The sequence below is a fragment of the Syngnathus acus genome, chromosome 16, assembly GCF_901709675.1.
Source record: "Syngnathus acus chromosome 16, fSynAcu1.2, whole genome shotgun sequence".
Taxonomy (NCBI): domain Eukaryota; kingdom Metazoa; phylum Chordata; class Actinopteri; order Syngnathiformes; family Syngnathidae; genus Syngnathus; species Syngnathus acus.
Genome location: NC_051101.1, coordinates 681565 through 740924, shown reverse-complemented (window position 1 = coordinate 740924; position 59360 = coordinate 681565). Strand labels below are relative to the sequence as shown.

Below are 59360 nucleotides of genomic sequence, written 5' to 3'. Positions count from 1 at the left end.
TAACAGCTGCCGTTCGCGTTTCAGTCTACTCGTTGCTGTCAATGTCCTAAAAAGGGCATGCAGAAGACTCTTCCTGGTCATGGACAAATGGCCCTTCCATATTCTAAGTACCTACACATCACTGAAACTAGAGCTTCTCTGTACCGCAAAAATAGCTTATAGTAGTCTCACTGCTGCTAGTTTATCACCTAAAGGCAACATACAAAGACGCATAGAATCCAAAATTTACTTCATTCCCCCCTCCGGGACTTTATAAATGTCCCGAAAACGGTCTAACAAGAGATGACATCGGTAAACATCCAAAAATCTTCCCCCAACCAAATTTTCGGGTCACGTCTACAATTTGGCCTATACCTGCACACACCTGAATCACAGCAGGCTTTAAGATATCGGCAAATATCGTATCGTGATTCTTTGTATCGATATGATATCGTATCGTGACAAAACCCGCGATTTACACCCCTAGTAAACATCCAAAAATCTTCCCCCAACCAAATTTTCTGGTCACGTCTACAATTTGGCCTACACCTGCACAGCCTATATCACGCTCGAGGCATGCCAATGAAGGTTATTTTAACTAGGAAAGCTCAAACTACTTTGGTGTCCAATTGCTCCCTGACAGCAATCTGAGGCCTCTCAGGAACCACAAATAAAGATAATTGAAGTTCACATTATCCAAATGACGATAACCACCCCCCTTAGGTAATACCTCAACACCGTCGATAATTTGTGAAGTAATGAATTTGGCGTGGCCCGTTAGAAACCTCAAAAAGTTGCCGGACCTCCCTCGAGAAAAACCCCCGCCAGTCTAATGACAAGGAAAAAGAGGGAGGTCCTTTCTAACATCCCCAGTGATTCCCTCCAACTGGCGTCAGCCAGGTACAAGGAGTCCTGGCCCATATCACAATCCACAAAACAGTATGAGCTCACAAACCAGTAAGGAAAAGAAATGACAGGTTCACCGACCGCTAAACAGTCAAAGTGCATTGTCATAATGTTAATATTTGACAAGGTAAATGAATAAGATAAAGTAATGCAGCATGTAGTCATCAGATAAAGTAATGAATGATATAATATTGACGCAGTATCATAGCATACTGAAACGTTGATGCGCCCTCAGTGTTGCCCCCCTTGCATATGTAAGTGCCTGTCGATGCAAAGTCCAGTCCACTGAATGCTCAGTAGTGAATTTGCGCCGGGATCACTGCCCAGGGCCTGCCGTCCATCCAAAATCTATATGTCCACTTCACCGTTCTCAGAGTCTCTTTCCGGGCCCTGGTCAGCGTCCACGGGTTCTGCAATAATTGAGAGCCACTGCCAGTATTTAACGATGACAACAGCACAAAACCTTGAGTTGCAATGAAAAAAGCAGCAATGCCCAGCGTAGGCCGGAAGTCCTCCCGGCGCCCTTCGGTCACCCCTAGTAAATGACATCTCCATAACCAGTCGTCAGCAAACAAAATCTTCTCTTTTGGGGTTGATTGGGGCACGGGGACGATTGGTGGTCGTCGTCTCATCGAAGTGCTCAGTAAAACCTCCGAGCATTCCCGGCATCTACTCCTTATGATCCAGAGGCCAACGTGATCCCTGAAACAAACAAACAAACAAACAACCAAACCAACAACCAAACAAACAAACAAACAAACAAACAAACAAACAAACACTCCCCCCAGGAGTTATGAATAATCCCCCATATTTCTCGTCGTGCTGTCAGTCTCGCAAGATCCCTCCTGTAGCAGAGTAACTTCTACCTGTTCAAGTTAGCCTTTCCTGCTGCAGCTGTCACTGTCTGAAGTCCTGTCAATCACGTCTTTGCAATTGCTCTTTCTCAGTCCAAATATTAATTTTTCCTCCAAATTTCCTCTTTGATTCCAATTTTTCACAGTATTCTCAAATGGGTATCAGTCCCGTCAGTTTTGTTCACCCAATTTGTTTATGTACATTATCTTTGTCTCCCCTTCAAGTCACCTTACTGTTCAAATCAGTCACCCTTTTGAATGGACCTCTAATCTTCCCAAAATGATTTAACTATTCAACTCTTTTCAATATTTGTTATGCAAATTAACCCTCTTAAAATGTGTTCTTAAATACTTTCCCTTCAATAGCAGCTTTAATGCATTCATATGTTTATGTAAATATGTGTATATGTCACTTCTCCCTATTCCTTGTTTCTGGTCCAGTTTCCTATTTAATTTAATTACCTTCCAAACATTTGTTGTCTATTGCGCTGCAGTCTAATCCCTATTAGCTGTATGATTTGTCATCATTCGTGCTTTTCCGTTGAAACACCTTAACCGTTACTGTCGCTAGATTGTTACCACGCTTTGCAACCATTCCAGATTGTTGTCTCCCATTAACTCTTTTCCTTTCGAGATGCTTCTTCTGCTCCTTCCATCACTGCCTGTTGAATTCTGGCACGTCCTGTTAAAGCCTCAAAAATAATTGAATCCGAAAAAAACATTGAATGTCACAAATAGCTTTTATATCTACTTACTCATTCAAATGTAACCCCACCCCCCCTTTGACACATTCCCCCAATGTGTCATCAGGCATTCAAAAAGGAACCGGCAAAATGTCCTACCGCATCATCATATGCCTTGCAGCCAGTTTGTCGAACCTTTCACTCACCCAGGACCGTCATCCCCAAGTTCCTGAAAATGGACTGTCCACCCCACACTCGGCAACACAAACAAAAATCATCGCACTCCTGCCAGTGAGCATACAGCCCTGCTGACAGCGGACACTTGTGCTCACAAAAACTACACAGGCATCGAGTATCAAAATAAAAAATAGACACACAAAGAATCATGGCGCCCGGGGATTCTGTCCTGAAAATCATCAATCATCATAAAAATCAAAAGGGTTAGGGTTAACATTTTCACGTGAATTCAACATAAACTCTCCAAGACTGCAATCGACAACCTGCAAAATTAATACAAGTTATAAAACAACCAGCAATCTGCTCCTTGGCTGGCGGTTGATGCTGCAATGAGTCAAGTGACGCACAGAAACAAAGCAAAGCTCGCACTTGCCACAAGCAAGCTTAAGTTTCAAACGTTTGGTTGTCATCCATAGTCAGTCATCCCATGAGTCCAGGTTTGTCATGTCATATTGTCCATCGTCCTAGTGTTTGATATTAGTCCTGTCTTGTCCATCCGTGTTGCTGAAATGGGCCTTCTCCATGAACTATTTTGTTGTTCATGGTGCCTTTGATTAACCATCAGCTGTTAGTCAAGGTTATAACTCATCACTCATCAATCTTGGGTATTCCAGTATCATGTGAGAGGAATCATCACATTTGTCATCTCGTTAACTGTCACTTTGTGTGACTCTTATGCAGCATTATTCTTAACTGTCAAAAGTTTCCATGGCTGTTATTCCTTGAACTTATCGGACTTTCTGAACCCAGAATTCCCAGTGAGGTGTAATTAACTTCTAATTTATTAATTAGGTCCATTGAACAATCTAGCCACCTCTTGACTGCATCCTATTGGGTCCTAATGTCCTATTTTCATCTCCAAATTGTCACTGACTATATGTCTAATTGTTAAGCTGGATGGGCTAAATGTGATCTTACTCTTATTTCGTACAATTTAGCCTATCTGTTTTATCCAAATTTATCCTCTGATTATGATGCTTTTTTTCTTTTTCTGTAACACTACACATTTTGCTCCTTATTTATTTCTTTATTTATTCATCTTTTATCAAGACTCCTCAGTTTTGTCAAGCTCAGTGCCCAAGCAAGCTTCCATCCACTTTGACCCAAGCTCCACCAACTTTGATAACGCCTCAGCAAGGAGTCCAGTTTGCTTGATGCACATTTCAGGTCTCATGTGTCTTTCGCCGCACCTCATTGTCAAGTTGTTGTCTTTAGTTGTAGCCTCAGAGCCAACTCATTCCTCACTCTCGGATGAGTCCATTTTCAACTGAGTCCATTCTCATCTTGTAAGTTCCTTCACTTTTTGTACTCTCCTCCGAGGATGTCGTTTTCCTTCGGAGCGTTGTGCTCCCCCCAAGCACAAATATAGTCCTTCTTTGCTCATGCAAAAGGTCAAAGGTGTCACGGACGGAGTGTGGAAGATGGAGCAGGGCGACCAAGTGCAGCTTGGACCAGGGTTTATTGACGAACACAAACTACTAACAGACTCGGTAACTAACATAACTCTCTCACAAACTCAACAACAGGAACCGAACAAGACCTGGAACAAAAAGACAGGGTGACATGGCCATGACAGCAACAAACATGCAGGCCATGCTCCGACAGGGAGTGATATACAAACGGAAGTTAAATACAACACAGGTAACAAGAGGCAGTATGATTACGCTAATCACGGGCACACAGGAAGGGAGGGGCGAGCACACAGACACGATGACAATCTACACACATAACCAAACTGGGGACGAGACATGACAGAACCCCCCCCACAAGGGACGGCTCCCGACGTCCCAAAAACCCAACCCCCCAAGGCGGCACGCGGGGGGGCGGTGGGGGGGGGGCAGCGCACCAGTCCAGACGACCCTGCTGGTCTCTGAAATAGCCTGAACCGCGCACGACGGCGACTTGGGGCACAGAACCGCACTCGGGCGGCGACTTGGGGCACAGAACCGCACTCGGGCGGCGACTTGGGGCACAGAACCGCACCGCACTCGGGCGGCGACTTGGGGAACAGAACCGCACCGCACTCGGGCGGCGACGAGGGGAACCGAACCGCACTCGGGCGGCAACTAGGGGAACCGAATCGCACCGCACTCGGGCGGCGACTTGGAGAACCGAACCGCACTCGGGCGGTGACTTGGGGAACAGAACTGCACGCAGCGGCGGTCAGGGGCCCAGGGCCACAATCGCGGCATCCACTGGGGGCCTGACGCGCAAACGGCAGCAACTTGGGGAACAGAACTGCACACAGCGGCGGTCAGGGGCCCAGGGCCACAATCGCGGCACACACTGGGGGCCTGACGCGCAATCGGCAGCAACTTAGGGGACAGAACCGCACTCGGGCGGCAACCCGGGGAAACAGAACCGCAAACGGCGGCAACTCAGGGACAGAACCGCAAACGGCGGCAACTCACACAAACCCGCACTCGGGCGGCTACACACACAAACCCGCACTCGGGGGGCTACTCACACAAACCCGCACTCGGGCGGCATAAAAAAAGTCCTCGCCGCAATCAGCGGCACTCGAAAGTCCGGACCGCGATCAGCGGCATTCGTAAGGCGGAGCTGTGGCAGCAGCAAGAGCCACCACGCGCCGCAGCAGTGGGACGATCGCAGGTCCGGTGCAGCTGGCTTGAAGTCGGGCGACGTCAAAGGGCCCTGCGACGCTGGGGTGGAGCCCGATGGCGACCGCGAGTCTGATGACGCCGGGAGGCACTCCGATGGCGGCCGCGGGTCCGGCGTCGCGGCAGTGGAGTCCGATCGCGGCTGCGAAGCTGCTGTCGCCAGAAGCACTCCGATGGCGACCGCGAGTCTGATGACGCCGGGAGGCACTCCGATGGCGGCCGCGGGTCCGGCGTCGCTGGAGCAAAGTCCGATGGCGCTGGAACCCGCTCGGACGATGGACGTGGATCGGGCGTCGCAGTGGGAGCTGGTGGTGGAGGGAGGTCCAAGCGCTGGTCGCTGTAGTGGTCGGAGCATTCTGTCACGAACGGAGCGTGGAAGATGGAGCAGGGCGACCAAGTGCAGCTTGGACCAGGGTTTATTGACGAACACAAACTACTAACAGACTCGGTAACTAACATAACTCTCTAACAAACTCAACAACAGGAACTGAACAAGACGTGGAACAAAAAGACAGGGTGACATGGCCATGACAGCAACAAACATGCAGGCAATGCTCCGACAGGGAGTGATATACAAACAGAACTTAAATACAACACAGGTAACAAGAGGCAGGTGAGTATGATTACGCTAATCACGGGCACACAGGAAGAGAGGGGCGAGCACACAGACACGATGACAATCTACACACATAACCAAACTGGCGACGAGACATGACAAAAGGTGCCTCAGAGCCAAGCACCGTTTTCTTGTCGTTCTCAGCTGTCGGTGGAGTCTCGGGATCGAGTTTCAGGGTCACTGCTGGATACTGGAAAAGAGACTGGGAAACCAAACTTAGAATATCGTCTTCCAATTAGCCATTAATTTCCTAGTACCTTTTGTTAATCAAACTTCAACTTCTACTATTAACAACAATTTAATATACTTGAGAAAAACGGCGCCTTTCCTTCATGAGCTCTCGGATGTATTGTGATTTTAAAGTGGCAGATTACCCCAAACTTAAAACTGCAAGTCTTAACTGTGATTTCTCTCAATTATACTGTAATTTCCAGAAGCTCATCCTATTTTCAGGCTACATTCTATCGTTTGTTTTCCTGCCTTTGATTTTATGCAATCCTCTCCATCACCTTTCCTCCTTTCCTGATTTGAGCCTTCAATTTCCGATAAAGTTTCCCAATTTTGCGTACAGAATGTACATTATTCATAATTAACTGATATTCCAAACATAGCATCATCTCTGGTTTGACCTCAGTATTATTGGTGTTATGCTCCCTTACCGATATTACTGGACTATCTTGAATTTTATTTTTAATTCTCTGCCACTACATCGACGGCCATTTCTCAGCTGTTCACTCTTCCCATGCTCCTGTTAGGCTCCATTATTCGAATCTAGAATGTGATTTTCATTTGAATTTCTTACTTTTGGACTTCTAAATTGCTCCTATCGCAAATTTATTTGTACCGAGCATACTTTTACAAGAGTAGGGGTGTAAATCGCGGGTTTTGTCACGATACGATATCCTATCGATACAAAGAAGCACGATACGATATTTGCCGATATCTTAAAGCCTGCTGTGATTCATTCATTCACGATACATCACGATATAGTGCTCCACGATCGATATTTTTATTTATTTTTTTTTTTTTAAAATAAAAAATATAGAACAATATCCTGATTTATAACAATTCATACGAAAAATCAACAAGGTACTGCAAACTCTTTATTTAGGAAATTGTATTGTAGTATACAAAGTGCTTATTTTAACACTGAACTTTATCAAATTCCTATATTTTTTCTCATATAAGTAAAGAAAAATGAATATTCTTTCTTTTTTGTAATATCATTAACTTTAAAGTGCATTACTGAACTATTTATTTACAATAATTTAAATTGTCCGTTGAGCCATCTTTTCTTTGGAATCCAAAGTGCTTCCAAACGAATGACTTGAAGCCCAAAGGGGAGCGAATTTCCTCGTCTTCTTGGACACTAGCCATAGCACCAGCCCAGGAGCCGCGTAGTTGTCGGCTCCCCTTTCACGTGCCTGCTCTGCTCACAACACAACACGCCGCGTACTGCTCCCGGAAAGAGGAAGCAAGCAACAATGAACTGGATTTCAAAATAAAGTTGCGTCTAATGTCCGAGGTCAAACACGGCGATATAAATCGATGTTTACGTTTAGCATCAATGCCAATAAATCGTAGAGCATTATATCGATTAATCAATGTGTATCGATGAATCGTTACACCCCTAATGTTTACCGATGTCATCTCTTGATAGACCGTTTTCGGGACATTTATAAAGTCCCGGAGGGGGGAATGAAGTAAATTTTGGATTCTATGCGTCTTTGTATGTTGCCTTTAGGTGATAAACTAGCAGCAGTGAGACTACTATAAGCTATTTTTGCGGTACAGAGAAGCTCTAGTTTCAGTAATGTGTAGGTACTTAGAATATGGAAGGGCCATTTGTCCGTGACCAGGAAGAGTCTTCTGCATGCCCTTTTTAGGACATTGACAGCAACGAGTAGACTGAAACGCGAACGGCAGCTTTTACTCCAAGCCATGACATCAACGGTTTGGGCAAGTATAAGATAGGCTTGTCTGGGAGGAACGCTTGTGCTTTTTGGGGCGAACATCTTTGCTGTTGAGGGCTGAAACATCTTTGCTTTTGGGGCCACTCGAACTTTTGGAGAGACATCACTCTGACATCGGTTGAAAAAAATCTTTTCCCAATCAGCCGTGTGTCACTGGAGTGCTTCCTTCCCTGGGCCAGCCATCGTCCACCGAGTGTTTTTTGGAGACCAGCTAAGCAACAAAGACCATTCACCACAATAGCGCTATATATTTTCCCTTTATTCTGCAGAATTTAACTTAAGTGTGCACATAAATTACTTTTTTTTCACATGGTATACCAATATTAAACCCCCCAGAGGCCTCTTTTCCACGTTTTCCATTTTACAAAGGAGCCGTGCAGCACCTTCGTCCGAATGCGGTCTGCCGCAGGCTCAAATGTATCGAACTTTGACAGCTGTGCATGCTATTACAGTGCGCCTCGACAGTCCGGAATCGAACCGCGTTGAGCAATCACAGCGGCTTACCTGGATATTTGAGACCGTCAGAGCTCTAAGGGACCCTTGCACCAGCGTTTAAATCGAGGAGCCTTGTAACCCACAAACACTTCTAATCCGATCAGTGTCCAAACGACGTGGCTCGCGCGAGTTCTTCTCTTCGGCACCCTTAAAAGGGTCTGACCGGATCTCTTTCCACATTCATGCTCACAGTTACGGATGCCAAGGCTGCGCACTTTTCCTATTTGCCAAACGCGGTCAGCGCAAGCCTCCCTTTTTCGTTCGACCTTGATGGAGACTAACCCGGCCACCGAACATCTCAACAAATGCGCACTTGGCCCGTACGGCCATTGGGTGCGACTGCAGTGTCTCGGCTCTTCCAGGAACTACATCTGGGGCAAGTCGTTTCCTGTCGCAACAGTGTTCAATCGTATCTGTGTTTTCGCCTCAATCACACCGCTAAAATTTCTATCCTCCATCGGATCTGTCGCCAAACTCAAGTCCACGTTTTATGGGACTTTCTGCTATTCTTTTATTGTGACGGGCAATTCAGCGATGTCCCAGACAACCTGTCCCGTCACATGCCACTTCCTTGGGACATTTCTTCTTCCTAAGTTACTGGTCACTTTTTATTTGTTTGTTTTTTCATTTATTTTTTCCCATTTTTATTTTACGTTTCTTTTGCTTTCTATTTGGGGGCCACTTCCCCTTCAAAAGTCGAATTATGACGACTTTTGACTAGGAGAGACAACTTCCTCCCGGAACAGCTCATGGCCACGTCAGATTCGTTTGTAACTGCCCCCCTCAAGGGGCCAAGAATCGAGCATGTCGCGGCAACTGTGGGCGAAGCATCTCACCTCAATTACAGCCGCTGGCCGGCCGCTGGATTCTCGCTCAGAAAGCGGGCGGGAATTCACCGGGGGAACACGAATCCTGTTCGTGACGCCAAAAATGTGGTGAATGGTCTTTGTTGTTTCGCTGGTCTCCAAAAAACACTCGGTGGACGATGGCTGGCTCGGGTAAGGAAGCACTCCAGTGACACACGGCTGATTGGGCTAAGATTTTATTCAACCGATGTCAGAGTGATGTCTCTCCAAAAGTTTGAGTGGCCCCAAAAGCAAAGATGTTTCAGCCCTCAACAGCAAAGATGTTCGCCCCAAAAAGCCCGCCCGTTCCTCCCAGACAAGCCTATCTTATACCTGCCCAAACCGTTGATGTCATGGCTTGGAGTAACAGCTGCCGTTCGCGTTTCAGTCTACTCGTTGCTGTCAATGTCCTAAAAAGGGCATGCAGAAGACTCTTCCTGGTCACGGACAAATGGCCCTTCCATATTCTAAGTACCTACACATTACTGAAACTAGAGCTTCTCTGTACCGCAAAAATAGCTTATAGTAGTCTCACTGCTGCTAGTTTATCACCTAAAGGCAACATACAAAGACGCATAGAATCCAAAATTTACTTCACCGCCACGACTGGCAAGGGGACGAGCGGAACAACGCCGCCCTTTGAGATGACACCCGCCGCAACGGCGACTGCCAACACCACGTGGCCAACCACAAGCAAAAGTTCTCCTCCAGCGGGCGGCGGCGTACCCGGTTGGGGAATCGCGCTTCTGGTTCTGGCCGCTTTGCTCCTTGGGCTCCTCCTCCTTCTCACGCTGGTGGCCACGGTCAGCGCATCATTTCCAATCTTTATCGAGTCGAACCCCCCCACGTCGTGGTTTCTGGGTCTGCTATTGCGGCCCGCTTCATCACTCGATTTACTTTGTTCAGCATTGTCAGGAAGTAACTCAGTCTAGTTTTTGTCAAATTGACCAATGTCAAATCCTCTCCAGTCCTGCTTTTTGCACTGACAGAACGCGACGGCCGCAGGCTCATTTGATCATGGACATGTTTGGGCATGATTCTTGATTGACGTACCTTGTCAGACGGTAAGGTAAAAAAAAAATCCAAATTGTTTGCTGCGTAAGCGCAAGAGCTAGCACAGTTAGCTTAGCTCCACTGTTGGCAATGATTTTCATTTACTTGGTTTGACGACCTTCAAACACAAATTGGAGGTCTTCAATGCCGGGGAGTCAACAAAGATCGTTCTATTCTGTGGATTTCGCCATTCTGTCTTTGATTTTATTACGATGACCTAGTGCTTTGTATGTCAGCCTCGCAGCTTTTAGGGGTCAGGATTGGACCGAACGTGAAGACAGCGAGGACCCTTGCGTTGATGCGGTCTTCTTGTTGCCGTCAGATGTTTTGGTGTTGCTGCAACAGGGGGCGCTACAACCACCCCGACGACATCCCGCTCTACACCACGCACGCTTGATTCTGGAACGGCAATTCCGTCCCCGCTTACGTGAGTCACCGCACGTGCCGCACGTCGACAGAGCTCTCGCGTGTCACTCGTGTCAAATGGCGCCTGTGACTTCTCACAAGGCCCTCCACCAGGTCACACGTGTCACGAGAATGTGGGACCGGGACAGGTCACATTTACACGCAAGGACTGCTCGTATGTCATCGCGTCACGGCAACAGGTCACATAATCCTTGGCCATGCCGCAAATCCGTGTTGGACAGGATCAGAACGGCGTTTTTAACATTGTCGCAGAAGCAAAGGGAAAAAAACAATGACCGGCGGGGGAAGGCGCAACCGCCTCCATACCGCCAGGTTGCCCGTGTTTGGAGGGGGAAAAAAAGAACAACTGTATCAGACTAAGTTCCTTTGTGGGTTCACATTTGACAACATGTCAGTAGCATGTCTTATGCGTCAAGTCGTACCTGTTATCAGGACACATCATGCGTGACAAAACGTGTAAGTTGGACAGGTCTTGTGTAAGGTGCGAGCTGCAGAGCTAAGTAAACCGTCTTGTTGTTCTTTCAGGAGGATGTGGACAAAGAAGTCAAGGGGACCAAGTGAGGTGGTGTCACATGACCAGATAATTCTAATGATTCTTGAAGATGATTAAATCAAGATCAAAGACAGTCTTGAGGAGTAGCCAAAGAAGGTTGGATGTGGCCAAGGAACGCCTCTTGAGTTCTTCTGTATGTCCAAAGTCCAAATGTGCGCTGAGTGCAGGCGACGACTTGTTTCTTTGTCTCATGACAAGTGTGTCAATCCATCAATCATAAATAAATCGCAGGCGGCCTCTTTGCCGTCAACTCTTTTGCCGTTCCTCTTCATGATGAGGACATTCCCATTTGGCAACTGCCACGTGAGCCTTCCCGCGCCTGCAAACGTGGAACACGACAATCGCGCGAGCAAAACGCCGGGCTGGCTCACATAGAGACAAATAAGGAATTGGTTGGCCGTCAATGTCAGGGAAGCCGAATTCATTCTCTCTCTCGCTCTCGCACACTCTCACTCACACTCTCTCACTCCCACACTCACTCATTCACTCACACTCACTCACTCACAGTCTCTCTCACACGCACACTCTCTCTCACTCTCGCACTCTCTCACACTCTCTCTCACACACAGCAAACTGTGGCCACGCACATAAAAAAGGTCGAACGGTTGATTAGAAGAGAGGTCATCTGTTTACCAAAAAATAAATCTGATTAATTAAATTGGGTTAAGAAAATAAGTGAAAAAGTATTTGTCCTTCAAAAATTAAAAAAGGATTTGTCTTTAAAAATTAAAAATCGATTGAAAAAAATCAAAAGAAATCATTGCTTTTGGGGAAAACAAGCATGCCTTTTTGGAAAATAAAATGAAAATAAGTGTGTTAGGAGAGGACGTCAAAAAAGCTCAGCTGGCCTGCTTATTCCTTGTAGGGGTGTAAATCGCGGGTTTTGTCACGATACGATATCATATCGATACAAAGGACCACGATACGATTATTGCCGATATCTTAAAGCCTGCTGTGATTCATTCACGATACATCATGATATAGTGCTCCACGATCGATATTTTTTTTTTCTTTTTTTTAAAATAAAAAATATAGAACAATATCCTGATTTATAACAATTCATACGCAAAATCAACAAGGTACTGCAAACTCTTTATTTAGGAAATTACAAGAGTATTGTAGTATACAAAGTGCTTATTTTAACACTGAACTTTATCAAATTCCTATATTTTTTCTCCAAAGTGCTTCCAAACGAATGACTTGAAGCCCAAAGGGGAGCGAATTTCCTCGTCTTCTTGGACACTAGCCATAGCACCAGCCCAGGAGCCGCGTAGTTGTCGGCTCCCCTTTCACGTACCTGCTCTGCTCACAACACAGCACGCCGCGTACTGCTCCCGGAAAGAGGAAGCAAGCAACAATGAACTGGATTTCAAAATAAAGTCGCGTCTAATGTCCGAGGTCAAACACGGCGATATAAATCGATGTTTACTAGGGGTGTAAATCGCAGGTTTTGTCACGATACGATATCATATCGATACAAAGGACCACGATACGATTATTGCCGATATCTTAAAGCCTGCTGTGATTCATTCACGATACATCACGATATAGTGCTCCGCGATCGATATTTTTATTTTTTATTTATTTTTTTAAAAAAAAATATAGAACAATATCCTGATTTATAACAATTCATACGCAAAATCAACAAGGTACTGCCAACTCTTTATTTAGGAAATTACAAGAGTATTGTAGTATACAAAGTGCTTATTTTAACACTGAACTTTATCGAATTCCTATATTTTTTCTCATATAAGTAAAGAAAAATGAATATTCTTTCTTTTTTTGTAATACCATTAACTTTAAAGTGCATTACTGAACTATTTATTTCCAATAATTTTAATTGTCCGTTGAGCCATCTTTTCTTTGGAATCCAAAGTGCTTCCAAACGAATGACTTGAAGCCCAAAGGGGAGCGAATTTCCTCGTCTTCTTGGACACTAGCCATAGCACCAGCCCGCCCAGGAGCCGCGTAGTTGTCGGCTCCCCTTTCACGTGCCTGCTCTGCTCACAACACAGCACGCCGCGTACTGCTCCCGGAAAGAGGAAGCAAGCAACAATGAACTGGATTTCAACATAAAGTCGCGTCTAATGTCCGAGGTCAAACACGGCGATATAAATCGATGTTTACGTTTAGCATCCATGCCAATAAATCGTAGAGCATTATATCGATTAATCGATGTGTATCGATGAATCGTTACACCCCTAATGTTTACGTTTAGCATCGATGCCAATAAATCGTAGAGCATTATATCGATTAGTCGATGTGTATCGATGAATCGTTACACCCCTAATTCCTTGTGATTCAACAATAACGTTAACTACAAAAAGAAAACGTTTTTTTTTTCTTCGCTGAAAGGTTTGACTGAGCGGCACTCGAGAGCGGCTTATTACGCGTTCAAAGGAAAGGCAACTAAATATTTAACTTAGAACATGTTGGACTCGCTGTCAAGAGACGCGAGGCGTGGCGTTATTGATGCAATACTGGTTATGTCCTCCTGAGGGCATAAGCCTATCAGAAATCCGACGCCCGGCCACCCTAGCTTTGACAAAGAAGACCAACCCATACGTCATCCCTCTCGTGCCCAATCGGGGGTGAGTACGCGGACGGAGCACCGCCCTCCAGAGAAACCGCCATCGGAAAAGAAACGGACGGGAAAAGGCGGAAAGTGAGGAGTTGTGAGACGCGACACGGAACCTCGGTCAGGTAAGCAAACTTTGCTTCGACCTCTTGGTCGCAGACGTCATTCATAGACGTCACAACGTCCTTCGAAGGCTCCCAAGTGTCACGTTGAACGGCGTGCCAACTCGGAACTTTGTTGAATTGTGGCCGGCGAGCGAAGCTAACCTGTTAGCAGCCAGCCTAACGACACCAAACAGCACACGACGGCCGGACAAGTCAACGTCACAACACTTCAGTACAATGGTAAATGAAAAGACACATTAATGACGTCAGCGGCGACAAGGGCAGGTGTCAAAACAAGTGTCAGATCAGAAACGTTTGTTTGTTTGACTGTCCGCTTAACATCAAATGAGATGAAATCAGCGATTTTGTTTGACAGTGCTGAGCAAAGACTTTTTGACGCCGCGTGCGTGAGGAAACCCCAAATTCCTCTTCCTTCCGCTGCCGTTTTGGATGTTGGCGCCATCTGCCGTCACGTGACATTGACATCATAGCCGTCCTATAATTTCGCAGGGGGCAGGGAGTCGCAGGTTGAACATGTCACGTGTGATAACGTGCATGCAGGACTCAGCAAAAGTTGACAAATTTCAAGCTGGAGTTAAATTGAAATTTCGGGGGGAGCCTAAAATTAACTCAGCTTTGCAGCTTCGGAATGCTGAATGTTTTTGCACAACTTGCTGTTCGGCAACAAGCAGCTCGGTGGAAAAAGTCACATTTTCACATCACGAATTCAACAATTGAGAGCGCTACTCGGATGGCCTGCCGACAGGAAGGAAGTGGCCATGGAGCTTCGGCTCGGGCTGTAACCGGACGTTATTTGGATCGCGCCGCTATTAACTGTTGCGACTGAAATCTGAGGATTCAGACAGTTTGAACCTCAAGGTGTCGAAACGCTGTTCTGATTGTTGCACCTGCCACTTGGCAGATGGCAACAGAGACACTGGAAAGGATAGCAAGTTTAAAAGTGTGTGTGTGTGTGTGTGCACGTGTGCGTGCGCCCGCAGGTATGAGTGACGTGGCGGAGGAAGTGTCGCTGGGAGCAGTGGGTGAGTGCCCAGAGTCGCCGCAGGAAGACAAGAAGTCGACGGTCGCGGAAAAACCAGAGGCTGGAGAAGACGGGCCTCCCATGTGGGCGGGGCAATGTGAGCCGGCTTGGCCACCCGCCGCTGAGGCTGCCGTGGCGGGAAAACGCGCCAAGAAGAGTGTGGCGCGGCTGGACTTACAGGCGCCCAAACACAAAGAGCTGAAGATCGCGCAAGGTACGTTACGTGAGTTAGTCGGGTACCCGAGCCACTCAGGTATGGCATCGACCCAGAGGCCGACATCATGCTGTGCGCTTGGCCGGAAGACGGGACCAAGATTGGTCTCCATCCATCCATCCATCTTCTTCCGCTTATCCGGGGGTCGGGTCGCGGCAGCAGCAGTTTTAGTAGGGACTCCCAGACTTCCCTCTCCCCAGCCACTTCATCCAGCTCATCCCGGGGGATCCCAAGGCGTTCCCAGGCCAGCTGAGAGACATAGTCTCTCCAGCGCGTCCTGGGTCGTCCCCGGGGTCTCCTACCGTTGGGACATACCCGGAACACCTCCCCAGGAAGGTGTCCAGGAGGCATCCTGATGAGATGCCCGAGCCACCTCATCTGGCTCCTCTCAACGTGGAGGAGTAGCGACCGAGCTTCTCACCCTATCTCTAAGCGAGAGCCCGGACACCCTACGGAGGAAACTCATTTCGGCCGCTTGTATCCGGGATCTCGTTCTTTCGGTCATTACCCATAGCTCATGACCATAGGTGCGGGTAGGAGCGTAAATCGACCGGTAAATTGAGAGCTTTGCCTTTTGGCTCAGCTCTCTCTTCACCACGACGGACCGGTACAGAGTCCGCATTACTGCCGACGCTGCACCGATCCGCCTGTCGATCTCGCGCTCCATCCTGCCCTCACTCGTGAACAAGACCCCAAGATACTTGAACTCCTCCACTTGGGGCAGGATCTCATCCCCGGTCCGGAGAGGGCATTCCACCCTTTTCCGACCGAGGACCATGGACTCGGATTTGGAGGTGCTGACCTTCATCCCGACCGCTTCACACTCTGCTGCGAACCGCTCCAGTGAGAGCTGGAGATCACGGCTTGAAGAAGCCAACAGCACCACGTCGTCTGCAAAAACCAGAGACGCAATGCTGAGGTCCCCAAACTGGACCCCCTAAATGCCTCGACTGCGCCTAGAAATTCTGTCCATAAAAATTATGAACAGAATAGGTGACAAAGGGCAGCCTTGGCGGAGTCCAACCCTCACTGGGAACGAATCCGAATTACTGCCGGAAATGCAGACCAAACTCTGGCATCGGTGATACAGGGACCGAACCGCCCTTATCAGTTGGCCCGGCACCCCGTACTCCCAAAGCACCCTCCACAGAACCTCCCGAGGGACACGGTCGAACGCCTTCTCCAAGTCCACAAAACACATGTGGACTGGTTGGGCGAACTCCCATGCACCCTCGAGGATTCTGCTTAGGGTGTAGAGCTGTTCCACGGCCAGGACGAAAGCCACACTGCTCCTCCTGAATCCGAGGTTCGACCTCCTGACGGACCCTCCTCTCCAGCACCCCTGAATAGACCGTACCAGGGAGGCTGAGGAGTGTGATTCCCCTGTAATTGGAACACACCCTCCGGTCCCCCTTCTTAAAGAGGGGAACCACCACCCCTGTCTGCCAATCCAGAGGCACTGTCCCCGATGTCTACGCAATGTTGTAGAGGCGTGTCAGCCATGACAGCCCCACAACATCCAGAGCCTTTAAGAACTCCGGGCGAATCTCATCCACCCCCGGGGCCCTACCACCGAGGAGTTTTTTAACTACCTCAGTGACTTCGACCCCAGAGATTGGAGAGTCCACCTCAGAGTCTCCAGGCCCTGCTTCCACAATGGAAGGCGTGTATTGAGGAATTGAGGAGGTCTTCGAAGTACTCTCCCCACCGACTCACGACGTCCCGAGTCGATGTCAGCAGCACGCCATCCCCACTGTAAACAGTGTTGACGTTGCACTGCTTCCCCCTCCTGAGACGCCGGATGTTGGACCAGAATTTCCTCGAAGCCGTCCGGAAGTCATTCTCCATGGCCTCGCCAAACTCCTCCCACGCCCGGGTTTTTGCCTCAGCAACTGCCGAAGCCGCGTTCCGCTTGGCGATCCGGTACCTGTCAACTGCCTCCGGAGTCCCACAGGCCAAAACGTCCCGATAGGACTCCTTCAGCTTGACGGCATCCCTTACCGCCGGTGTCCACCAGCGGGTTCAGGGATTGCCGCCACGACAGGCTCCAACGACCTTACGGCCACAGCTCCGGTCGGCCGCCTCAACAATGGAGGCGCGGAACATGGTCCACTCGGACTCAATGTCCCCCGCCTCCCCCGGGACGTGGGAAAAGCTCTGCCGGGGGTGGGAGTTGAAGCTCTTCTTGACAGGAGATTCTGCCAGACGTTCCCAGCAGACGTTACCAGCAGACCCTCACAGAGCGTTTGGGTCTGCCAGGTCGGACCGGCATCTTCCACCACCATCGGAGCCAACCCACCACCAGGTGGTGATCAGTTGACAGCTCCGCCCCTCTCTTCGCCCGAGTGTCCAAAACATGCGGCCGCAAATCCGATGACATGACTACAAAGTCGATCATCGAACTGCAGTCTAGGGTGTCCTGGTGCCAAGTGCACACATGGACACCCTTATGTTTGAACATGGTGTTCATTATAGAAAATCCGTGTCGAGCACAGAAGTCCAATAATAGAACATCGTTCGGGTTCAGATCGGGGGGGGGGCGTTCCTCCCAATCACGCCCTTCCAGGTCTCACTGTCATTGCCCACGTGAGCATTGAAGTCACCCAGTAGAACGATGGAGTCCCCAGAAGGAGCGCTCTCCAGCACTTCCTCCAGGGACCCCAAGAAGGATGGGTACTCTGAGCTGCCGTTTGGTACATAGACACAAACAACAGTCAGGACCCGTCCCCCCACCCGAAGGCGGAGGGAGGCTACCCTCTCGTTCACCGGGGTGAACCCCAATGTGCAGGCGCCCAGCCGGGGGGCAATAAGTATACCCGCACCTACTCGACGCCTCTCACCGTGGGCAACTCCAGAGTGGAAGAGAGTCCAGCCCCTCTCGAGAGGGCCTTGTACCGGAACCCAAACTGTGTGTGGAGACAAGTCCGACTATGTCTAGTCGGAACTTTTCTGCCTCGCACACCAGCTCGGGCTCCTTTCCAGCCGGAGAGGTGACATTCCATGTCCCAAGAGCCAGCTTCTGCAGCCGGGGATCGGACCGCCAAGGTCCCTGCCTTTGGCCGCCGCCCAGCTTACACTGCACCTGACCCCTTTGGCCCCTCCCATAGGTGGTGAGCCCATGGGAAGGGGGACCCATGTTTCCTTTTCGGGCTGTTTTCGGCCCCATGGGCGAAGGCCCGGCCACCAGACGCTCGCCTTCGAGCCCCGCCTCCAGGCCTGGCTCCAGAGGAGGGCCCCGGTGACCCGCGTCCGGGCGAGGGAAAACGAAATCCATTTATGTTTTTCTTCATAAGGGGCTTGTGTGAGCCGTACCCGTTTGCCATGGGTGACCCTACCAGGGGCATGAAGCCCCAGACAACATGGCTCCTAGAATCATAGGGGCACGCAAACCCCTCCACCACGATAAGGTGACGACTCACGGAGACCAAGATTGGTCTGTTTTGCGCAAATGGGATTGGAGTTTAAACACGGACGAAGAATAGCATCATTACCAGTGATTTCCGAGAGCTCGACGCAGCGCTTCTTGTAAGTCGGTGATTTGTTTATTCCACCGCCCCACGTAGATCCGCCACCTACCGTGTGTGCAGGAAGCGGTGACAAGCTGGGAAACATCCCGCGCACCAATTTCCAGATTGGCAAACTCAAGTCCGAAGACCTCAAGCCGCTGCATACCATCTTATTTGAGCGGCCAGGAAAGGTAAGCAGACGGCCGCCTTTTCAGATTGGTGGGTTTCTTTTTTTTTTTTTTTGTCATCAATACGTCACAATGTAAGGCAAAGGGATTGACATCCAAGCACACCTCCTTAAAGACTGTGATGCTTTGACAGATGGCTAGCATTAAGAAGAACCTGCGCCTCTTCAGCGGCTTCCCTTTCCCCGCCGGCAGCGACCAGTACCTCAAGAAGCGAGACAAACTGGTCAAGTAAGTACGGAGCAGGCGCATCCTCCCGGCCGGCTCTAAACGCGCCGCCATGCGACGCCTCGCTGCAGGAACGCGCACTTCACCAAGGCCAAGCTCAAGCTGGTTTGTGGCATTCTGGACCTGGAGAAGAAAGGCACGCAGGTGGAACTGGTGGACAGGATCCTGACCTTCTTGCTGGAGCCCAAGAGCAGCGGAAAGGTCAGCCGCCGAGCGGGCGGTAGTGAAGCTCGGACCGTTGTCCATGGGTGATTCTAACGCGCTCCGAAAATTGGCAGCATATCGGTTGGACTTGCCCAAGTCGCGGTTCGGAACTCCCACCAAGAAGCTTGTCCGGAATTAGTCAGACGTTTGTGCTGGCAGGAGAACTCCTCAGACAAGAGAGCCACTCAAATGGCGAAGCGCGCCATTTGCCCGCTCGTGTCCTCAGCCACATTTAGTCCGCCGTGTCATGTGAGCTGTGCTTGTTGCCGCTTGTCGGCACTCATTCCCTCCTCCGACCTTTGTTGCAGCTTCCCGTGAAGAAGAAGAAGCGCTCCAAGAAGAAAGTGGCCACCGACGTGGCTGCCAAGGGCAAAAAGGCCGAGGGCGACCCCAAGAGCAGGCGCGTATCGTCCTCCTCGTCCAGCCCCAAAAAGACCAAAGGCTTGAGCAAGTCCAAAGCCATCGTCATGGACTCCAGCAGCGAGGACGACGACCAGGCGCCGGATGCTGAAGCTTCCGACACTGGAGACAAGTTGGCCCGTGAGGAAGAGGTGAGTGATGAGTGACTGATGACTGATTCCCGATACACATACACACACACACACACACACACACACACACACACACACACACACACACACACACGGACTCACTTGTCGGGTCCTTGGTGTTGTTCTTCTGGTTGGTTGAAGCCCCACACTCAAGCGTAGTGGCCGCTGCATCCACGTCCTACGTTTCAGGAGCATCTTTTGCTCCTTGACCACTCCAAAACAGTTTGGATGCACTTTTTTTTTTAACAGTGTTTGCATGCACTTCTTTTCATCAGACGATGCCCCGTCAGGTGACCGAGCTGGCACTCAAGAAGCGCTCCAGGACCCCCGCCAAGAAGACGCTCCCTCAGATGAAGCGGGTCAAGAGGGACCTCTCCGATGCTGACTCGGACATCAACGAGGTTTTTAAAAAGAGAAAAAGGCTACCAGCTTATCCCTTTGCCTGTATGACTTCACTTCCTGTTTGTCAGGCCAAGAAGAATAGGCCCGCCGCCAAGACCAAGAAGGCCGACAGCAGCAGCAAGAACACCAACGCAGGTGAGAGACAGTCACGTCTGCCGGTTGACCCGGCTCACGGTCGCCTCCACGTCAACAGACGACACGTCAGACGAGGACGAGCCGCTCATCCGGATGATCAAGCGAGCGCCGAGCGACGACGAGCTGAAGGAGACGGTGTGCGCGCTCCTCAAGAAAGCCGACCTGGCCCAGATAACCATGAAGCAAATTTGCCAGAGGGTGCGTCGTACTCCTGCCCCCAACCCGCCCCACTCTCATTGCTTGCTCCCTTTCAGGTGTTCGACACCTATCCCGATCACGATCTGAGTGGCAGGAAGGACTTCATCAAACAGTCGGTCAAGTCGGTGAGTGACGCGTGCGTCTCGCGAGCCCGTCTGCCACTAGAGACTTGGCCGTTAACTCACTCGCGCCTTTGCGTGCGCAGCTCATCACGTGAAGAACAAGAGTCGTTGTCCACGCACCGTCAACCAGACGGGTCTTTCCATTTTTATAACCTTTTTTTCTTTTTTTATGTCTTCAATAAACATTTTCAACAAAGCGCCCACTTTGGATATGGTTGAAGGATGCTTTTTCAAAAGTCCGCTTTTGAAAAAGTTCCGCTTTCAATGCTGGGACAAACTCACCAGCGGGATGAGACACTACAGAATTAGAATGATAAAAATACATTTTTAATGTGGAACCTGTCAGCTTTTAGTGTCATCTAGTGGTAATCTAGGAGAATACAACGATTTAAATTCATTGATATTATTATAAAGCTTGCATTTCACGTCAATAAATTCTTATGTTTTACTCATTCAGTTATGGTCTATATAAAGTGGAACAGCAATACTTTTGTCTGAATTCCTTGTTTTGATAGCATCACAGGTCCCTCTTTTGTACTTGTTCGGCTCAGAGCAAGGCATTTTGGTTGGCTCTTTAAATGCAAATGAGATACGCCTCCCTTTCCGGTTGACATGTTAATGGCAGAAGACTTGTCCATACATACATAACACGTAACAAAACAATATTTATGAACACGTCTTGTAAACAAGCACTGCAGTCAAGTTAACCAAGTAAGCTAATGCTAGCGTTAGCGAGAGGCTAACGAATGCATTTAACACATTGTGGTCCCCAAGAATAATACAGCACCTTACACTTCTCTACAATCTTTGAGACTCTGAGTACACAATAAAATGAATATAAAAGCAAAAAAAGTGGATTTTCCATGATAAGAAAACCGATGGACACTGAATATCGACCGGGATTTTTTATTGATTTTATTGAGGCCTGGAATCTACTTAAATCGAAAATTATTTAAATAATGAATTCTGATTGGTTTATGGAGGTGAACCTTTTCCGACAAAATAACAAAGGGTAATATTATAATTTCACACCGTTTTTGTAGTTTTGTGAAGTGGATGTTTCTGAAGTTCGCAACATGTGACCTTGTTAAAAAATGTTCAGTCGGTACATGTTTTCGCAAAGCGTGGGACTGTGGCGTTCAGTTGTAGTTCTTCAAACGGCCGCAGAGGACGACAAAATGTGCTTGGTGCCGATGAACAGCAGTCGAGAGGCAGGAGGAAACGAAGAAGAGAAGGGGGTGAAAGTAAAGTGGGACAATTTCACGTCGGGCTAAAAAGCTGCTTTTGACGTTTCGCCGTGGTTTAAGTTTTGTTTTGTCGGCGGTCTTGCTACACCGCTGGACCACTTTGGAAAGCTTTGATGTTCTTCCACCTCGTCTGACGTCACCACGGTGAGTGTGTAGCGTCGCTGGTCTTGAATTCATCATTGTAGTACTTATGAATTGTTGCACCGGCCTGCATTCAAGTGTATGCACAAGCAGAAAACTGACCATGTCTCGTCACGTACAAGTTTGAAGAGCTACAACGACAAAGTTCAAAAGTTTGCCACCTGTACTGCAGTGTTTGCTTATCTCGCGTGAAACAGGATATCCTTGACACTGTGCTCTCACCTACCTCGTCTTCGGCTCTTCTTTTTTAGTTCTCCTTTTTTAAATCACTTTTCGTTTTTTCCTTTCATTACTCCTACCCACCACACCCCCGTGTTTTATTCAAAGCAAGTTTTCTTTACATTAATTGGATGGCGATATCAAATGTGCTTGAAATGGTGCAATGTATCATATTTGGTTCGGTGAACGTTTCCAATTGACACCAGTTGGAATCCAAGCGTTGACTCTTATTCGTCCTGTAAGTTCTTTGACCGCTTTCCGACAAAATTCAAACTTTGACGTCACTGCGGTAACAATCTGATGCCAGTAGATGGCAGCGCTGCCTCGCTTTGGAGCGGGGATCGGCGAAGATGACGATTGCGGGGGGGCTGTTTCTTGCTTTGTTTATAACGAAAGCCCGTTTCCACCTCGCATTGCTTTACGTCGTGAGGTGTCGCAGAAGTAAACTATTGGCCTCAAAGTCACTGCCTTGCTTGACATGTTTCGTTTTTCCCGCTTTTGGGTCAGAAAGTGGTGCCTTTGGTGCCACTAAAGGACAGAAAATGTAGACATTCGTTTTTCCAATGGAAAATAGAGAGTACTGCTTGTACAGTTCAGAGGGACTCGAGAAAAAATAGAAGCACAACAAGTAGCATGACGGGGGAATCTCGGCAGCCGTCATTGAGCTGAAGGCTTTGCCATCTGTCATGTTTCCTTTAACACCTCTTGCAGGCAGGCCATGGACGTGGAAAACGCTTGTAACCACGGCGACACGGCGTCCCTCTGTTGGCAACGGGAAGTGGCGGCTGCCGGCCTCCCCGACGGCCGCCCGCAGTACAGCGTGAGTGTCGCCCTCATCGGGCTGTGCCGCTTGGGCTTCCTACTTTGGCTCACTCTCCACCCCCCTCTGGTCCAGACCCCGAGCCGCGACGAGCCAGAAGACGTCCTCCGCGCCGTGAACCCCAGCGAGGTGTTTGGCGGTGCCGGGCCACCGTTGGGAAGCAAGGGCCCCGTCGCCCCGCCCACCGTGTACCGGCTGGTGTACGCCCTCGACGCCGAGGAGGCGGAGCCAGCGGCCCCAGACGTCATCGCCATCCAACTGGGTGAGGACACACAACATGCGTTCATTTGGTGACGGCTTGGATAAAATCGCCGGCTAGCATCAGGCAGTCGGAAATGAGTTAAATGCCGATTATTCGGTTTGACTGACTTGTGCGGGAGCCTTGATTGGTTTTATCAGTCTCTCTCCTCGCCAACGTCGTCGGCACCCAGCATAGCGCCAACAATGGCAATCTATCGAGCTGGGAGTCGCCATCAGCAGCGGGTGAGCGCTTCTGCCTTGGGGATCGTTGGCTCATTGCCGACTCGCCAATGGCATTGCGTTTTGATCGGAGGAACTGTCTCGGTCCGGTTGTGCCACCCAATGCGGTGGGGTAGCGCTCCCTGCCGGACGAGGCTAAATGTGTTCCTCTGCAGAGCCGTGGAGCTCGCATCACTGCATCGTCGGCCAGCTGCCGCTTGGACTGGAGCGTACGGACACGGCCGCTGACCACGGGGTACGGGAGTGCGTATGTGTACGTGTGTGTGTTTCTCTTAACCCGTTTGTGTGTCCGCGTCAGGCGAGCGGCACTCTGCATCTGACGGCCGAAGAACAGAGACTGCTAAGTCAGGAAGGCATGTCGTTGCCGGACAAGCTTCCTCTCACTAAGGTTTGATACGGGTCAACGTGACGTCACGCATGGCGGTGGCCCTTCCCCAGGTGACCTTTGAACTGGCCTGGCTCGGCAGGCGGAGGAACGCGTCCTAAAGAAAGTCCGGAGGAAAATCCGCAACAAGCAGTCGGCGCAGGACAGTCGGCGACGCAGGAAGGAGTACATGGACGGCCTGGAGGACAGGTGACTCGGCTTCCTCCTCAGCGGCCTGCTTAAGCTGCAAAGAGCTCGCGTACGTACGCAGCTCCATCCACCTCCTGGGAGAGAAGCTGCCGTAGCTCCTCAGCAGACGAAGCGTGCACCATGGCCCCATACGCCTACGTAGGGTTGCTGTCGGGGGCTCTAACAGTGGTGACGACATCATTGAAACGAGAAAAAAAGGCCAACTCAGCTGTGCTCGTGTGCCTTGTTTGTGTGTGAGTGGCTCTAATTTTGGGTGCGTGTGCACTTGCTGGCAGGGCGGCCCTGTGCTCAGCTCAGAACAAAGATCTGCATAAGAAAGTGGAGCAATTGGAGAAACACAACATGTAAGCAGCACACACTTGCATACTCGCACACAATGGCATGCATGTGTTACATGTGTGTGCGTTTTTGTTTTTTGAGGTCTCTGCTGACTCAGCTGCGCCACCTTCAGTCACTGGTCACACACTCAGTGAGCAAAGGAGTTCAGACCAGCACCTGCCTACTGGTACGCATGTTCATGCGTGTGCCTGTGTGTGCGTATGCCCACTCGTGTGCATGTGTGCGCTCAGATCATCTTCATCTCGCTGACTTTGATCATGCTGCCCACTTTGAGCCCGTTCAGCCGCCGCCCGTCTGCAGACAACTCCCAGCCCACCGGAGGTGGGTAGGGTATGCTCCCCGTGACGTGGTTTCCTCTTCCTCTTTGTGCTCACGTCTCTTTCTGTGATCTTTCAGTCCTTTCCAGAAGCATCTTGACCGATTTTACCTCCTCGCTGTCCGACGAGATGCTCCAGGCGGCCGCGCCGGGTGGCGGCCAATCGGGGGTGGATGTAGATGAAGCCAAGCAGAACCTCGAAGGCATCCCGTCTAATGACACCCCTTCTGGAAATAGTTCGGCGGGGGCGTCCGCTCGACTCGGCAAGCCGCCGCGTGCCGATGAGATGTAGATGCGCCGCAAAGGACATCCCGCCCCCGACCTCGTTTGGCCACGGCACCCTGCGTCGGCCTAGAGCAGGGGTGTCCAAGTTGGCCCGCGGTCCAGTTTTTATTGGCCCGCAGCAAATTCTGAAAACATAATTGAATATGGCCCGCACAAGAAGCTTGAGCTCAACTCTGTTGCACCTCTCAGTTTCAACACTAGATAGAGCCCGCCACACAAATGAAATCAAGCGAAGAAAAACTTTTACCGCGAGTCCCCAGAAATGGCTGCACCGAAGAAACGCGAAATAGCAAGTGAGTGTAGAATATTTCAAACACGTTGGGAAAATGAGTATTTCTTCAAAGAAATCAACAGAAAGTGTGTCTGATTTGTAATGAAGACGTTGCTGTGATGAAAGAGTATAATGTCCGCGCATTTACTCCCGGGAGCCGTGTCAGAAAGCTCGGTGCACACTCACAAGTGCGTGTGCGTACTCGGTAGTACGTAGTAATTTCATCTATCAGTGCCGAATTTCGAGTGTCGGCTGTGACATCAATATTCTCGTAATTCGCGCGCTGAGTTTTCAGATAGTTTGACGCTAATGCCACCCACAAACCTTCCCCTGGAATCCATCCATCCATCCATTTTCTGAACCGCTTAGTCCCCACGGGGGTCGCGGGAGTGCTGGAGCCTATCCCAGCCGTCATCGGGCAGTAGGCGGGGGACACCCTGAACCGGTTGCCAGCCGATCGCAGGGCACACAGAGACAAACAACCATTTGCACTCGCACTCACACCTAGCCTTCCATTAAAATGAGTGGCCCGAAGAAAAGAAAGGTGGACACTGAGTGGCGAATGTTAAAAAAGAGTTGACAATTTGGCTCGACCTACGTGTGTGAGAAGACGTTCAGCCACATGAACGTCAACAAAGCCCGTTACAGATCTAGGTTAACGGACCGACACCTCGGCTCTATCCTAAGAATTACCACAACAAATTTTACTCCAGACTATGATGCACTAGCAAAAAAGGGAAACCAACAATACTATTGATTTCATTATTACTTTATTTAGATGTATTCTTTCACTGATTCTTCAAGATGATGAATTTGGTCAGAATGTTTGCCGTTGGATGTGATTTCGCCTCATTAGATAAACATATTTCATAAATCTGACCTGCAGGCGCTGAAGTGATGGAAAATGTTATTCATCATAACAGTGTCGTATTTAATAAGAATCACTGATAGTAGTTTTTTGGTGAAATATTTTTCTAAATGCATTTGTTTTCAAAAAGCTTTTTTTCAATATCCATGCTTAAGTACAGTTGTGGGCAAACTACGGCCCGCGGGCCACATCCGGCCCACGGGACCTTTTAATCCGGCCCGCCAACCCTGAATTAATTGTATTATTAAACTTTTTTTTTTGTCATTTTGCCTGCAATGACTGCGTTTCCCCAGTAGATGGGGAATCGCTCGCCTGCGCATTTACTACCGGAAGCCGTGTCAGAAAGCTCGGTGCACACTCACAAGTGCGTGTACGTACGTACTCAGTAGTACGGACATGGCGCACTCGTGCTCTATTTGTATCAGTCCCGAATTTAGAGGGTGGGCTGTGACGACAGCATTCTTGTAATTCGCTCGCTGAGCTTTCAGATACAGTTTTACGCTAAAGCCACCCACAAACCTTCCCCTGGAATCCTTCCATTAAAATGAGTGGCCCGAAGAAAAGAAGTGAGTGCCGAATGTTAAAAGAGTGGCCAATTTGGCTCGACGTACGCGACGTGACGTTCAGCCACATCAACCCGTCACAGATCGAGGTAAACGGATCTCTCCTAAGAATTGCCACAACAAATTTTACTCCAGACTATGATGCACTATCAAAAAAGGGAGACCAACAACACTGTTCCCACTGAAAATGAAGGGGAGGCTCTCAAGTTTGTTGTAAAAAAATGCATTTTGAATATGATTTGTACACATAGCAGGGATTGAAACTAGCGACCATTCTCATTTTCAAACAATGCAGGATGCTCAAGGACATTGATCCACCACCTGTTTGCGACTAATCTTAACCTGTAAAGTTCTTAAGGCTTACTTTAAGGAAGTGTTTCCCGTTTCCTCACCTCTGTTACCAGGTGTTTGTGAGTTAAAACTCTGCTCTGATGTTCAGATACCCCTCACCGTGTTGCCGTTTTGATTACTTTATTTGGATGTATGCTTTCACCGATTCTTCAAGATGATATATTTGGTCAGAATGTTTGCTGTTTGATGTGATCTCATAAGATAAACATTTTTCATTAATCTGACCTGCAGGCACTGAAGTGATGGAGACTGTTATTCATAATAATAGTGTCGTATTTTATGAGAATCACTGATAGCAGTTTTTTAGTGATTTTTTTTTTAATGCTGTTAATAAATGCATTTGTTTTCAAAAAACTTGTTTGGAATATCCATGCTTTACTACCTACTAAAGGCCAAAATCTTTTATGCAATGACCTTTACAGGTCGCTTATATTACTTCACACAAACACTACGTCCATCTGCTCCTGGTTCGGCCCTCCGGTCCATATTTAGAACCCAGTTCGGCCCGCGAGTCAAAAAGTTTGCCCACCCCTGGGCTAGATGGAAAGTGGGGAGCGGGAAGATGGGTAGGAAATAAGGCAGGGAGGAAAGCCTAAAGGTGGAGGAGGAAGAAGGAAGATAGGTAAGCGCTGTGGTGGGATAGAGCAGTGGTCCCCAACCTTTTTTGCACCACGGACCGGTTACGTGTCAGAAATATTTTCGCGGACCGGCCTTTATATAAATAAATATATTTATATATTTATTTAAATATTTATATATATAAATAGGATGAAATAAAATGATACGACTGGCATAAAAACAAATATAAACCACATAAAAATAAAACGTTGAATTAGTGGGAGCACCGAGCTCTTTTCTCAGAAATGAGCCGTTCCCATCTAGGCGTAATCGGAGGCAATGACACCCGAAGTGGTTAAGGTTTGTCTTTAAATGCAGGATGCTTGGTCTCCATGTGCCGAAGCAGGTTTGAAGGCTTCATTGCCTCGTTAGCTAGCCTTTCGCCACATATGCGGAGTGCACTTGGCGCGTCAGAGTCACCTGTGGCGATAAATCCATATTTTAAGTAGGACTCCAGAAATGTTCTTTTAAATGCAGCTTTCCTTTTCTTAGAAGTCGTAGCCTCTTCTTCTTCAGTGTCCTCATTGGACGTTTTTCCCTTTCCGAAGAAGCTTTCCAAACTTCTCTGTTTCTTGCTCATTTTTGCTTGCCTCGCGGGCTTGACTGTGGTGACATGTCACGTGACCGAGACGAGCGACCTGTGTCAAGAGTCCTTATTTTTTAGATGCACCGACAGATGTAATTGGGAGAGATTCGCCAAATTTTTTATATTTTTCAAAATAAATTCTTACTCATTTTTGCTACCTTTGCGGGCTCGACTGGGGAAACATGTCACGTGACTGGACGAGCGTCTTAACCTGAATGAATTGATTGTCAATGAAAAAAATAAATATATATATATATATTTTTTTTTTTTCCTGTGCGGCTTGGCGGCCCGGTACCAAGTGACCCACGGACCGGTACCGGTCCGCGGCCCGGTGGTTGGGGACCACTGGGATAGAGCATAGGTAGGAAGCAAGCTTTGAGGCGAGGAAACCAGTGTAGCAAAGAAGCACCCAGGAACAATCAAGTCCACGCATCCATTGTTTGACACATTCATGTCTTCACTGTACTACAAACTTGATTATGATGTGCGTGAGTTTGAATAATGAATTACACGTGACGTCAGCGCGCTCAATAATTGACCGGGGAGGCAACAGGGGCGCCTACATTTCCTGCCGAGGCGGCGGCCACACACAGTGAGGTGGCCTCGGCACCGAGATCGATTGAGCTGGGACTCGTACGTCCACCGGGACCGGACGCCATTTCCACATACACCCGCATGCTGGCTTTTACGCGACGTTTAGCTGATGACACCCTGAATAACAAGCAGGCTACGTGAAGCAGCGCGTGAGATCTGGGTCGCGAGAGCAACTGAGTCACCACCGTAGCGTATGAATGTAGACCGACTGAAAGCGGAATGTGGCGTCTTGGCGCGTGCATTTAATGTGACAAAAAGGGGAACTTCATTGATTTTGAGAACAATTTGTGCTTTGGTGCCATATTGTGGCGTCTTTGTGCCAAGGAACAACAGTGGTGCCTTGTCCCTGTTTTGTCACACAGAACTATCAAAGTCGGTTGAGGAATTTTGTTTTGATAAAAGTAGTGCTTTGGTACTGTCTTGTAGCTAATCTTGGTGCCGAGAAATCGTGTTAGTGAGTTTAGGAGATGCATCATAATAATGATCATTCATCCATCCATTTTCTGAAGAGCTTCTCTTAAGGGTCGCGGGCGCGCCAGAGCCTATCCCAGCGGTCATCGGGCGGTAGGCGGGGGGGGGAGACAATAGGATATAGTTAATAACAGGACATCGGTCAGCAGTGCAAAGGAGATGGATGGACGAGCAGGAGGGGCGGGAGCGGAGGTTGTTGAAGTTGGCAGTACGGGAGGTGGGGGTGACGGGGGGTTGGTAGTCCAAAAAGAGGAGATGGGTGAGCCATCGGGGAAGTGCCGGTCCAGATGTTGGACCAGATGGTGATGCCGGTCGACCTCGACTGCACCCGCTCGAACGGCAGGCCCCAACGCACCACGGCGGCACACAGCAGAGCCACGGTTGGCGAGCCCGCAGGGAGTGGAGCCCGCAGGGAGTGGAGCCCGTCGCCCGAGAACGCCAGACGGAAGGCCAGAGAGCCAGGCCAGAGCTGCCGTAGAGTCCACAGCAGGCGGCCACAGGCTCAGAGTCGGGAGGCAGGAGGGTCCGGTGGTGGTTTTGGCCAGTTGGCTGTTGGCTAGCTGGCTATCGTAGCTGGTAGTCCGAGGGAGAGGAAACAGATAGGTGAGAGCGGAGCTGCGGGAATGCGAAGTGGACGGAGGACAACACGAGAAAAATAAAAGAAGAGACGGGTGCACTGAAAACAGGAAAACGAAAAACAAGTAACGGACACGTTCCGGGACAGAAGCGGCAGTCAACAAGTTTGACGCCAGCGTGCTCTAACCCGGAAGACAACAGACGGTGGGGGAGGAGATTTAATGCCGTCACTCACTGCCGCCGAAGGAAAGTGGAAGGAAAGTGGAGAAAACAGAAACGAGAAGAAAAAACAAACTTCGCACAGAAAGGCCAGAGCTGGAATCAAACGGTGCACCTCTGAACCATGAGGCGGACGTGCTAACTGGTGCACCACCGTGTCACCCCATTACTGATAACATTTTATTTAAAGCGCCTATCAGAACATTCAAAGTCGCTGTACAAAATGCAGTAAGACAGACATCGTCTTAAGCACCATCATGAGACATTCTTGTCACTTGTATACTTTTCGCTTTGTGGGAGGGTCTGCTTGGATGACGCTGCACGGATTTGATACGGCCTGCTGCTTCGGTCTTATAATGTATTATTTATGGCCCGCCTGCACTGTCAAACTGAATTAAAAAAAAATCATGAAACTTGAAATTGTAATTCCTCCTTTTACCAAAAGGTGGCAGCACCACTTTAATAATGTCAGTCTGCATCCGTGCCGCGAACCCCTCTCCGCTCATTTCTGCCCAGGCGACTGCAAAGAAAACGAGGAAAGTTGACATTGAGGGCCGTCGCTTTCAAGAGAGATGGGAATTAATACTTCTTCACTGAAATTCAAGGCAATGGTGTTTGTCTAATTTGTAAAGAGACAGTTGCCTTGTTTAAGCATTTCAACCTGACACTACCAGACTAAACATGCTAACACGTACAACAAGATAACAGGGAGTGACCGTGCTGATAAAGTGTAGCAGCTCCAAGCTGAACTGGCATCACAACAGCGATTCTTCACGCAGGGCTGAGTCAAAAGTAAAGCAAGCTACGAAGAGGCCATGCAGTGGCGTAGCCAGGAATTTTTCCAGTAGGGGCGCGCGCCCACAGGAAAAAAAATCGAACATCACCCACGCCGTTCGCTGATCGCTAAAACAACATCCGGGTCCGGGAGGCAAACGGTGAATGGATAACATCGCGCACATAGAATAGCGCAAGCACATTCGCGCAAGACCGAAAGAAAAAAACGGCATGAAAATGAAGAATCGAAAAAGCTCGATTTTTTTCAACCGGGGCGCAGGGAGTCCTAACCGGGGCGCCGCCCCGGCTTGGCTACGCCACTGAGGCCATGTTAATACTGTTGCTGTTATGAACCTGTAGACGTGACACAAACTATTACTTTCTCAAAGATATTGTAAATGATGAGCAAAATTCACTTGTTTTAAGTTTTAATAATAACAGACGACTTTACATTACTTATAACTCCTGTTTAAAATGTTGATGAGGCAAAAACAATTTTGAACTCATGTAAATTTAAGGTATTTCATACAGTTTGTTCAATGTTATCTGACTCTTGAGATATTGTGGTGAATTCTCTTCGATGTTCTGCTGGTCTCCAAGATCAAATGGTGGATAGGTGGCTGGCTCCGGGAAGGAAACCTTCAGTGACACACGGCTGATTGGGGAAAGATTTTATTCAACCGATGTCAGAATTGAAGTGTCTCTCTCTAGCCCAGGGGTCTCAAACTCCAGTCCTCGGGGGCCGCATGCCTACATGTTTTCCAAGTTTCCCTCGTTAAACACACCTGATTCAATTATCAGGCTCCTGCAGAACGTGAGGATGAACTGATCATTTGAATCAGGTGTGTTTAACGAGGGAAACTTGGAAAACATGTAGGAATGCGGCCCCCGAGGACTGGAGTTTGAGACCCCTGCTCTAGCCAAAAAAGAAGTACCCCTGTCTACTCCCGCCTTGGATCTTATACCCCGCGCCCCTTACCTTACTCGGGCGCACGCACACGAGGGCTGCTGGATGTCCTCTGACCCCCCAGCCTGCCTTGTTGATTCTAACCAAATGGCTGTATCCTGGTGCCAGGAAGTCTGCCTTCCTGGCCCAGCCCCATAAAATCCCATGCGCGTGTGACCTAGTCACCTCTAAGCTTAGAAATGAAATATACATTGCATGAGACCTAAAAATACACTACAATATGAATGAAAGGCAGAATTTGTGTTTTTAGAGTTGTTCACATCTGCCTGAGTGGCTTATATTTGGTTATTTGGTCATTTGAAAAATAAAGACAATTGTGACAATGAAAATTGTTTTATAACAGTGTGTATTTGCATTAATACTTTGTAGTTAAAAAATGTCTGAAATAACTATTGGCCCCTGGGCCCCTTCACTTTATTAAATATGGCCCTCCTTGCAAAACGTTTGGACACCCCTGAGCTAGTGGCATAACATTTTATTTAAAGTGCCTATCAGTACATTCAAAGTCGCTGTACAAAATGCAGTAAGTCAGACAAAATAGTGCTTTCGCACTATGTCGGTGTGAGTTGAGGACTTTCATCATCTTAAGCACCATCATGAGACATTCTTGTCACTTGCATACTTTTCGCTTTGTGGGAGGACCTGCTTGGATGACGCTGCACGGCAAATGCTTGCTGACAGATGAGCTTGTGGCACGTGCGTCACATCACGTTTGTAGTATCCACACGGGAGTGTCGCGTGACATGCAGGTACATGCTCATGTATGCGGTGTGACCAGACGTGAGCACTGGTGGGATTTCTTCACAGGTCAAAGCGCTTGTCAATTCACGATTGAACGTATACAATCAGCAAACAAGATTTTTTTCTTTTAGAGGTTTTTAACGTTGAGGTCATATACGCGCTACTAAAAAAAACCTAACCATGTTGTTGTGGGTCACACACAAACTCCCTGACTCAGGTGGGAATCAATTTGTGCTCAAGTCAAGCTTGTGGCCCAGCAAAGTGCAAGACAAGCAGTGTCTGCCCAGGCACTGACACAGTAAGTGACGTGCCCATCATACAATGCGGTGGAAATACAATAACACAGCATACGATACGATACGACACAACTATCTTGAATGAATGAATGAATGAATGAATGAATGAATTGCGCTTGAAATGATGACGTGTCATTATGAGTGTAGTATTTGCCGTCATAGCGAACCAACGTATATTTTCCCAGCATCTCATTTCCTGTCATTTGTTCCCTTTTCTTTGCCTTTCCTTTCTTTTCTCTTCTCTTCTCTTTCTTTTTCTGTCCTGGCGGCTGCGGCTCATTTCCTCCCATGAGCCTCCTCCCCTCCTTCCGTGCAGTCCCTCCCTTGCTGGCTGGCTTCTGGTCCGCCGCTGCCAGTTGCCACTTTGCCTGCCGACTTCGCGCGCTGCTGGTCCCATGTCAGAGTTGACCGAGCGAGCAGGCAATTGGAGACAGATGAGGACAATTTGCCTTGATTGGACGCCGCCGTCATTCATTCTTTCATTTGGTCCTGGAATCTGGACTCGTTTTGGTTTGGTTGTTCCTGTCATGCTCGGACTTTGGTTTTCTTGCTTCTCCTTTCTGTTCTTTATTTTTGCGTGTTCGTGTGAGCGACAGCGCGCCTGCGCTTTTTCTTCGCTGCAGCCCGATGTCAAATGCGCCGAGGACACACATGGAATCAATTTGACGGCTTCGCAACAATCTCAGCAATAATTTCAAGAGTGCTTGAGCGAGGGGTTCTAGTGATTTCGCTTCTCCCCCATAACCCCCCCCCTCCTCTTTTGTTCTTTTGGGGCTGATGGAGGACATTGATTGCGTTGGGGTGAACGGTTCAATCAAATTTATTGTGGCTGTGACGTCATCTTCGGCGGGTTTCGGCTTTTAGCTAGTCTGTTGCTAGCGCCTGAGCTGCTCCGCATGCTGCGTGCTTAAATCAGCAAAAGTGACAAAATGAGGACGCAAGACGTCCACACTCTTTGAGGTAAGATCACTTTTTTTTTTTTTATTGTTTATTTAAAAAAAAAAAAAAGACATGATGCCCATCTGCTTTTTAGTAGCACATGGTTATCAACAAAGGCATGACTCGAAAAACAAACTTAGAAGCTAATTTTAATCTCTTAAAACCTGAGTAATAAAGTCAGAGCCGGTTCAGACCTCCAGGGGGCCCTACGCAAAAATATAAAAAATTATGTCAATCCCCCCGAAGAGACTGAAGAGACAAAATTTGACTGACTCAAATTAAGTTTGAAAAACATTAACAATTACCGTTTTTTTCCGTGTATAATACGCCCCCATGTATAATACGCACCCTAACAATGGCATGTTGATGCTGGAAAAAAGCCTGTACCCATGTATAATACGCACCCAATTTTTTTTTTATTTTTTTCTTTTTTTTTTTTTTCTTTTTTTTTTTAAGTCCCAATGATCGTCACACACGCAGGGAGGCAATGGGTCCCATTTTTATAGTCTTTGGTATGGTCTTAACTAGGCTGGATGTATTTTTTTTGTTGGCGTTGATTTCTCCGACTGCCCATAAAGGCACCACCGCGATCAGATGAAAAGAGAGGAAAGTGACGTGCGGACATGTGAAAAAGGCGGCTCTGTATGGGAGAGACGTTGAAGAGGAATAATAACACCCTTGGAAACCAAAACTTGCCCCTCGTCGTGACTCGGAGCCGCAACAAATGTTTCGGATTTGTGTAGGGTACATTGTGACAGCAAACGAGCAGGTGATCGAGCAAGCGTCTGATACGAGAGCATTGCGTTTGTATGGAGCGTGTTTGAAGTGAACAGCAGAGACGAAAGGAACAAGGCAAAGTGTTGTGAAATAAAATATTACCTGTAATACGCATTTTGTTATTTGCTGATTGTATTAAGCCAGTGGTTCCCAAAGTGGGCGGTACCGCCCCCCTGGGGGCGGTGGAAAGATCTGGGGGGGCGGTGAGGAAGAAAGGGGCGGTAGGGGGGCGGTAGGGGGGCGGCAGTCGATTTGTACACAACACGCCGCTCTGGCCCAGTCAGATCCGACAGCAGGTTTGTAATTTCAAGCTTGTAATGTTCCGAATTTTATCTTATAATAAAAACCGCATTCTGGCGGTCAACATCATCTTGAGTTCAAGTCAACATGAAATTGGGGACTCGCCAGAACGCGCCGTATTGTGTTGTGTTGAGCTGGTTAGGGCAGTGGTCCCCAACCACCGGGCCACGGACCGGTACCGGTCCGTGGGTCACTTCTTTCCAAGCAAAGAAACCGACTGAAAATTACTGACCGCGGGGATCTACGACTTCTTCTTAGTGAGTTCCAGCCTGATGTTGAGAAGCTTATGTCCCTGCACCAAGCACATCCATCCCATTAATATTACGTGTGAGACAATGAAGGTTACTGGTGGAATGTTTATTTACGATTCTATGTTGCTGAAACAGTTAAAACTGCTAAAAAATAAATTGGTTTACTAAATACTAAATTGGGTTTTATTTGTGAAATACACATTTGTGTTTAACCTTTCTCTTTTCAAATTGCAGCAAACCAAATATCAAGAAAGAGGTGTTTGTTTCCATATGTGCCTTGGGGGGGGGGGGGGGCGCTAGGAATTCACTGGGGAGCCAAAGGGGGCGCCAGCCTGCAAAAGTTTGGGAACCACTGTATTAAGCTATCACATTCATTGTCAGTCAAGAAGAGAAGAGGACTATTATCCCTTCAGAGCAGGTAGTTCAATGGGAGAACCTGGATTGTTCATTTTTCACCAACATAAAATACACAGTCAAGTCGAGACACCTCGACTGTGATAGCCACTCAGCCGCTGTCAGAACAGCAGAGCGTCTTTAAAAGTGACTTTGTTCTTAATGTCGCAATATTTATAGAGCTAGTCTAAAACAGTAAACAAAGTCATATTGATTCTTTTGGATTTTGATCACAATCACTTTCAATAATTTATTCCTTATGCTGTCTAAAACCTTTTTTCAAAAACTGTCACTTTTATTTACAAAAGAAATACAATTTAAAGAATATTTAGTATTTATTTTTCTTCAATTAGTCGACTCTCCATACATATATAGGAATAGAACTTTACGTCTTTTGTTGTAATATAACTGATTTTAATATAGAAGCTGGTGTAACACTTAACAGATTTTTGTTGGTGGTGTGCCTCGAGATTTTTTCCAATGAAAAGGTGTGCCGTGAATGAAAAAAGGTTGGGAAACACTGCACTAGGCATCAGATGAACTCGTACCCTCGCTGGGTAATTTGGTTTTGGCTATATTCAAAATAATTCGGAAAGATTGTAGATAGCATAGCGGTAAAGCCGATGGATGGCCAGTGAGCCATTCTTTATTACTTTGCGTCACGGGTTCAAATCCCGCTCATGACTGATCCTCTTATTTATTTTTTTATGTTTGCTATTTCTTACAGCCAGTCGGAACTGTAAACTAGACGTCTCTTTCAACGTTTTTATTGAGAATTTGAACAGTTTTGCAGTCAGGCAAGTTCCATATCGCTTGTGACGAATCTGCAGTCACGAAACACAAGATTGCGCAACTCTCTTTACCTTAACGAGCGCAACTGGAGACGGGGAGCAAGATAACATGGGAGCAAGTTAACCTGTAACACCGGTACTAAACAAAGTATCGCCGAGGTTGGGCAGCAACCTCCCATGTCCAAATGTGGTGACGTTTATGTGTGACTCCACAAGATGCCATTTGTTTGTGTTTTGGGGATGGGAGGTTTCTGACCAATGCGAGATGTTTGCAAAAGACAGCATCAGTCACATGGACTAATGATCTCGATAGAGTGCATCATGCTAGCAATTAGGGGTGTAAATCGCGGGTTTTGTTACGATACGATATCATATCGATACAAAGTAACACGATACGATATTTGCCGATATCTTAAAGCCTGCTGTGATTCATTCACGCTACATCACGATATAGTGCTCCACGATCGATATTTTTATTTTATTTTTTTAAATAAAAAATAGAGAACAATATCCTGATTTATAACAATTCATGCGCAAAATCAACAAGGTACTGCAAACTCTTTATTTAGGAAATTACAAGAGTATCGTAGTATACAAAGTGCTTATTTTAACACTGAACTTTATCAAATTCCTATATTTTTTCTCATATAAGTAAAGAAAAATGAATATTCTTTCTTTTTTTGTAATACCATTAACTTTAAAGTGCATTACTGAACTATTTATTTACAATAATTTTAATTGTCCGTTGAGCCATCTTTTCTTTGGAATCCAAAGTGCTTCCAAACGAATGACTTGAAGCCCAAAGGGGAGCGAATTTCCTCGTCTTCTTGGACACTAGCCATAGCACCAGCCCAGGAGCCGCGTAGTTGTCGGCTCCCCTTTCACGTGCCTGCTCTGCTCACAACACAACACGCCGCGTACTGCTCCCGGAAAGAGGAAGCAAGCAACAATGAACTGGATTTCAAAATAAAGTCGCGTCTAATGTCCGAGGTCAAACACGGCGATATAAATCGATGTTTACGTTTAGCATCGATGCCAATAAATCGTAGAGCATTATATCGATTAATCGATGTGTATCGATGAATCGTTACACCCCTACTAGCAATACATAATGGGAATTTTCATACGAGCCATGCGGCGAGATAGGACCCAAATTTGATGGTGAGAATGAGTTGACCTTTTTGCATGACATCAGTGAGCGAATGGCTCTCATAAACAAAAGTGAACTCATTCATTAAGCCGGTCGCTCATTAACCTTTGGGATGGCTCCCTTGACATTTGTGCTACCCGCCTGTGACGTTCTGAGTGTCTGTCAGCAAGATTTGTGCCAGGATGTTTTGAGGCGGTGAGTCGTGAAGGAATTTTGTGGCGATACTTTTCGGAGACATTTGTGAGCTATGTGCATGTTGAAACATTTTCTGAGGTTTGTTTGGAAGCAGAGATGGGCGACCCAGGTCCAGAAAGTCTAAAGCGCGCCAAAGACAGTCGAGTGGGAGCACCTGCTGCTCATGAGTTCGACTTTACGGACCCAAATTCCCCATGTCAAGGTCTGGGTGGCTTGTGTAGCAACATCTTGTGAGAAAGTTGGGAAACACTGCTTGCAATGCTTTGTGTGACCCAGCCTTCCACTGTGAGGTTTGCGTGGCTGCACGTAGGATGAAAATATATCTTTGTTCACTTTCACGAGACACCATTTGTGATTGAGGACGTTTTAGGAAACGCGGCTGAAATATCAGGTTAGGGTGGACTTCGAAGTCGGTTCTCCATAGGTGTTCTAAAGGGGTGTGTGACCCGGTCTCCAAAATGTCTCCACCCAAATATTGGGGCTTCTCCCTAAAGCACTTTCAGGCAGCCGTGAGAGGCAATTTGGAGACGTTTTCCGAAACTTAGGGAGCTCTCGATGGGCTTTGAGTAGAGACTTTTAGGGAGGGAACATTTTAGAGACATTCCTGAGATATTTTGGGAGCTATTTCTGGCTTTAGGAGATGTTTTTTGTCACACGGCATTTTAAGAGGCCGTGTGGTGTTCTCAGGGCCGGTCACGAAGAGATGGCCTTCGCCTCCGGAGCGAGGATGGCCCCCCGCTGCTGCTGCGGCGTCGTCTTGCTTCTGCTGCTGCTGCTGCCGGCACGTCCCGAGCCTCACAACGTCACGCTGGCCGTCATCCTGCCCGAGAGCAACACGGGCTACCCATGGGCGTGGCCTCGCGTTGGCCCCGCCCTGGAAAAGGCGGTGCAGCGGGTCAACGCTGACCCCACCCTGCTGCCCGGCCTGCGCCTGACCTACGTCTTCAAGAGCAGTGAGGACAAAGATGGCATCTGCTCCGAGACAGTGGCGCCGCTGATGGCGGTGGACCTAAAGCTGGCGCACGACCCGTGGGCCTTCATTGGGCCGGGCTGCTCGTACGCGTCCTCACCTGTGGGCCTGTTCACCGCCCACTGGGATGTGCCCATGGTGACGGCAGGCGCGCCGGCCGTGGCCTTCTACGGTGGCGTCTACCCATCCATCACCAACACGGGCCCCACCCACAAGAAGCTGGGCAAGTTTGCCCTGCGCATCTGCCAGCGCTTTGGCTGGCTCCGCCACGTCATGCTGATGTTCAACGATGACAAGGTGGACGACCGGCCCTGCTACTTTGCCGCCGAGGGCCTCTACGACGAGCTCAAGAGGATCAACATCACGCTGGTGGACAGCGTCTTTGAGGAGAAGCGCCCGCACCTGGACTACGCCCAGATACTCGCCGACGTCCACAACGAGGGCAGAGGTCAGCACACACCTCACCATATTGTGCCCGCGCCCATGACAAACACAAAACACGGGCGAAAAAAGTGAGGAAGAAAAACATAAAGGCTCGTTTGGCTTCAGGAGGGAAAAACAAAGAACAAACAAACAAACAAACAAAAATAAGAATGTTGGTCTTATTTGCTTTTCCTCTCTCTGCCATTGAAACGAGTAAAGGCAGCTGAGAAAGGTTGGGGACGCCATTTGAAGGTCACCGCAGTCGCCGTGGCCAGACCTTGTCGACAAGACTCCTTCCGGCAAAATGTTGGCGCTTGGCGCAGAGCGGAAACATGAAACTGATGACCCTCCCCGCCCCCGACGGATCAATCGCGCTCGCCGGCTCGGAGCAATTTGCGTCTGCCCTGAAGCGCTTGCATCCGCCTCGTGATTCCAGCTTTGGCTCTGGCCTGACTTTGCGTGTTCTCATTTAAAATATTTTCTCAATTTGGCGTTGAGTTGTTTTGTTGGTCTGGAGGGTCTATAAATACCTTGGTCTGGTCCCAAAAGCCCACCCCCTGGGCCCCAGATTGGGAACCGCACAAGCATGTGTGAACGAGCGAGGGAGAGCTGCCCCCCCACCCCCAAGCAGGACATTCATTAACGGAGGTCAGCAACCTGCGGCCTTATAAGGAAGCCGCCGCGCGCCTATCAGATGTGCAGCTATTTCCTGACAAACACGCCGCTTACACTTGCCCGCACTAGTTCTGCTCACGTTTGATTGTCGCCGTTTTCGCACCGTCCAACCTTTTGTCCAAATCAAGCCACTTGTCCTGTTTGGCCTGAGCACAAAAGCAACAAGCATTTCACTCATGGACAGAGGCGACATTCTCCAAAATGCGCTGCAAGGTGCGTGTTTTGGTTCAAAGTGCCGCCGCACGGGTGGTTCCTCGCGACCATGCCAAAAGGTTGGAGTCTCTGCTTTTGCTCACAGGAGGAGGGTGGGCTCGCCGATTGTTTTTGTCCCACCGAGATGACGTCTTTGCAGATGTTGTAATGCGTGTCGCGGTGGGAGGAGCCGAGCGTTTTGGGGCATGGCCGAGCTTTGGCTTGTGTTTGCCTGCTGCCTGCCTGCCTTTAACTGCCGACTTCCCGCCCGTGGAACAATAGAAGCGCCGGAACAGGGGTGGTGGCTTCCTGACGCACGGGAGGAAGACGGCACGCCCGATCGCACCGACGAGTGCCACTCTTTTTGTGCTTTCCTTGGCCTTTTTCAAGCTGCGTCCAAGGAAGGCTCCAAAAGTCCTTTGTCAGGATGCGCGACCTCTGCCTTTAAAGGAAACTGGCTGCTCACGTTTGCCTATCTCCTCCAAACCCGGTCAAACGAAATATGCTTTACGGGAGAGACCTCCGTCATCTTTAAATACTTTGCACAAGCGTCGGTGTGACTCTTGAATCATTGAGCAACGACGGTTTTTCAGATGCGGGATGGCTCTTTGGCGGCCGCCCTGTGATGAGCCGAGGCCAAGCTGAGCAGCGTTCCAAATGCTTGTGTCTTCCGCAGTGATGTTCGTGTGCTGCTCGCCGGACGTGTTTAGAAAGTTGATGGTGCACTTCCGCCGCGCTGACCTTCCCCACGAGCAGTATGTCTTCTTCTTCATCGACGTGTTCGGCGAGAGCCTCAAGTCGGAGCGCCGCCTGCCGTGGGCGCGCGGCGACGCAGACGACGCCGCGGCCAAGGAGGCCTTCCAGGTAGCGCCTCCGGCCGTCTCGCTCACGGTGACATGCGTGTCCTGTGTTTGTATGTGCGTGCCGTATACGTGACACCACCGCCGTGTTTTCTCGTTCACGAATATGGCTGACGCCAAGTGTCGTCTCCGTCAGAGTGTCAAGATCCTGACGTACCGAGAGCCTCAGAATGCTGAGTACAAGGACTTTGTGGACAACCTGAAGATGGACGCCAAGAGCATGTTCAACTACACTGTAGACGACTCACTGGTCAGTCCGCAAGCAAATAAAAATAGATGTTCCGCTCTGCGCCAGGCCGACGTGCGCTCGCGCCATCCGAAGGCTGCGCAGATCTTCACGAGCAAGCACTCTCGGCCACTTTCCTCCTCGCGGCCGGCAATACACGTAATCACATTACGGCGCAAGCTGGGGCCCTTGCCGCACACACCCTTCGTGCGTGCGTGTGTGTGTGTGTGGCAGGAGCAGGTTGTCAGGCTGCTTGTAAAAACCCGTTAATCAGTAGCAGGCAGCTGAGAGACACTAATGAGCTTAACTCTCCCTCTCTCGCACACACACAATAAATGTCAGCAAACAGCGAGTCATCTTTGAGCAGCGCCTGCATATTTGTTTTGTCCGTGTGAGCGGGCAACCCATGGCCCTGCTGGGAAGGTGTGCTGAAGGAGGCCGGTCAGGATAGGGCTGGGCCGACGGGCGGACAATTGTGTCACGGCGACGTCACGAAAGGAGCGCCTGGGCGCTGATGACATATTTTTTATCTTGCAGATGAACATCATCGCTGGGGGTTTCTACGATGGCCTGATGCTCTACACGCACGCGCTCAACGAAACCATGAGCATGTCTGGCGAGCGGCCTCCAGGGAGGGTGGTCACCCAGCGGATGTGGAACAGAACTTTTCATGGTCCTGAGCGCACGCACACGCACATGCGGTCAGACCAGACTTGTCACACTTGCCACCGTCACTTTATCAGTCAGTCGCTCTATTTGCCCTTCATTCCCACGCTTTGTTTTGGTCTGTCGTCCACCAGCCGGCGTGTCATCTATCAGCCGGCGTGTCATCCATCATGGGAGTTGCACATTTTGTTTGAAATATCTTCACGGTGCACAAACAATCTTCACATCGTCTTTCAACACACACGCACACACGGGATGTGTTGCAAACACGCAGTTGCAAAACGAACAGGCAAATGTGCAATACAGCCTTGAGATAAGAGTGGAATTGTTTCGACGTTGCCTCCTGGCCCTTCCCGGCACATGGCCGATATTTAGCCCGTTCCACAATGTCATTCGAGCGCTTGTCAGACAGCAACCACTGTTACTTTTCTCCTAACTCTTGTTGTCCGCTCCCACCGGCTGGATGAAAAGCCGGGTGGATGAAAAGCCTTATTGGCGGTACTTGGGCACTTGCCCAGGTACTGAAAGAGGTGGCATCTCTTGCATCCGTAGCCACGGGGGAGTGGGGCTTGCACCCCCACCCCCTTAAATTTCTCCCGCAACAGAATACTAGAAATCCGCTCCGGGGAAGTACCCCCGACGCAAAAATATGGCGCCATATGAAGGCGGCGGGAAAGCCCTCAGGACCCCCGCAGCACGATTGAGGGTAAACCCCGGAGCAACCGGGTCGTTGCGGTGGTGCAGAGGTGTCGCTCACCCGATCGCGAAACCCTCGGTTGAACCTGAGGCGTTCGGTCCGGGCGGCCGCCTGAAACTCCAGGATGACTCCCGCGTGCCCGCCTTGTCGGCGGAGCTTGGCATCGCGGTGGCTGCTTTCTCTGAAGTGAGGCGGCCGGGCTCTGGCGAGATCAGGGCAGGTGGATACACCTACCACTGGTCTGGTCGACTCGACGGTCAGCACAAAGTGGGAGTGGCCATTGCGGTGGCAGACCAGGTGGCGTCACAGATAAAGGAGGTCACGTCGGTCTCGGAGCGTATTATGCGACTATGGCTCGCACACTCGTTGGGTGTAGTGTCGTTTGTCGCAGTGTACGCTCCCACCGGGACGAGTGGGCTGTCTGCGAAGGAAGACTTCTACGCTGAAGTCAGCTCGGTTGTGGACGCTGTTCCTGGGAGGGACACGCTGATTGTTCTTGGGGACTTCAATGCTGTCGCTGGTACCTGCAGGGATGGCTACGAGGCATGTGTCGGTCCTGACGGCTCTGGAAATTTCCCCAATTGGGAACGTGACACCAGCTCCACCATGATGCTTGACTTTGCCAGGAGTCATGGTTTGAGAGTTGGTGGATCATGGTTCCAGAGGCCGGATTCGTGGCGTTGGACCTGGTATTCAAATACCGGCCTGGTCAGGAAGAAGATTGACCATGTACTCGTGGACGGTCGCTGGACCCTGCTGCAGAACTGCAGGGTGTTCCGGAGTGCACAGTTCTTCAACACCGACCACAGGCTTCTTGTGGCAACGCTGAAACTACGCCTTCGCGCTCCGAGGAGAGCGGCACCCGGCCAGATTCGGCTGGACATCGGTCGACTGCAGGAGCCTGGCGTGGCGGACGCGTATGCCGGGAACTTGGCTGGGAGCGTTGGTGGGCTGGGCGCAACGGAGGACCCGCAGGCACTTCAGAGACGCAGTCCTGGCGGCTGCCAGCGATAGCATTCCAGAGATCCCTAGGAATCGTGGGAGTGCCCTTTCCCAGGAGACGTTGGACATAATCGGCAAGTGCCGCAAGGCAAGACTCGATGGCAGAACCGGTCGCTACAGGGAACTGAGGCGAGAACCCATTCGAGCTGCTGGTCGGGACCATGAGGGGTGGGTTCGAGATCTCTGTGAGGCGGTCGAGGTTCACTTGGGTAAAAGTGACGCTCGCCCAGCTTACGAGGCGATTCGAGAACTCAGCTCGTCTGGGCTACGCCCGCGCAGCTCAACGGTCCTCGCGGCTGATGGCAGTGTCCTCTCGGAAGAAGATGGGCTGAAGCGCTGGGCCGAGTACTTCGAGGAGTTGTATCGGGCCGAACCTCCACGCTGCGAGCTCTCTGCTGTACGCATCCAGAACCTGGTGCCTAACCCACCTCTCAGCATTGATGCGCCGACTCTTGAGGAAGTCCGAAAGGCTCTGGGCCAGCTGAGGGATGGAAAGGCTCCGGGAATCTGCGGTGTCTGTGCAGAGATGCTCAAAGCTGGAGGGGATGCCACGCTCCGGTGGTTGCACACGCTTATTTGCTCCGTATGGAGCTCGAGGCTCATCCCAACCGACTGGAAAAGGGGCGTTGTCGTTCCTATCTGGAAGGGGAAGGGTGATATCCGGGAGTGTAACAACCACCGAGGGGTTACCCTTCTCTCGGTGCCAGGCAAAGTCTTCGCCCGGGTACTTCTAAACAGGATATGTCAGCAGCTCTTAGACCACCAGCGCCCTGAGCAGTCTGGTTTCACACCAACAAGATCAACCGTAGACCGCATCCTCGCGCTTCGTGTCCTCACCGAGCGCTTTCGAGAATTCGATAGAAAGCTATATCAGCCTATATCGATTTCAAGAAGGCGTTCGACTCAGTCAGTAGAGATGCTCTGTGGAGACTTCTGGGGCTACGCGGGATCCCCCCACAGCTTGTCCATCTCATCTCGGCTCTATACTCCGACACAGAAAGTGCTGTTAAGTACGGAGGCACCACCTCTGACTTCTTTCCAGTCAATACTGGGGTGAGGCAGGGGTGCGTACTAGCCCCATCACTTTCAGACTGGATTGTGGGCCGCGTTGTAGACAGGACGGGCTGCGGGGCGTCATTCGGCAATGTTCGGATCACTGATCTGGACTTTGCTGACGACGGTGTGATCTTTGCGGAGACCCGAGATGTCTTGACCGAAGCACTTGAAGCGCTGAGCGAGGTGGCGGAGCCGCTGGGACTGCGCGTCTCCTGGATCAAGATGAAGATCCAGGTCTTCGGTGACTTTCTGGACGCTGCTATCGAGTCAGCCGATGTGGCGGGCGAGAAGGTGGAGATCGTAGACAAGTTCACTTATCTCGGCAGCGTGGTTCACCGCTTCGTGTGAGGCTGAGGTCGCTCGTCGGCTTGGTCTTGCGCATGGCGCGATGGGCTCGCTGAATGGGACTGTTTGGCGCTCCCGATATCTGAGCACGTTGACAAAGGTTCGAGTCTTTCGCTCGCTGGTCATGACATCCTGCTTTACTCTTGTGAAGCATGGACACTGACTGGCGGGCAAAGGCAAAGACTGAACACCTTTGTGTGCACTTCCCTCCGTCGCATCCTCGGGATCCACTGGCGAGACCATGTGTCAAACCAGACGGTTCTCGAGCGAGCGGGGATGGAGTGCGTCAACTGCCAGATATGGGAGCGACAGCTGCGCTTCTACAGCCACATGGTACGCTACCCGCCCTCAGATCCAGCGAACAGGATTCTGTCCGCTCCGGACCCGAGGGGGTGGAAGCGCCTGGTAGGGCGACCGCGTGCACGGTGGTTGGAGCAGCTCGGGAAGCATCTTGAGACTCTGGGGGTGTCGGTCCTACGCTGTAAGGTCACCAATGGAGTGGAGCAAGAAGGTAAGCGCAGCGAAGCGTCACCGCGACATGCCTGACCTGACAATGTCATTCGAGTGCTTGTCAGACAGCAACCACTGTTACTTTTCTCCTAACTCTTGTTGTCCGCTCCCACCGGCTGGATGAAAAGCCGGGTGGATGAAAAGCCTCGATGGGCAAAATGGGGAGGATGAGCGGTCTCCAGGGAGGAGACACGCTCTGACGTTTTCTTGGCCAAAGAAGTGCAGGGGCGATGACGTCATGCTGTGCGCGCGCGCTCGTCTCTTTGTCCTCCCCGGGGATATCCGTCACGCCGCCAATCTCGTTGTGTGCCGCTCTGAGCCATTTGTCCTCTCGCGCAAAATGGAAAGCCGGCGGCGGTCCGGCTGGGTCAAGGCACTTCCTGCTTGCTGTCACGTGTAATGTTCCTAATTCCTTATCTTTGATTTACGCGCCGCTGTTGCCTGGCAACGGCTCTCAGGTTTACACTCGGGACTCACCACCGCCGACAGCGAGCTCGGCTACACACGGGCAACATGGCAATAACAGGACTGCAAAATCCATCCATCCATCCATCCATTTTCTGAACCGTTTAGTCCCCACGGGGGTCGCGGAGTCTATCCCAGCCGTCAACGGGCAGTAGGCGGGGGACACCCTGAACCGGTTGCCAGCCAATCGCAGGGCACACAGAGACAAACAACCATTTGCACTCGCACTCACACTTCGGGACAATTTGGAGAACTCAATCGGCCTACCAAGCATGTTTTTGGGATGTGGGAGCAAACCGGAGTGCCCGGAGAAAACCCACGCGGGCCCGGGGAGAACATGCAAACTTCACGCAGGGAGGGCCGGAGGTGGAATCGAACCCGCACCCTCCTAACTGTGAGGCGGACGTGCTACCCAGTGCGCCGCCAGGACTGCAAAATCCCAAACCAAAATTAAGGGGACTGCATGTGAAATTCAAGTGTGCGGCGACAGCACGTCTTGAGCGATTGCAAAACCTTTGTTTTCAAATTCGGGACAAAGGCTCGATTGATCCACGTCGTTGCGACTTGTTGCTTGGGTCCTCCAATTGCGCATTCTGTCCTATTGCGCCTGTGCTCGAGCGGAAGAAAGAGAAAACCAATGAGACGCCCCACCCGACAGATTTTCAGTTCCAATCGTAACAAATTGACCAAATTTTGTCATTTGAAGAATTGTTGCTCTTGGCCTGAATGTCCAAAGCCAGCCGTCCGACACTTACGCGCGCGTCTGTCTGTGTGTGCGTGCGTGCGTGTGTGTGTGTGTGTGTGTGTGCGTGTCATCATGTTGCGTTCAGGTGTGACTGGGACATTGCAGCTGGATGAAAACGGAGACAGAGAAACCGACTTTGCTTTGTGGGACATGATTGACACCGCCAACAGCGCTTTCCAGGTACACCGTGCCGTGTGTGAGAGATTTTGGAAATCATTGACACGGCGGTCCCTAGTCCCCCAACGATGGCCATGCAGTTCAGCTTTTGTAGGTGGTGGACCTGATCTGGGCTGATTTGACCGTAAATGTGGAAAGTTGCTTTTGAATGGGATACGACCTTGCAGCATTCAGCCATTTCCCAAAACCAGAACAAAATGTGGAATCTTGCCGGAAAAGCAAATCTTTGGAGAGCATTCTCCCAAGACATTTGATTTCAGATTCACTTGCGCACTTTCAATACCAAACAATTCTCATTCATTGAAGAAAAAACATGAAATACAGTTGAAATTCTTGAGCAAAAGGAAAAGCCACATGCAAAACTCCAAATGAATTCCTCAGGCGTCAAACAATTTTGCTGTCAGTAAATCCCCCTTCAGAACAAGAAAGAAATTTTTTGACTTGCTTCTCAGACTTGCTTCTCACGCACGAAGTGATTCGGAACGCGCAGCGCTCATCATCAAGCCGCTTGCTTGCACGCTTGCTTGCTTGCACGCTTGCTTGCTTGCACGCTTGCTTGCTTGCACGCTTGCTTGCTTGCACGCTTGCTTGCTTGCACGCTTGCTTGCTTGCACGCTTGCTTGCTTGCACGCTTGCTTGCTTGCTTGCACGCTTGCTTGCTTGCTTGCTTGCTTGCTTGCTTGCTTACTTGCTTACTTGCTTGCTTGCTTGCATACAGATGGTGCTGCACTACAACAGCTTGGAGGAGCAGCTGACGGCCATTCCCGGAAGGTTGCTGCGCTGGCCAGGTGGAGCTCCTCCCCCTGATATTCCCGTGTGCGGATTCAAGAACGAAAATCCCGCTTGCCACACCAGTGAGTTGGGTGGGTGCCCGGGCAGGCAGACGAGACAGCAGGAAGTAGCACCTTCTCACAAGATGGTTTTTGTGTCCACAGAAACCATCACCATCCACCAGATGGTGTCCATGGTGGTCTTCTTCATCCTCACCATGACCCTGACAGTCGCCATCTTCATTTTCAGGTGAGGCCTTGTGGCCGCTCAAGAGCTCCCCCTGGCAGAGCTAGGCCACAATTTCAGCCAATAGTTGGTCAAACGGAATCGAGGCTAAAGTGGACTATCTGACAAGAAAATGCCCTACCCCCGCTGCTGCTCTGACTGGTTGCGCTTGTCCTTGTCATGGCTCCAGGAGGATCAAGCTGGAGAAGGAGCTGGTGGCTCAGCTGTGGAGGATCTCCTGGGACGACATCCACATGAGCAACCTGGACAAAGTGCTCCGCAGCGGCAGCAGGATCACGCTGTCCCTGGTGGGTCCCGTCGTGCGCTGGTCGGGGCTCAGGCGGGATGGCCGGTGAGCCTCACGCTCGTTGTCTGCAGAGAGGCTCCAACTATGGCTCGCTGATGACGGACGGTCACGTGCAGGTGTTTGCCAAGACTGGCTACTACAAGGTCGGCGCGGCGCTCGCCCGGGCGGCCGCTCGCCCTGTGCCGTGCATGCTTGGCTTCGCTGATGTGGACCTCTTCTACCACAGGGCAACATTGTGGCCATCAAGTACACCAACAGGAAACGCATCGAGTTGACCAGGGAGCTCTTGTTTGAGTTAAAGCACGTGAGTATGGAGCTCGCCTCCCGTGAGACGAGCCGGACCCGCTGGTTCTGGCGGCGAGACTATTTCTTGTGTCAGGCGGCCCAGCGGCTCCCCTGCCGTGGACACTCGAGTCAACGCTGGGAGTCGGTGCTCATTCGTCCCACAATAGCCGTTGGCTCTCAAAAGTGTGCCGTAATTCCTTTCCATCGTTAAGATTCTCGACTCATCGTTTTGAGCACTGCGGCATTTTGGGCGGACAACGCGGGGCCGCGGCCAGAACGCGTCCATGCGCATTGCGATGATGTCATAAGAGCGCGGGTCGAGCGTGACGACGTTTCAGATGAGAGACGTTCAGAACGAACACCTCACCCGATTCATCGGAGCCTGCATCTACCCGCCAAACACCTGCATCATCACAGAGTACTGCCCCCGGGGCAGTCTTCAGGTAGGCGCTCCCTCTCCGAGGTACGGGGGGGCAAATGCGGTGACCCCTCCTTCTCCCTCTGCGTGCGTGTATAGGACATCCTGGAGAATGACAGCATAACTCTGGACTGGATGTTCAAATACTCGCTCATCAATGACATCGTCAAGGTACTGTACCATTTTGCCATCCACCAGCAGCGGAGGCGTTTTGTTTTTCTTTGCTTTTGATGTCCCGGCTGCGCACGCAGGGCATGGTTTTCCTCCACAACAGCGTGCTGGTGTCTCACGGCAAGCTGAAGTCGTCCAACTGTGTGGTGGATAAGCGATTCGTGCTGAAGATCACCGATTATGGTCTGAGCAGTCTGCAGACTGAGAGCCAACCGGCCAAGGACGCTCACTCCTATTACGCCCGTGAGTCATCTTTGGGGTCACGTTCCGCAACGCTGGCTTTTGGCTGGCTTCTCGCTGGCTTCCCACTGGCTTCTGGCTGACTTGACGTGGCGTTGAATGGTGCCGTGCGATGTGATCCCTCAGAGAGGCTGTGGATGGCTCCAGAACTCCTGCGCGCCGAAGCCCCACCTCCTCAGGGCACCCAGAAGGGCGACGTCTACAGCTTTGGCATCATCCTCCAGGAGGTGGCGCTGCGCCGGGGTGTCTTCTACCTGGACGGCGATCCGCTCAGCCCCAAAGGTCAGAGCGCAAGTTGGGGGGGGCGCCGGGGCTGATGTGTTCTTCATCCTCCTTCCTCGTGCAGAGGTGGTGGACCGAGTGGTGTTGGGCGAATGGCCCTGCCTCCGACCCACCGTGGACCCGCGCGCTCACAGTCCTGAGTTGGGCCAGCTGATGCAGCGCTGCTGGGCCGAGGAGCCCACCGAGAGACCCGAGTTCAACCACATCCGAATGCTGCTGCGCAAGCAGAACAAGTAAGCACGTGCCAGACGCTCTTCTTTTTTGGAAAATGACGTGGGCCCGCGCAAACTTGGCACAGGAAAGAAGCCTTTGAAAGCACCCCAAAGCCCTTGAACACGTGTCAAGCGGCTGGACGTGTGGTGTAACAGGCCAACTGACGCCAGGTGGCGTGTGTGTGTGCGTGCGTGTAGGGAGTCCAGGACCAACATCCTGGACAACTTGTTGTCGCGCATGGAGCAGTACGCCAACAACCTGGAGGAGCTGGTGGAGGAACGAACGCAAGCCTACCATGAAGAGAAACGCAAAGCGGAGACGCTCCTCTACCAAATACTGCCACAGTCAGTAGCACACGCTATTAAAAGCTGCGTTGGGGATGGCACGGGAGCGCTGCTCTGATTGTGTTGCCCCCCTGCAGCTCGGTAGCGGAGCAGTTGAAGCGCGGTGAGACGGTGCAGGCCGAAGCCTTTGATTCGGTGACCATCTACTTCAGCGACATCGTGGGCTTCACCGCCATCTCCGCCGAGAGCACGCCCATGGAGGTGAGCGTGCGCCGGCCCCGCCCCGCCACCTCTCTTCTTTGAAAGTGCAGAGAAGTAGTGCCATAAATGCTGTCACTATGCGCCGAGGGAGCATTTGAAGTGTGTGTGCGTGTGTGCGCGTGTGCGCGTGTGTGTGTGCGCGCGTGTGTGTGCGCGTGTGTGTGCGCGCGTGCGCGCGGGACTTGAGTACTTTTGCTTGTCTCCAGGTGGTGACGCTGCTGAACGACCTGTACACGTGCTTTGACGCCATCATAGACAACTTTGACGTTTACAAGGTAAGGGGGCACGTGGCGGCGAAACAGGGTGGCGAGGCGACACACGCGCCCTGTCGGCGCCGCCACGTGTCAGCTTGACACGGCTTGACGGTGCGGCGACCCTAGGTTGAGACCATCGGCGACGCCTACATGGTGGTGTCAGGGCTGCCGGTGAGGAACGGCAAGCTGCACGGCCCCGAGGTGGCGCGCATGGCCCTCGCCCTGCTGGACGCCGTCGCCACCTTCAGGATACGACATCGACCTGATGAGCAGCTCAAGCTCAGGATCGGCATACACAGCGGTCAGACACGACACGCCTTGGTAAGGAAAGGAGACACGGACTTTGGAAGGTTTGCGTGTTTGTAGGTCCAGTGTGCGCGGGCGTGGTGGGTCTGAAGATGCCCCGCTACTGCCTGTTTGGCGACACTGTCAACACCTCGTCCAGGATGGAGTCCACCGGAGAAGGTCGGCACACCTCGACAATTGCTCCACATTTTGCCTTTGCTGATAAGAATTGCTTGCAGTCATACGACAGAGAGAGGCGTCCCTCTTGACAAATGATGGGGGGGTGACTCCTTCCAAATTTTTCTTCCGCTTTCTAAATGTGAGTAGCAACTCGAGTTCCCTCGAGGATTGAATGGCATAGAGCGGCAAAACCGTACGATAAAGAAGCCTGCACGTCACGTCACATGTTCTGACACGACATGCACTTGAGTTCACAGAGCCCTCTGGGGCCTCGCAACAGTATCGGGAAGTTGCTTCACGAGTGGCATTTGAGAAAGAAGAACAAGGGGAAAAGGAAGTCTGACGACACTAAGATGCATTTGTGTCAGCTTTCATGCAAAAGCCATCAAAAGCATCCATACAAATCAGCAAACTTGGTCAAGACCTCGGGGGAACAAAGTTCCAATTGAAAACTGCCAAGCATTCGAATAGTCATTGCATGAGTGTAGATTTTTTTTTGCGATGATTATTTAGCCTATAGCGTGGTGAATGCAGTAATATCAAAATGACCACTGCTCATGTCCGCTTGGACTTGTGTGTGTGTGTACGCGTGCAGCGCTGAAGATCCACGTGTCGTCGACCACTCACGACGTCCTACAGGAATCAGGCCACTTCCGCTTGGAGCTGCGAGGGGACGTGCACGTCAAAGGCAAAGGACAGATGACCACCTACTGGCTGCTGGGAGAGAGCGACAGCCAATGAGCGGGTGGCAAGTGAGCCGAAGGGTGGGGCCGCGCCTCAGCCGGGCTGGGCGGGGAAGCTAAGAGGCCATGCGAGTAGGACCTGACTAAAAAAAGGCAACACACGGAAGAAGGCCGCTCTCTTACGGCTTCAGCATTGACCTGAACCAAAAGCAATTGCTTCATTTTGTTGAATGTAGACGTGACATTGTGTTCTAACTCAGTGTGTCCCAACCTTTTTTCATTCACGGCACACCTTTTCATTGGAAAAAATCTCGAGGCACACCACCAACAAAAATCTGTTAAGTGTTACACCAGCTTCTATATTAAAATCAGTTATATTACAACAAAAGACGTAAAGTTCTATTCCTAAATATGTATGGAGAGTCGAATAATTGAATAAAAATAAATACTAAATATTCTTTAAATTGTATTTCTTTTGTAAATAAAAGTGACAGTTTTTGAAAAAAGGTTTTACACAGTGTAAGGAATAAACTATTGAAAGTGATTGTGATCAAAATCCAAAAGAATCAATATGACTTTGTTTACTGTTTTAGACTAGCTCTATAAATATTGCGACATTAAGAACAAAGTCACTTTTAAAGACGCTCTGCTGTTCTGACAGCGGCTGAGTGGCTATCACAGTCGAGGTGTCTCGACTTGACTGTGTATTTTATGTTGGTGAAAAATGAACAATCCAGGTTCTTCCATTGAACTCCATGCTCTTGATTTCCATCGGACCAAAAACGCACCACAGCCATCATAGTGTCACTGTTAGTAAAAGCACACAGCAACACACATAAACTCAGTATGTGCCGATGCCACAACATGAAATCTCAAGATTCTCCGATTTGCCCCGCATGCACGATTAGCAAGTGGCTGACCAGGCCTTGTGCTAACTGACCAGTGGTTTGGCGATCCTGTTTACAATGCGCTCCGTAATTAATGTTGGACAATTTCCCATGGCACAGCTGAACATCTGGCACACTGGTTGGGAAACACTGTTCTAACTTGCTCACAGGAAACTAACTGTATCACATCATAACGTCATATAGCAAACTTTCTGATTCTCTGGTGTGTGCGTGTGAGTCTGTGTATACCAGTACTTCTCAATAATTTTCTGTGATGCCCCTCTTAGGGAGAAGAAAACATTTCGCGCCCCCCCATGTTATTAACATTAAAGAAAACAGAATGTAAATAAAAAAGAAAGATCAACTTACAATAAAGAATAACTATTAATAACATTGTTTTTTAGTCTGTAACAGAACAGATTCAATGTGCATCACTTTGCCTGAAATTAAAAATAAATTATAATTATTTAAACTATAAACATTCTTGACCAACTGCCATTTTATGATGGAAAAAATACAATAAAATAATAAGCATCCATAATATTAAATTAAATAACAGCAATAAATAATATTCAATTCAAAGTAATAAGCAACATTAACTCAGGAGCACAATATATAAAACATTTTAACCTACAAAACAATAATGAATAAAACAATTTGTGCTCAAAATGAGGCAGCATGACAGAGACCTTATCCACGGCTGCAGGTAGTATCAGCTCTTTTGCAATGGTGTTTTTTTTTCTTGCACTGAGCAATTTGGTACGCTGCTTTATATGATGCTTACTAGAGGTGGGGGGAATTTCCGATTCTTAGATTAATTGTGATTTGGCGGTGGAAGAATCGAGAACGATTCGCAAACATCCAAATTCTGATTATTTAAATATGCCAAGTAAAGCGGAACTAAAATGAAGTAAGCGCATTCTCCGAGACGCTATGCGGAACGGACCGAGAGCACAGTGGCACACTCAGCACACTTCCGCAGTACACTCCTCCAGAAAAAAAAAAACAAACATGGCTGAGCTTGAGATATTCAACCCACTTCGCCGAGAGATACGACCTGCTCCTAAAAATTTAAAAGCAGACGTGTGGAATCATTTTGGATTCTACAATGTTGACGGAGGAAATGAATTGGACAAAAGCTACGTTGTATTCAAGATTCAAGAGATTCAAGAGTTTTTTATTCGCCATGTTTGAGCGTGCCAAACAAGTAATTTGACTTCGGTAAAACACCCTCTGTTCAACATTTAGGTGACTAACAACACTCAGGACATGTGAAAAATGGCAAAAACAGTGTAGACAAATTCAAAAAAGGTGTGAAGAGCAGGATGTTATTGCACAGTAATGACTCTGAGACTCTAAGAGTGGTGTGAGTTCATCAGAGCAACACCCTGGGGGAAGAAGCTGTCTCTGTGTCTGCTGGTTTTGGCATACCGAGCTCTATAACGCCGTCCGGAGGGGAGTAGTTCAAACAGACTGCAACCTGGGTGAGAAGGGTCTGTAGAGATGTTCGTTGCACGTTTCCTGGTCCTGGACAGGTACAAGTCTTGGATAGATGGGAGGTTGATTCCAATGATCTTTTCTGCAGTCCTGATTGTCCGTTGCAGTCTGTGCTTGTCTTGTTTGGAGGCTGATCCAAACCAGACAGAGATGGAGGTGCAGAGGACAGACTGGATGATGGCAGTGTAGAAGGTCTTCAGAAGCTCTCGCGGCAGGTTGAACTTCTTGAGCTGTCTCAGGAAGTACAGCCTCTGCTGGGCCTTCTTCCGGACAGAGTCTATGTGGCCGGTCCATTTCAGGTCCTGAGAGATTGTGGTTCCCAGGAACTTGAAGGTGTCTGTGGAGAGAATAGTATTACTGCAGATAGTGAGGGGTAAAAGCGGTGAAGGGTCTCGCCTGAAGTCCACTGTCATCTCCACGGTCTTGAGCGGGTTCAGCTCCAGGTGGTTTTGGCTGCACCAGTGGACCAGCCGCTCCACCTCTTGTCTGTACGCAGTCTCATCACCGTCCTGGATCAGTCCGATGAGAGTGGTGTCGTCTGCATACTTCAGGAGCTTCACAGGAGAGTCACCTGAGGAGAAATCATTGGTGTAGAGAGAGAAGAGCAGTGGGGAGAGGACGCACCCCTGAGGGGCTCCAGTATTGGTGGTCCGGGTGTCAGATGTGATGCCCCCCAGCCTCACACGCTGTCTCCTGTTGGTCAGGAAGCTGGTGATCCACTGACAGGTGGAGGCAGGCACCGCAAGCTGGATGAGCTTCTGTTGGAGGATGTCAGGAGCGATGGTGTTGAACGCCGAGCTGAAGTCCACGAACAGGATCCTGGCGTACGTTCCTGGGGTGTCCAGGTGGTGCAGGATGTAGTGCAGTCCCATGTTGACCGCATCATCCACTGACCTGTTTGCCCGGTAGGCAAACTGGAGGGGGTCAAGCAGGGGGCCCGTGACATCCTTCAGGTGGTTCAGCACTAACCTCTCGAAAGGTTTCATGGCCACAGATGTCAGTGCGACAGGTCTGTAGTCATTCAAACCTGTGATGGCGGGCTTCTTGGCCACTGGTTAGCAAGCCTTGGGCTCTCCACAGGACGGGGGGTTCGTTTCTTGTACCCCGTGATGCTCTGCAGACCTTTCCACACTGTTGAGGGATCAGGATTGGCAGAGAGGTGTCTCTTCAGGTTCTCCCCGTAACACCTCCTGGCTTTCCTGACCTCTCGGTTCAGTGTGTTTCTGGTCTGCTTGAACAGGTCGCGGTCGCCGCTCCTGTAGGGCTCCTCCTTGACTTTGCGCAGCCTCCTGAGGTTCGGTGTAAGGTTTGTCGTTGTTGTACGTGCAGAAGGTCTTAGTCTGCACACACAGATCCTCACAAAAACTGATGTATGATGTGACAGTGTCAGTGAGTTCATGAAAGTCTGAAGTTGCAGCCTCGAAAACTCCCTAATCGGTGCAGTCAAAGCAGGCTTGGAGGTCCTGCCTTGACTCCACTGTCCACTTCCTCACAGTCCTCACCACAGGCTTAGAAGTTTTTAGTTTCTGCCTGTAGGCCGGGATCAGATGAACTAGACAGTGGTCCGAGAGTCCTAAAGCTGCACGAGCCGCAGAGTGGTATGCATCCTTGATCACGGTGTAGCAGTGGTCCAGAGTCTGTGCCCCTCTGGTGGGACACGTTACGTGCTGTCTGTATCTGGGGAGTTCGTGTGCGAGGTTCGCCCTGTTAAGATCACCCAGAACAATGATTAGTGAATTTGGTAGAAGTTTCTCCATGTCTGTTACCTGGTCAGCCAGCATCTGCGTGGCTTCACTCGCACGTGCGTGTGGTGGAAGGTAAACAGCCGCCATGACGATTGAGGAGAACTCCCGTGGTGAATAGAACGGCCGGCAGTTTATGAAAAGTGTTTCTAGGAGAGGGCTGCAAAACTCTTTCAACACCGTGACATCAGTACACCAACGTTCATTAATGTAGAAACAGAGACCACCTCCCTTCGATTTTCCGGAGAGCTCCGCGCTGCGATCTGCACGAGTTAGCCTATACCCCGCTAGCTCCACGGCGTGGTGGGGGGTTCGTTCGCTGAGCCACGTTTCCACAAAGCACAGCGCGGCGGATCTGCTGAAGTCCGTGTTCCTTGAAGTGAGGAGCAGCAGTTCGTCCATCTTGTTCGCCAGGGAGCGGACATTCGCCAGATGAATTGACGGTAGGGCAGAACGGAACCCTCTCTGCCTCAGTTTTACGAGTGCTCCGGCTCGTTTTCCGCGCCGCCGTCGCGCTAGCTTGTATAGAGGCTTTGCAGCTGACGTCATCAAGCTACCCACATTAGCTTGGCGGCCATCTTGGCGGTCAACCTTTCAGTGCCGGTCTACGACTCACACACGCTTTCTTGTTATATCTGCTGCTATTTGAGCTTAAAAATGCCGGATACCTGCTGTGCTGTTGGATGTAGCAATAGACGAGGCGATAAACCAAATCTTAGCTTCTATAGATCCGCTCCGGCTAGAATCTCCGACAAACAGTCTGAATCAGAGAGAACAGGAGAGAAAATACCAGAAGAAGACTGTCCGATGTTTAACAGCGCTTCTCTGGTAAAAGTGATCCGGGATGGACAGCAGAGGACACAGAAAACACACAAAATAAGACAAAGAAACAGAGAGCGACTCACCGTGGCTGCCATCCACGGCGCCATCATATGTTGTATGCAAGATTTGTTGCGCTAAAATAAAATACTTTGGCAACACAACGAATATGAGAAGTCACACAGCACGATTCCACCCTACAGAGGAGGTGGGAAAGCCGGCTGATGCTACTAGCAGCCAGAAAACAATTAAGGACGCTCTGAGTAAGCTGCCAAACACATCGCAAAAAGCCAAGCGAATTGCGAAAGGCATTGCGGAATTCATTGCAATGGGTTTGCAACCGTACTCGGTTGTAGAGAATCGGGGATTTCGGAGAATGATGGCGGCAACGGAGCCGAGGTACGTCATCCCATCCCGACGCTATTTCATCGACACGGCCGTCCCGGCACTCTACAAGCAGACTAAAGCAGAAATAACATCATCGCTGTTGAATGCAGACCGAGTCGCCGTTACATGTGATGCGTGGACGTCTGTGAGCACCGAGTCATTTGTTACTATAACAGCGCATTTCATAACCGATGAGTGGGAGCTGAAAGCACACGTGCTTCAAACAAGAGCAATGCATGAAAGCCACATTCAGTGAGACAAAAAGAAATGTGGAAAAAGTACATCATATACATAAATTAAAAATGCATCAATCGTTTTATAATCGATTCGTAGCCTCTGAATTGTAATCGAATCGTGAGGTGCCTCAAGATTCCCACCCCTAATGCTTACAGTGCTTGCTGATTGACTGAAGTAGCATTCACAAAGTGGGATGACTGTTGGCAATATTCAGCCCGTTGAAGGAATAGGGTCAAAAGACACAAAACCCGCCTAGCCACAATAACAGATACGCTCACATCTCTTTGGATAAAGTATATAAGCAGACAAGTATATTCATGGAGTCAACCAATAAAGCAGACATAACTAGACATTCTTTGATATAAGATAATAACAGAGGTTGCTACAACTTCACGATTCAATATGTATTTCTGTGCACTGCAAAATAAATGTCTTTTGATATGTTGCCTAAATAGCTTAATGACCCTTAAGGAACTGTGTAATGCATGCCTGATGTTTTTTCTCTAAATCATGGACACGGCCAGAGTCGTCTTGACCGTTCAATACTTGATTATATCTTGTGTTTTGACTAAACGTCATATGTCGCCTAGATGTGAGACGCCAGCTTTTCGATTACTACTGAACGCTCTGCACAGAGGGAAATATTTTGCTTAACAAAGAAGAGATACGTGCGGAAGCATGATTAAACTAAGAATGTAATGATGTAAGCAAAGACATGGAGTATCAAAAGAACAAACTTTGCATCGTCAGGGAACATTAGTAAATTGATGATGTCACAGCCAAAAGCTCACATAATTCCGTACAAAATGACAAAATTGAAAGAATGACGAATGGATGAGGTGCGACAGTGTAGGAATGGAGCAGAATGTTTACAGGAAGGTCACTTGGAGATAAAACCAGCAGGTGCCAGAGGGAGACAGCCAAGGACTCTGCCAAAGATGATCACCAAGGCCGAAAGACAGGATGGAAGACGGCAGCCCCCACACACACACCGAATCGTCCATAACCAGCACCCACTCCCATTGAATCAAACTCTACTGCGAACTCGCCCCACCCCAACGACTCATCACCCATCAAACTCGCCCCACACCGGCCTGTGCAACTGAATATAAGCTGACCAAAGAACCTTGAACGTGGCCTTTTCTGAATGGAGACTTTCTGCTCTTGAAGGGCCCAGCGCTGTATTGTACTTTCCCGAAAACAGAGCTTTCTTAACAAGAATTGTGATTGAACTCAACCAACCTGTGTAAGTCTAATTTCTGCTTCAGTGTCTTTGCATTTTCCTAAATCTGAAGAAATTAAACGAGCACGCAGTGAGTAAATTGGATAACAGGTGATTGGCAATGGCTTTTGCCGTGAGGCGCAGATAGACAGACAGACCATTCGTTTGAGTTCGTCGTTTTCAGGAGACAAGATTTCAATAACGTCACTGAGGCATATTTTAACGAACTCCAATTCATTGTATGGCTTTTTAGCCCGTGCAATGTTCCAAGCCAGTTGAAACAATGCAAGTGTGACAGTCTCTGAGTGCTTCGTAATTTTTTTGAAAAACTGTACCTATTTTTCTGCCTGACTTTTCAAAGTCTCCAAACTTGTGCTTGCGAAATTCAGTCCCTTTTGCAAAGTCCTTATCGATATTGGCATGAAGTGAGCTGAAGTGGCGCTGACCATTTGAAGCTTTTAAATGCGCCAATGACGTCCGACATATCAGGCAGAATGGCTTGCCATAGCGTTCAACAAAAAACAACTTTAACTCTGTTAAAAACGTCCTGTGTTCATCGTCATATATTCGTTTAGCTGTGCATTTTTTCCTTGCCATTTTGGCAAGCGTCTTGTCAGCCTTTCTGGACCTAATGGGCCCCCGTAGTCACAGTCGCCATTCATAAAAAAAGCGGGCAAAACCAATTCACCTCACGCGCATGCGCGTTTGACCAAAATACCATATTGAACTCAAGCGAAGCAAATACGCACGAAAAATAAACACAAATGTTGATATGAACGTAAAAGAGCCGCATGAAACTAGCCAAAGAGCCGCATGCGGCTCGCGAGCCGCGGGTTGGCCACCGCTGTGATAGTGTCTCTTTAAGTTGAAATCCTTAAA

At 49.6% G+C, this 59360-nt stretch overlaps 4 protein-coding genes and 2 long non-coding RNA genes across 16 annotated transcripts; all 6 read left to right on the top strand.

Moving 5' to 3' along the window:
• The first annotated feature begins 3427 nt into the window (after positions 1-3427).
• LOC119136488 lies at positions 3428-6089 on the top strand. Its single transcript, XR_005100754.1, has 2 exons — positions 3428-4057; positions 6002-6089. It is a non-coding gene; the product is annotated as an uncharacterized LOC119136488 (long non-coding RNA).
• A 1959-nt stretch (positions 6090-8048) lies between these two features.
• Positions 8049-25204, top strand: LOC119136454 (cyclic AMP-responsive element-binding protein 3-like protein 4). Its single transcript, XM_037274993.1, has 11 exons — positions 8049-8053; positions 23029-23137; positions 23213-23399; positions 23537-23620; positions 23773-23852; positions 23916-24005; positions 24085-24191; positions 24467-24535; positions 24612-24696; positions 24761-24851; positions 24927-25204. The coding sequence occupies exons 2-11, from the start codon at positions 23036-23038 to the stop codon at positions 25136-25138; spliced, it is 1107 nt and encodes a 368-aa protein (XP_037130888.1). The 5' UTR covers positions 8049-8053; positions 23029-23035; the 3' UTR covers positions 25139-25204.
• LOC119136450 (protein DEK-like) lies at positions 13813-20920 on the top strand. 5 transcript variants are annotated; one of them, XM_037274986.1, is made up of 12 exons: positions 13813-13944; positions 14013-14163; positions 14925-15179; positions 18767-18876; positions 19007-19101; positions 19170-19299; positions 19611-19854; positions 20124-20254; positions 20324-20390; positions 20449-20588; positions 20645-20713; positions 20794-20920. In XM_037274986.1, the coding sequence occupies exons 3-12, from the start codon at positions 14927-14929 to the stop codon at positions 20803-20805; spliced, it is 1251 nt and encodes a 416-aa protein (XP_037130881.1). In that variant the 5' UTR covers positions 13813-13944; positions 14013-14163; positions 14925-14926; the 3' UTR covers positions 20806-20920. The 5 variants fall into 5 exon arrangements, 4 of the variants coding, with proteins under 4 accessions (XP_037130881.1, XP_037130879.1, XP_037130880.1 ...); XM_037274984.1 differs by having other exon boundaries at positions 18743-18876; XR_005100740.1 differs by lacking the exon at positions 20794-20920 and having other exon boundaries at positions 18743-18876; positions 20324-20386.
• A 2511-nt stretch (positions 25205-27715) lies between the features above and the next one.
• Positions 27716-28909, top strand: LOC119136475. The gene is made up of 2 exons (XR_005100742.1): positions 27716-27831; positions 28743-28909. It is a non-coding gene; the product is annotated as an uncharacterized LOC119136475 (long non-coding RNA).
• A 4459-nt stretch (positions 28910-33368) lies between these two features.
• Positions 33369-51992, top strand: npr1b (natriuretic peptide receptor 1b). 7 transcript variants are annotated; one of them, XM_037274889.1, is made up of 22 exons: positions 33369-33986; positions 38510-39240; positions 40759-40946; positions 41079-41192; positions 41706-41841; positions 46740-46834; positions 47550-47694; positions 47767-47851; positions 48018-48135; positions 48206-48277; positions 48361-48438; positions 48758-48862; positions 48937-49008; positions 49089-49251; positions 49375-49530; positions 49595-49763; positions 49941-50087; positions 50165-50288; positions 50495-50563; positions 50669-50843; positions 50909-51007; positions 51603-51992. In XM_037274889.1, the coding sequence occupies exons 2-22, from the start codon at positions 38526-38528 to the stop codon at positions 51746-51748; spliced, it is 3171 nt and encodes a 1056-aa protein (XP_037130784.1). In that variant the 5' UTR covers positions 33369-33986; positions 38510-38525; the 3' UTR covers positions 51749-51992. The 7 variants fall into 7 exon arrangements, with proteins under 7 accessions (XP_037130784.1, XP_037130783.1, XP_037130782.1 ...); XM_037274888.1 differs by having other exon boundaries at positions 41064-41192; positions 47550-47685; XM_037274887.1 differs by having other exon boundaries at positions 41064-41192.
• Positions 41848-44270, top strand: LOC119136456 (craniofacial development protein 2-like). The gene is made up of 2 exons (XM_037274996.1): positions 41848-43283; positions 43364-44270. Exons 1-2 carry the CDS (start codon positions 42484-42486, stop codon positions 43602-43604), a joined length of 1041 nt encoding a protein of 346 aa, XP_037130891.1. The 5' UTR covers positions 41848-42483; the 3' UTR covers positions 43605-44270.
• Positions 51993-59360: the final 7368 nt, after the last annotated feature.

What these genes read in the sequence shown, in the direction of transcription:
- LOC119136450 (XM_037274984.1), top strand. Translation starts at nt 14,927, where the DNA reads ATGAGTGACGTGGCGGAGGAAGTGTCGCTGGGAGCAGTGGGTGAGTGC. An exon ending in GTTGGCCCGTGAGGAAGAGG is followed by an intron (nt 19,855 to 20,123) that starts TGAGTGATGAGT and finishes GCACTTCTTTTC; the next exon opens with ATCAGACGATGCCCCGTCAG. An exon ending in CTGACTCGGACATCAACGAG is followed by an intron (nt 20,255 to 20,323) that starts GTTTTTAAAAAG and finishes CCTGTTTGTCAG; the next exon opens with GCCAAGAAGAATAGGCCCGC.
- LOC119136454 (XM_037274993.1), top strand. Translation starts at nt 23,036, where the DNA reads ATGGACGTGGAAAACGCTTGTAACCACGGCGACACGGCGTCCCTCTGT. An exon ending in ATGGACGGCCTGGAGGACAG is followed by an intron (nt 24,192 to 24,466) that starts GTGACTCGGCTT and finishes ACTTGCTGGCAG; the next exon opens with GGCGGCCCTGTGCTCAGCTC. An exon ending in CAACTCCCAGCCCACCGGAG is followed by an intron (nt 24,852 to 24,926) that starts GTGGGTAGGGTA and finishes GTGATCTTTCAG; the next exon opens with TCCTTTCCAGAAGCATCTTG.
- npr1b (XM_037274887.1), top strand. Translation starts at nt 38,526, where the DNA reads ATGGCCTTCGCCTCCGGAGCGAGGATGGCCCCCCGCTGCTGCTGCGGC. An exon ending in CCGCCAACAGCGCTTTCCAG is followed by an intron (nt 46,835 to 47,549) that starts GTACACCGTGCC and finishes GCTTGCATACAG; the next exon opens with ATGGTGCTGCACTACAACAG. An exon ending in GTCGCCATCTTCATTTTCAG is followed by an intron (nt 47,852 to 48,017) that starts GTGAGGCCTTGT and finishes TCATGGCTCCAG; the next exon opens with GAGGATCAAGCTGGAGAAGG.
- LOC119136456 (XM_037274996.1), top strand. Translation starts at nt 42,484, where the DNA reads ATGGCGCCATATGAAGGCGGCGGGAAAGCCCTCAGGACCCCCGCAGCA. An exon ending in CTCGTGGACGGTCGCTGGAC is followed by an intron (nt 43,284 to 43,363) that starts CCTGCTGCAGAA and finishes CAACGCTGAAAC; the next exon opens with TACGCCTTCGCGCTCCGAGG.